At 41.4% G+C, this 72,089-nt stretch overlaps 1 protein-coding gene and 1 long non-coding RNA gene across 3 annotated transcripts; one reads left to right on the forward strand and one right to left on the reverse strand.

Moving 5' to 3' along the window:
* Positions 1–41,652: 41,652 nt before the first annotated feature.
* On the reverse strand, positions 41,653–54,917 carry CAVIN2 (caveolae associated protein 2). Its single transcript, XM_015077667.3, has 2 exons — positions 54,113–54,917; positions 41,653–44,077 (listed from the first exon to the last, which is right to left on the reverse strand). The coding sequence occupies exons 1-2, from the start codon at positions 54,593–54,595 to the stop codon at positions 43,283–43,285; spliced, it is 1,278 nt and encodes a 425-aa protein (XP_014933153.1). The 5' UTR covers positions 54,596–54,917; the 3' UTR covers positions 41,653–43,282.
* On the forward strand, positions 46,567–48,975 carry LOC128314091 (uncharacterized). Of its 2 annotated transcripts, none has more exons than XR_008295493.1 (3): positions 46,567–46,957; positions 47,526–47,646; positions 47,828–48,975. It is a non-coding gene; the product is annotated as an uncharacterized LOC128314091 (long non-coding RNA). The 2 variants fall into 2 exon arrangements; XR_008295494.1 differs by having other exon boundaries at positions 46,567–46,876.
* Positions 54,918–72,089: the final 17,172 nt, after the last annotated feature.

A 72,089-nucleotide genomic window follows, 5' to 3' on the forward strand; every position in this document is an offset into this window, starting at 1 on the left:
GAGCCTGATGGGGGGCTGGAACTCACAAACTGCAAGATAATGACCTCAGCAGAAGCTGCACGCTTAACTGACTCAGCCAACCAAGGTGCCCCTGACCACGGATGTTTTTATTCTGAAGTAAACACCGGGGTGCCTGTGGTGTGCTAGACATTGTGCTAAACCCAGAGGATGGAACACTGAATAAACCATAGTCCGTAGTAATTAAGGTACCTTTAGTCAGTGGTTGGGAATGGAAGGGGAAAGTCCGTAAGAAAATAGGCGGCTACATTATACCATGCAGATGAGGTGATGGGGATGCTGTGCCTAGAGTATTATGGGAACACACACAAGAGGTGCTCAATCCAGACACGGGTTCCAGGGAAGGCTTCCTATAGTAAGTAACATCTAAGATGAGTCCTGAAGGACCAGTAAGAATTACTCAGGCAAAGGGAGAGATGGGGAGAAGGCATCATGATCTTTCTGGGAAAAAGTGCTAGCAGGTACAGAAGAGGAAGCAAGAACGGTGTGGTTGAAATCCTTCCTCATTTCCTTCTGTCTGAGTATCCTTGGGAAATTGCTTAACCTGTCCAAGTCTGAATCCCTTCGTCTGTGAAATGAGGCTAATCAATCCTCAGGGAATTGTCCAGGAAATGGTGGAGTTGGGATGTAACATATTGTCTAGGGATAATCTATTTCTTGGTTTTCACTTTACCTTTTGTTTTTCGCTAGTGACATTCGTGGAGAGTGATCCTCTCCGCTCTACAAAAGAACTCAAAGCCCAAATAACAAAAATAAAATCCCAATTTAAACATGCTCTAGATTTCTTAGCCTCAATCCAGGGTATTTATTCTGACAGCTCCAATGCAATTTAGATTTAAGTGATTAACAATGATTTTAATTTATCAATCACAGTTGAAGTAGTACTCTTACCCATATGTGTGTGCATATCACACACACACACACACACACACACACACACACACATTTTTTTTTACTAATACCTTACCATCTATTTTTCAAGACACTTGATAGAACAGATGAACACATGCCCCCATGATTTGAAAAAGACCAGTCATGGTCCTAAAAAATAGCGTGTGTTTTCTTTGACTTCCTGTAATGTATTTTCATGGGAAGTTTTCTTCCAGGGAAACCCTGAGCTTGTTAAACTGGAGGTGCTCTTTCAGATGTTGGTTACAGTTGGGGACAGTGGGCATGAGTATGAAGGAATGAAAACTTGAATTATTTTAAGTGGGGACAGTTTAATCATGCAGGATGAACGCATCCTGCAACTTAGAACAATTTGTCCTTTCTATGCAAGTCTGCATTATCATCATTTGTCACTGTCCTTGTTATAAATACATTAAGCACTTGGGGATCCTGGGCGATAGTAATATTTCCAGGGCAGGGTGTGTAAAAATTATTTATTGTTCAACAGTTAAATGAGCATCTCAAATTCATAGAAAATGGAGAGGCAGACATAGCATAGTGAGTTATGGGGCATCAGTGAAGACGTTAAAAACAAAATACCTTTGTTTAAATGTTGGTCCCACTACATAGCCCTGAAAAATTATTAGTCTCTATGCTTCAGTGTTCCTGTCTGGAAAATGGAGGTACAAACGATACTTTCCTCAAAGGATACCTAAAAGAATTAAATGAAACAATTTATTAGAAGTAATTATGTTTTATGTAGTGCTGCATGAAAGATAAATATTATTAGGTATCATTATGAAAGGTTTTTTTTCAAGTTTAATTTCTGGGGGCCAAGGGCAGACCACCCCAACATGCACGGTCTCAAAGGCATGTAGATTATTTTGAGCTGAAACCAATCAAGGACCAAAAGACTCAGGAAGAAACTTTGACCTTCCCCTCCTAACTGCCTAAAAAGATTAGAAGAAGAAGTGTACCAGGAAGACAGCTATTCAGAGATTACCTTTTACCTAAGAAACTGATCTGCACAGCAGGGCACCTTGGTTTTCCAAACATCTCTCCTCACCTGCTTGCTAATGACCTTCTTCCCTTTTGTATCCCGGACTCCTACCCTGCTCCTTAGCTCTGGATGACATATATACACCTCATTTTGCCTGTCTTTGGAATTTCATGTCCGTGTGGATTCCCTGGACATATAAAACTAAGTTTGATGTTCTCTGGTTAATCTGTCTCATGTAAATTAAATTCTTAGTCCATCTAGAAGAAACTTGGACAGAGGAAATTGTTTTTCTTGCAACAAACTCATGTTGCAACCACTGCACTAGAGCCGAGAAATAGGAGGGAATCGATGACCCTGGAAATCTTCTGCAATGACAGAAGCAAAGGAAAGCAGTTGGATGTAGGCCAGAGTGGCAAAGGACACGAAACCCAAGATCTCAAGGGTCAGTTTTTGCAGGCCGGCATATCAGCCTACCTGCATAGGTCCTGCATAAACTGTTTGGATAATTATCAAAGTAATGGGACGCCAGTAAATCAGATCAAGGAAGGTCCAAGTTGGAGAGCTAGGATTCTGGATGTTGGCCTCCAACGATTTTTTCAGCTGTTGCCTTTTGAATATGATTTTATCCTAATAAGCTAATTAAATCTAAAAGTGTGAAAGTGAGTCTGAACATGGGCTTATCTTTGACTCTTGTCTTCTTTTTTAAATAAGCACAGTTACTCTCTGTTCCTCTCTCTCTTGAGGTATATTTCCCAGCTATAACACTTCAGACTAGATTGCGCAGGCTCCCTCCATTAACACTGCAACGCCTCCCATCGCTGGCGCAGGCCTGATCTGGGCACGCCTGATTAACGGGGACTCACTCCCACACAGGCAAGTTGCTAGAAGATCTTCATCCCTCCCTCTGCTCTGAAGAGGGCACTGCTCAATGCCTGTGAGTAGACATGCTTAATTAAGTAAGGGTTCTTACTGTTAATAACATTCTATTTTTGATTCTGAGATGTTCTTAATTCTAATGACAATTCCACTCTTAAAAGGACCTGGACAGCAGGCCAGAAGTGCTCTTTGGTGAATTTATTAAACATTATTTAGGCTGATAACAATCTGTTTTGTAAATCAGGAGAAATTGAACAATTACCCAGATGTCCCCCGAGCAAGGGTCACATTGGGTCTGAACAGATTGCTGCTTTTTTTTTTTTTTCCCTTCAGTGCTTCATATTACCTTTCTGCCTTTAAGAGTTTGCTTGGGTGTTAAAGAGAGAATATAAACAATGAATCTATGTGACGATATGCTACATGACCCACATCTAACGCACTCTGGCTTTCCTTGAATAAAGGCTTCATGACAAGCCATTGCAGGAAACACTTCGGGGCTTTATAAGGCTAATTAGAATTTCATTAACTTAATCATAAATTACCTCTGGCTCAGGTCTGCTTGTTACCTCTTCCCTCTCAGTTTGGATTTTGACCCATGGGTTTCCTGTTTAATGTGGCAGCTGCTTAGATCCTATGTGAAAGATAGGCTTGAAATGCGTGCAGTCAAGGGGCTATCTTTCTCAGTCTGTTTGAAGTGCACCTGGAAATTGTAAGCTCAGGAGGAAGAGAAAAAGCTCAAATGCCTGCAGAGACGGCAGCTTGAAGTGTTAAATGGGCGACACTCTAAGGGAACATGGCCACATGCTGCCTCTGCACCAAGGGTGCTTTGGTCTTAAAAAAAAAAAAATCAGATCTCATTTAAAAAGACTGCATGTGGTTTCCTCCCCCGATCTAAGTTTCAACATTCACTTAGAATGAAAATCAGGCAACAGCAAAAAAATCAAAGTTTAAAATGTCACACATAAACTCATCAGTTTATGGAAATGGAAAAATACTGAGGAAGGTACATCTGGAATGTAGTCCAATAGCTCTGAGAGCGATGTGCTGCTCAAAGGCATGAATCCTGTATCACTTAAGACAATCTGCTGGCTGCTCTAAGTCTGACAGTTCATGGCACGTTGTAAATTCACCTGAATCTGATTTATGTGCATGCAAACACCGTAATGAGAAGAATTACTATGACCGTTAGTGGCGGATTCTATACGAACGGATGCCAAGGTGTTGGCCGATTGTTGGTGCCATGCCAAACTTGTTTCTTCCTTGTATGTATTCTTTCAAATCACAGATTGATTTGATTGAGGGGCAATTATAAATGATTATGGAAGAGTTTTGTTTTGTTTTGAATGTGGATAGATCATTCTGTACTTTAAACTGTTCAGGGTTTTATTTTTTTTAAGTTTATTTTGAGAGAGAGAGAGAGAGAGAGAGAGAGAGAGAGAGAATGCATGAGTGAGGGAGGGGCAGAGAGAGAGGGAGAGAGAAAAACTTAATTAGGCTACGCACTACACTGTCACCCCAGAGCCCAACCCAGGGCTTTCTCCCTGGGATCTCGAACCCTGAGATCATGACCTGAGCTGAAATCAAGAGTTGGAAGCTTAACCGACTGAGCCACCCAGGTGCCCCTAAATTGTTCAGGTTTTAATTGGAAAGATGTAGGGTATCTCACCTTGTTTGGTTTGATCTGGTTTTCCGTGCATCCAAGGGTACTAGAGGACTGATACTGGTTATAAGATTTCATTGATATCTCTCTATACATCACCCTTTTAAAATACATCGCCTTTTAAAATACAATTGTTATTATTTTTGAAGTTGTTGGTGTGAGTAGCTGGAATCTTTCATAGATTTTTTAAAATTTCTTTTCAGCCTTCCGATTTTGATGACTTCAGTTGGAATTCTAATTGTACTTAATTTCTGCCTCTTTACCCATCCGGTGAACGTCATGGACTTAGACCATGTTCTGAAGCCGTTTGGTTTCTCTAGTTCCTGAAGGAAAAGTCCATCTATGTTTATGGCTTTTTGCCGACGTTATGGGAAGGGATTCTTTAAAAACGAAGCCTTTTCAAGAAAACTTTAACACTTGTTGAGAAACACATAGCTTATTTTAGCTTTGGAAGACTGGAGGGAAATCTTGCTGTGATCTTCTAGATACACAACCCAGACCAGAATGCTGACTGCCACCTGGCCATCTCTGGAGTGTTTTTTTTTTTTTTTTCAGGGCCACATAAGTTCCTGCTCAAGATAGGGGAGAGAGTATATTGCTTCCAGTCCTAACAAGGCCTGAGATCACTTCTTGTCATAATTGTACAAAACTAATGGTAAGACTCAATATCAGGTGCTCGTTCTCCTTCTGCGATATTGCCCTAATAGGTCCAGCTAAACCCCGAGGGCAGAAACGTTTTTCTTCTTATAAGTTAAGCATAGCTAGGCAGGAAGAGCAATGATCTAGGGGCCTCAGACAAAGAAAAAAAAAGAATAGGATGATTGGCATTCCAAGTACAATTAGGACAATAAGTGCAGAATTGAACTTTCTTTCTTTTTTTTTTAACAAATGCTTTTATTTATTTATTTTTTATTTTTCAACGTTTATTTATTTTTAGGACAGAGAGAGACAGAGCATGAACGGGGGAGGGGCAGAGAGAGAGGGAGACACAGAATCGGAAACAGGCTCCAGGCTCCGAGCCATCAGCCCAGAGCCCGACGCGGGGCTCGAACTCACGGACCGCGAGATCGTGACCTGGCTGAAGTCGGACGCTTAACCGACTGCGCCACCCAGGCGCCCCAGAATTGAACTTTCAATCAAACATTCAAAACCCAAATTTATAGCAAGTGCCCACTACATACAAGGTACGATGTGAGGTACTGTATTGTCAGAAAAAATTGAGGAAGAATACTGAAATGGGCCAGAAACAGAAAGGAAAAAGGAAAAGAAAAAAAAAAACAAACCCAGGAATTTTGACTGTCTTGTCTAGCATGACCTTCTGGGTTATCTCTGATTTTCATTGTCTTTTGGCTATTTTTGCAACTCTCTAAGTTGTTAGAGAATTGATAATAATGTAAATAATAATGTAATACTGGTCTTGTCCATGGAAATTTAAGTTAATTGTGTCTGGTGGAAAGGAATTGATTACCCTGTGAATATACCTGTTTGGCATCCCGTTGTGAATTTATTTCAGAATTCCTTATCTGATTACATATATGTATGGTCCTTTAAATTCTCCTCTGGACAGGTTGTAACATCTTACTGGTCCCCTCATTAATTATCGAGTTAAAATCTTTGACGGGTTTATTTTATATTTGTATGAGGATCAGATTATACCCTCTTTTAAACAGTCTCTTTAGCAGTTTGACAATAAAAAATGTGATTGATGCTTGCTCTTAAATTGTTTGGTTTTTAATTGTAGAGATAAGACATAACCACAAGTCGACGGGCAATTCTGACCTCTCTAAGTCGATGGGGTTGGTGTTACTATATATTTTCAGGGTGAATTGTACTGATCAATAACTATTTGCACTTACCATTCTTTCATTCCCTTTAACTAGTTGATTTGCAAGTCAGAAAATTCATGTGAAAAGATAAAAGAGTAAAATTCCAGGCCGCTATAGCCACAGGGCTTAAAAAAAAATTTTTTTTTTTGATGAGACTTATTTTTCCCATGATCAAAATAAGAATTTTATTCATATTTAGAAAATAATAAATCACAGGAAAAACTGGAAATCGTAGAAAAGCAAGGAGACTAAAACAATAACCCACACCGCACCAAGCAATGCAAACATTTTGGTATATTCTCATCTGGAGTTTCTACGCTTAGTTGTGTCATTGTTCGTCTTTGTTTTTAGTTTTGTTTGGTTGTCTGGTTTGTTTCTCTTGCACAGTGTGTGTAGGTCGAATAATATCCCTGCCCAAACCCAGCCCAAAGGTATCCACATCTTACTTCTAATATGTGAAATTACATGACAAAGGGGAATTAAAACCGCAGATGTAATTGAGTTGCCAATCAGCAGACCTTAAAGAAGGTAGACTCTCCTAGATTATTTAGGTGTGCCCAATGCGGGTCCTTAAAAGTAGAAGAAGGGGGCAGAAAAGAAGGCCAGAAAAATGGTAGCTTACTGGAGAAGAGGACCCTGTGCCAAGGCCTGCAGATGGCCTCTAGAAGCTGGAAAAAGCAGGGAATGGATCCTCCCCTGGAACACCCCGGAGGAATGCAGTCCTGCAGATGTCTTGAGTGGAGGCCACTGAGATGCATCTCAGGCATTCGACCTCTCCGACTGAGATAATCCACTCATATTGTCTAAGCCGTTAAATTCATGGTAACTTTTTTACAGCGGCAATGGGAAGTTAATACAGTATGCACACCCAGATTTTAAAATTTCTTATGTTATATCAGATGTTATAATACACACCTACATGTTGTTTTCAACTTTTGCAAACAAATTTGTAACGGATACCTCATAGTTTATTTAATCATTCTTTTATTGTTGGCTATTTAGAATATTTCTATTTTTTTCTATTACAATGAATTTTTACTAGTGTCTTTGGGCATAAAGGCTTTTGCATATTTTAAATTATTTCTCTAGGGTACATTCACAAAAATGGAATTAATGTGTTAAAGTGTAGCAGCATTTTTAGGGCATGATGGTTGTGAGGAAAGGGGGAGGAAGATCGCAGAATTCACATTTCGGAATCTCGTATTTTATCAAAGTGACTCGAAAGGACTGAGTAAATAGACCCCTGCCTCCTTTACCAATTCCCTCAGTTACCCATGGAGGTGATAACCCAAAAAAGCAGAATCAGGCAAATTCTGAAAATCTGGGTGACCATCTTATGGACGACTCAGGTGTGGACAGCTGTAGAGTGACATCATTAACCTGGGAAACAGGTAACTGATGGAAGGTCCAGAGTTTAGTAGAGCTTCTGGTTGAAACCACATCTCCTTCAAATACATTTAAGAGTGATAATTTATGCACTTAGGACCCGTAGAGGACAGTGGCCATCTTGGGATGGGGCCTCACAGGGCAATCAGCACAATTTTCAAAGTACAAGAAGGTATTTTGAGGAGGGACAAGAAATGCTTCATTTGGTGCCATGGTTCAGGTGCTTGCTAATTCCTAGCAAAAGAGAATTTAAAATATGTGTTGGGACCACTTCTATTATTTTGAATATGCTATTTGTAATCAGCTGCATGGTCACCAACCTGTTGATCTTCCTCTTTAGGGCAGGCTGAGTGATTCCCAATAAAACTTGTTGCTATCTTCCTGAAGGGTTACAATAATGAATATCTTCAGGTATCTTTATTTGTTTTTTATTTTTTGAATTTTTTACTTATTATGTTTTTAAATTTAAATCCAATTTAACATATAGTGTTAGGTAGCATATAGTGTAAGAATGATTTCAGGAATAGAATTTAATGATTCATCACTTACATGGAACACTCAGTGCTCATCCCGACAAGTGTAATGCCCCTTGGTCATCTAGCCCATCCCTCTACCCAACACCCTTCCATCAACCCTGTTTGTTATTTTTCCTGCCTTTCCCCTATGTTCATCTGTTTTGTATCTTAAATTCCACATGTGAGTGAAGTCATATGATGTTTGTTTTTCTCTGACTGACTTATTTCACTTAGCATAACGCCCTCCAGTTCCATCCATGTAGTTGCAAATGGCAAGATTTCATTCTTTTTGATCACTGAGTAATATTCCATCGCATATACATACCACATCTTCTTTGTCCATTCATCCATCAATGGACATTTGGGCTCTTTCCATTCTTTGGTTATTGTAGATAGTGCTGCTGTAAACATTGGGAGGCACATGCCCCTTTGAAACAGCATACCTGTGTCCCTTGGATAAATGCTTAGTAGTGCAATTGCTGGGTCATAGGGTAGTTCTAGTTTTAATTTTTTTCTGGAAATTCCATACTATTTTCCAGAGTGTCTCATCAGTTTGCATTCCCACCAGCAGTGCAAAAGTGTTCCTTTTTCTCCACATCCTCACCAACATCTGTTGTTTCCTGAGTTATTAATTTTAGCCATTCTGACTGGTGTGAGGTGATATCTCATTGTGGTTTTGATTTCTATTTCCCTGATGATGAGAGGCGAGAATTTTTTCATGTGTCTGTTAGCCATCTGGATGTCTTCTTTGGAAAAGTGTCTAGTCATGTCTTCTGCCCATTTCTTCCCTGGATTATTTGTTTTGGGGTGTTGATTTTGATAACTTCTTTATACATTTTAGATATAAATGTATATTTATATCCTTTATCTGATATGTCATTTACAAATACCTTCCCCCCTTCCATTGGTTGATTTTTAGTTTTGCTGACTGTTCCCTTTTTTGTGTAAAAGCTTTTCGTCTTGATGAGGTCCCAATAGTTCAATTTTGCTTTTGTTTCCTTTGCCTCTAGAGACACATCAAGTAGGAGGTTGCTGCGACTTATTTTTTTTTAATTTTCCAGATATTTTTATAGCTAGGTATCTTGTCAAAGTTGACACACTTGAGAACTATATTCAAAATTCCTGCCTCAGACTATGCAGGCCAAGTAAATAATGACTTCTGCCTCTTCCTTCCCCCAAACCCATATGGAATACTGCCTTTGTCTGGTTGTGCTACACAACTACTGTCGCATCTGACTTTGTGCTCTCAGAGGCTAGTCCTTGAACAAGGGTAAAATGATGCAACCAGTTGGAAAAAAAAGAATAACAAAGAATGTGAAATCTTTCAATTAGCTATTTCTTGGGTTCCCTAGATAACTAGCAGAAAGGAGAATTTAAGCTCTTAAGCCAATCTTAGTGAAATAAAGAAGCTTTGATTCTTAGATAGGAAAAAGTGAAACTAGGGAAAATAAGAGAACTCAAAGGTCCAAGCATTATGTTAATTATTATATTTTAATGTTTCCATTTAGTAAAACTTTCCCAGCTCTCAATTCCTTCTCTCTACTTATTTTACAGATAATTTCACTTCACGTGCCATGAGAAGGTAGATCAGGACAGGCTGGAGTACTCGTTAGGGTGTTTATGGACTGAGAGGTGCTCCCACGGGAGACATCCCTCCAGGAATGATGCTCAGCATGAAACAGCAGGAAGACCACCGAGAGGAAAATGTGTCATTCTGGGATGGAGCTGGACCTTAACTCTGCTGTGAACTGGAATAAAATTGGAAAAGGAGGGCATTATTGTTGACCTAGAAAGACTTATGTAAGGTTATAATTTCATTAGAATATCTTTTCTTTTTTTCCCTTGAGCGAGTTCACTTTTATATGGGACCACAAGGGGGATGGGGCCATTATAGGTATTCATTTAAACAACTGGGAGTAATAAGGAAGAACACTGAATAAAATGGCACCAGTTTCTCAGGAGCTAGCCAGCAGTGGCTCTGTTTTATTTTTCCGGGGTAGAGACATTTGCTTAGAATGAAATGGATTTCAAAATAATCACTTTCATCCGTAATGAGTCTACCCAGGAAGAAAAAGCTATTAAGCCATCAATGCAGCCTCCTCCCTGTTCTTCACCTAGGTATTAAAACAAAATGTTTGCAGACCGAGGACCTCATTTTCAAGAGAGGCCTGTAGGCCAACAATCTTGCTTATGGAACCTTAATTTGCAAACATGTTCCAAATATTTACCTAAAAACTTAAATTCTTAACATATCAATTGTTCCGAGATGAGATATTGAGGACCCCGATGCCACGTAAAAAAGCAGACTATAAAGCCACTTTGGAGTTGCGAATTTGTAAAAAATAAAAACCCCGGCATCTGAATCGGTAGTTGTTTCAACATTCAACTGGGTGAATAAATTAAGTATTCTAATTCCTCTTTCTTGCTTTGCATATGTAAATATGGTGTTTTGTACTTTTAGAATTGTTTAGATAATTAGAGAGCTGGCTTCTGAGCTCAAAAATCAAATCTTTCAAGGCACATTTGGCTGAGAAAAGAGTGGGACAACTGGTTTCATCCTTGCTTTTTTGGGTTATGAGAAAAAGACAGTTTTTTTGGTCATCTTCAGTTATTTTGCTGCCTGCCTCTCCGAGTGAATTGGCAGTTTGTGTGCGGAAATTGACGAATCAGAGAGAAAACTAAATGGGCACGTTTTAGACAAGGGAGTGAGATTAATACAGAAAGATGTCCAGCAGCATGTAGGTGCCAAACACGTATGCTACTGGGCAGTTTCAGGGGGCTTTGCACTTCAGGGAAAGCTTAGGTCAAGGACGGATTCGTTCACTGATTTATTCCATAAATATTTACCGGTGACCAGCGGTGTGACCGGCAGTCTGCTAGGTGCTGGAGGTTCAGGAGTGAACCAGGTGGGCGAAACTCAGACCCAGTTGGAGAGGACCCAGAGAGAGGATCACCTTGAGGCCAGGAGAGTGCAGGGGTAGCACTAACCACTAGGGAAGCCCAGTTCTTAGTTTCTGTTTCATTGGCTCCCTATACCAGGCAGGTGTCCGAAAAAGTCTCCAGAACGTTGTATATACCTCATATGTTCCGTGGACCTAGCAAGGCAAGGGTTGGGGCTGAAGATCATACTCCAGGAGATTTGTCCTTTTGAATATATTTTGAGGATCCAGGTCTGGAGTATCTCAAGCAGGGTTAGACCATTCATACAAATAGCTAACCGTTTTTTTTTTTAGCCTCTTCTAGCTTCCAGAACCGAAGAGACTATGGAGGCAAAGAATCCAAAGACTCTGCCCTCGTGTAGTTTCGAGGCTAGTGAGAGAGGCAGACATAATCAAATAATAGAAGAGGCAATCATATGATTACAAACTGAGATTGGAAGTTCAAGGCTCTGCAAGAGCACAGGATGGGGGGCGGGGTGCTTTTGGTCCGTGCTGGGATCTGAGGGGAGAGAAGAATGTTGGAGGGGAATGGGAGGGAGAGGCTCATTCCAGAAAGTGGTCAGTCTGTGAGAATGTCTGGGACTGGGGAGGAAGAAGGCCATTTTGGCTGGACTACAGAGAGTGTCGAGAGTAGCAAGAGTGATAAGATTATAGGCAGGGTAGTTGAGAAAGGCAGGTAAAGAGACAGAGAATCCTCTGGTGGATTCTACCAAATTCAGAGAGACACTCTCTGCTTCTAGTCTAAAGAGCGGGGCAGAGGGTGGGAGGAAGCATTAGATAAATGTTTTTCGAAGTTAGGCTAACATTAGACAAATTTACGGAATGAGAGTAGTTTGTTATAACATTCTAAGTTCAAATGAAGTAACACACTATCATGAAATACCAATGCACCATTGGTTTCTCCACATCCAGTTACTTTCTCTATTTCATGAGCATAAGGAGTGATTAGATAATGTATTTCTTACAATTTAGCACAATGCCTGCCTGGAGTATGCACTAAAAAAATTGCTGGTAAATTAAGACTAGTTTAATCACAATAATTACTACCCTATAGACTACAACCAAATGAAGACCTTACATGTGTGATGGAAATCTAAGCACAGGGATGGAGGAGACAAATGGGGGTGATAACAGCATAACTTACATGTGCATCTCAAAAGCTGAGTTGCCTAAGTCCTGGAGAACACTTTTTTTTTTCTGTTTTCTTTTGTAACTCTTGCATTTATCTCTCATTCTCTAATTCCCCCCAAATTCCCATTACATGTCATAATATTTTAGGAAGATACTGCAGAGTTACTTATTTCATAACTTATCATAAAGCTTCACTAATTCAAATTTATGATGACCTTTATATCTATCTATCTATCTATCTATCTATCTATCATCTATCTATATCTAATTTATTGTCAAGATAGCTAACATACAGTGTATATGGTGTGCTCTTGGTTTTGGGGGTAGATTCCCATGATTCGTCGCTTACATACAACACCCAGTGCTCATCCCAACAAGTGCCCTTCTCAATGCCTATCACCCATTTCCTGTCCCCTCCCCCATCAACTCTCAGTTTGTTCTCTGTATTTAAGAATCTCTTATGGTTTGCCTCCCTCTCTGTTTGAAACTATTTTTTCCCCTTCCCTCCCCCCATGGTCTTCTGCGAAGTTTCTCAAGTTCCACTTATGAGGGAAAACATATGATATCCGTCTTTCTCTGACTGACTTATTTCACTTAGCATAATACCCTCCAGTTCTATCCACGTTGTTGCAAATGGCAGGACTTCATTCTTTGTCATTGCCAAGTAGTATTTCATTGTATATATGAATCACGTCTTCTTTATCTATTTATCAGTTGATGGAAATTTGGGCTTTTTCCATAATTTGGCTATTGTTGAGAGTGCTGCTATAAACACTGGGGTACATGTGCCCCTATGCATCAGCACTCCTGTATCCTTTGCATAAATTCCTAGTAGCACTATTGCTGGGTCATAGGGTAGTTCTATTTTTAATTTTTTGAGGAACCTCCACACTGTTTTCCAGAGTAGCTGCACCAGTTTGCATTCCCACCAACAGTGTAAGAGGGTTCCCATTTCTCCACATCCTCACCAACACCTGTTGTTTCCTGACTTGTTAACTTTAGCCACTCTGACCCGTGTGAAGTGGTATCTCAATGTGGTTTTGCTTTGTATTTCCTTGGTGATGACTGATGTTGAGCATCTTTTCATGTGTCTGTTGGCCATCTGGATGTCTTCTTTGGAAAAGTGTCTATTCATGTCTTCTGCCCATTTCTTCACTGGATTATTTGTTTTTCGGGTGTTGAGTTTGGTAAGTTCTTTATAGATTTTGTATACTAACCCTTTAACCGATATGTCATTTACAAATATCTTCTCCCATTCTGTTAGTTGCCTTTTAGTTTTCTTGATTGTTTCCTTTGCAGTGCTTTGTATTTTGATGAGGTCTCCCAATAGTTCATTTTTGCTTTTACTTTCCTTGCCTTTGGAGATGTGTCAAGCAAGAAATTGCTGCAGTTGAGGTCAACAAGGTTGTTACCTGTTTCCTCCTCTAGGGTTTCGATGGTTTCCTGTCTCACATGTAGGTCTTTCATTTATTTTGAGTTTATTTTTGTATATGGTGTGAGAAAGGGGTCCAGTTTCATTCTTCTGCATTTTGCTGTCCAGTTCTCCCAGCACGATTTGCTAAAGAGACTGCCTTTTTTCCAGTGGATACTCTTTCCTGCTTTGTCAAAGATTAGCTGGCCCTACATGTGTGGGTCCAATTCCACGTTCTCTATTCTATTCCATTGGTCTATGTGTCTGTTCTTGTGCCAATACCATACTGTCTTGATGATTACAGCCTTATAGTAAAGGCTAAAGTCCGGGATTGTGATGCCTCCCGCTTTGGTTTTCTTTTTCTACATAACTTTGGCTATTCAGGGTCTTTTGTGGTTCCATAGAAATTTTAGGATTGTTTGTTCTAGCTTTGAGAAGAATGCTGGTGCAATTTTGATTGCGATTGACCGGGGAACAAGGTCATGAAAAGAGGAGGATTTGGCGTGGTGCTGTTGTTTCTATAGTCTGGGGTCTCTGCGTCTTTCACAGAACTTCCAACAGTGCTGTGTTGGGACAGAGCATCCAGAAGTTCACAACCTCTGTGGTCCATAGGAGCCACTATGAGGAGGGCCCAGGGAAGAATTTGCCATTTTCAGTGGAAAACAAGTGGTGGTTACTAATTATGATGACTATGTACTTTGGATCTGGATTTGCTGCACCTTTTTTTTATAGTAAGGCACCAACTGCTTAAGAAATAAGGATGTTTTAATTAATCCATTAAACAGATGTGAAAAGGAGCATTTTAAGAGGTGCAGTCTCTTTGAAAAATGGATCAAAGTCTTGAATTCCACATACTCAATATGTTTGTAAATAAACTTACGACATGAAAAAAAATGGAAAAATATTCTCTGATCATGGACTGGAAGAATAAATATTGTTAAAATGTCAATACTTCCAAAGCAATTTACACATTCAATGCAATTGTTTTTGTTTTTTTTAAAAAGAATTACTGGAATTTTGGGATAGTTCAGAAGCATTTTTTGATGTTAAACCCTAAGACTTTATGATTGTAAGAATTTTGTCTGCATGATTTACCTTCAAAAGGTGCATCTCATCTGAAAAACACTTCAAAGTCACTAAAGAGGTGCTCCTACACATTCTTTTTTTTTAATTGTTTTTAACGTTTATTTATTATTATTGAGAGACAGAGAGACACAGAGTGTGAGCAGGGGAGGGGTAGAGAGAGGGGGAGAACAGAATCTGAAGTAGGCTGCAGGCTCTGAGCTGTCAGCACAGAGCCCGACGCAGGGCTCAAACTCACAAACTACGAGATCATGACCTGAGCCAAAGTCGGTCGCCTAATCAACTGAGCCACCCAGGCACCAGGCTCCTACACATTCTTATGTTCCAGTCGCAAGGCCAGTGTTCTGACTTAATGAATCCCTTCCTGGTTTTGGTTGAATTGAAAATTTTTATTTATTTTATTTGGATTTAAAATAGCAGTTTTCAAATAACAGTCCATACCAACCTGGAAGTACATAAGACATTGCGGAAGCTACAAGGTCAAGGAAACCTTTAAGGGAATCAATTTCCTGATCCTCAGTCTCCACATTGCCTCTTTCCTAAAACAAATCTCCCGGAGAGAATGGCTGTGGTAAGCCAGTTATCCTTCTTCACTGCCCTTCACGATCACTCTCCTTTATTCTATAAAGAAAAGCATGCGTCTGACCCATCTCTAATCTTATTGTACTGCAGAACAGTGATATTTGAGACTGCCTGGCTCCTGAGGAAGGCTTCTGTAAGAGAGAAGCAGAGCACACTTTGATAAGAATTACAGATGCATGCTGCAGCCTATTTCCACATTATTTCAGCAACAAACTCATGCCTTCCTGTCTCAGTTTACTTCACAATGAATTTGAATTTATAGGAGATGTAAGACATAGATGTGATTTCATGTGTTCATTAAAATAAGCAAGGAAATCAGACATTTTTTGTTAGAAAGTAAGTTTGATTTGGTAGATTGGTTTGACAGTGAGGACAACCTTTGCCAATTAGTTCTATGGCAGACATTTCTATAAATTTAAGAAGTTAAATTTTGACTCCATAGTTTTGACAAATATATGTTTAAAGCATGTGTCAATGTAAAATATGTAGGTAAATACGTCCTCTGCAATAAACTTACAGTAAAAGTTCTAGAAGTCAACTGAAAAATATGAGAAGGGATACACTGTTTCTCAAAAGCTCATGGATTGAAAATAATTAGCTGATAATAAGAAGAGAATGTGTGGCAGCCCAAGGAATGAAAGTTTTCCAGACTTCTCACTAGGAAGATGATTTAGCGCTAAGTACTTTAAACATTAAGTAAACAGGTTTCTTGGAGAATGATAATTGTGTGTGTGTGTGTGTGTGTGTGTGTGTGTATTTCTCACAGTTGTTCAGGGGACAAATGATGGATTCATTGAGTTGTTTTATTGACACTCTTCTCTTCTTTTAGGGGAACATAGGCTATCTTCTGCAAAGTTGTCTTCCAGGTGTTGAGAAACATCTGTCATTTCAATTTTTAAACGCTCTGAAGTCAGACCAAGAGAATAGTGTTTTAACTCTGGATATACTACTCAAAGGTCTATTTTCTCCCTATAAAAGTGTTTGCGGTAGAAAAAATTGGAAAATATCAAAAAGGATAAGGAAAATACAATTAGCAATGTATTTCCACTTAGTTGTATATCCTTCTATGCATTTCTCTATGTATAGAAATTTCTTTCTTTTTTTTTAACATTGGAATTTGACTATTACTGTTGATAACTATTTTTAAATTTCATCAATACATCTGATCATTTCCCCATTTCATTAAATGTTATTCTACAACATTATTTCTAATGATTGAATAGTATTCCATTGGAGGGAGGTACCATAATTAATTATACATTTCTCAGACTTGAGTAAATATATGGATCCTTTTCAAAAGAAAAATAAATTCTCATGCTCCCCTCAGGGTTGACTTAGATTATTTTTATTATGTTGTTAGTCATCTATGAAGAAATATAAAACTAGGATTAATCCTTCATGATCCTCACTTGCGAACAACTATAAACCCAACACAAATTTACATTTAAATTTAGATATAAAATCAATATAATTAAAATGCCAACAGTCATTTAAGGGGATAGTTGATGTTTAATAGTAGGATGATAAATGTTTTATATTTTCTTTCTTGACATGGTTCATTTGATTTTGAGCCTGATGGACCATCATCTGAATCATCTTGATTATCATCATCGTTATTTTTCCTTCTAATAATAAACCTATTTTAAACCAGAGATCTATTATTATCATGGGCCAATCAATTTAATGGTGCACCTCAAAATATGATATCAACAAAAGTTTAAACAAAAATTCTTTGCTACTACACTTATTCCCGTTATACACAAAGGGAGCTCCTCACAGTGTGAGTGTAATAGTGACGGCTGTTTGCCAGGTGATAACCCAACCCTCCCACCTTTCCTCTCGGAACTGCCCCGCCATCTTTGTTCTTAGAGTACTCCATGGAGTTAGCCTTCACTGTCACTACCAATGTGACTGTAAAACGAACACACACTTGGACACTGAAATCATAGCTTAGCTGTGAGTTATAAGTTAGTCTACCAGATGGTCCAGAATATCTTTACATTGACATTTTTTAGATTACCACCAAAATAAAAACACAAGATTAAAAAAAAAAAACTTCTTTCATAACTCAGACCCTCGAATATAAAGCTTTTGGAAACCTAAGTTGGCCATATTCTCTATTGCTTGATATCTGGTATTTTCTTTTTCTATTTGCTGCTATAACAAATTACTACAAACTTCGTGTTTTAAAAGAACACAATTTTTTTAAATCTTGTAATATTAGACATCAGAAGTCTTAAAATTATGGTGTCAGCTCAGCTATGTTCCTTTTGCAAGCTATGGAGAAGAGTCTGTTTCCCAGGCTTTTCCAGCTTCTAGAGATCACCACTTTCCTCGGTTCATGGCTCCTTCCTCTATTTTCAAAGAGCATCACTCCAACCCCTGCATTCATTATCCCATTACCTTCTATATTATTGGCTCAATTTGCCTCCCTTTTACAAGGTATCTCATGATTACACTGGGCTCATTCAGATAGTCCAGGAGAATCTCAAGATCCTTAGTCATATCTGCAAAATCTTTCTCACCATGTGCAGTAACATATTCAGAGGTTCTGGGAATAAAGACACGGACATCTTTGGGGAAGACATTATACAGCCTACCATATCTGAATACTAAAAACTGTCATCAGAAATGATTATTCTTTCAGGATAAACTTCTAGTGTTGTAATGCGTAAACCACAGAGTACGTATTTTTTTTAAGGGCTTTCCAATGCCAAGTTACCCTCTGGAACGGTTGTACCAAATTGCACTCATGAAAACAGTGTGTAGAGTAACTGTTCCTGTTCCTTGACCACAATGGGTATTATTATTTGTTAAAAATCCTTTGCTATTTAGTAAGAAAGAAATTTGTTAACAACAAAATTAAAATTTTATTTTAAGGTGATTTGAGGTTAAATATTTTGATGACATTGGACCTTTTAAAATATATTTCCTGGTCATGTGTACAAAGGAAAAACACTCCAGGGGATAATTTTGTTAAGGATATATTGCTTTTGGGCTTAACTTTGTTGTATAGAAACCACCTAACCCGTAAGTGGTACCTTTCTGAAATTGCAGCATCGGGAAGAAAACGTAGAATGCCTTTGAGTTGAAGTTTACATCTTAGAATGTTTAGGAGAGGGAGGTAACTGTTTAGATAAATTCAAGGATGATTATGTTCAAGAGGTACTTAATTCAGGCCAGTGTGACTCATGTAGAGAGTCGTTATGGCCTTTTATCTGGGATAGCCTGGTCCTACGTGGGTGCATGTCAGAGCTGCAGGGAGTCACTTGTTGCTGCCGCACTAGGGTGTGGTCTCCTCTGCAGGAAAGCATCTTGTGATGCAGTCGCATCATTGCTCGGTCAGAACTGGCTCTTTTGTCGGAGAACAAGTATTGCATCATAATTAGAAAAATGAGAGCGTCACAAAAACTTTGTAAGTAGATGGACATTTGAAGGATTTTTGTAAATGGTTATAATACACAACTCCTGCTTGCTTATTGAATAAAAATTTTAAATTCGGATAAGCCAAATAAAAGAAGACAGAGACAAGTCAGGATGAAGAAGCACTATTTCCTAAAGCCTTCTTTATTCTCAGGATGGTTGAGAAGTCAGAGGCCTGGGATGTTACATAACAGAGGGCCTGGAATGGTAAGACTGAACACGTTAGATAAAATGTGCAGGGTTTTAGAGCTTGTTAGATTAAAAAAATTTTTTTGAATATTTATTTTTGAGAGAGAGAGAGAGAAAGAGAGAGAGAGAGACAGAGCATGAGCAGCGGAGGGGCAGAGAGAGAGGGAAACACAGAATCCGCAGCAGGCTGCAGGCTCCGAGCTGTCAGCAGAGCCTCAAACTCGTGAACTGTGAGATCATGACCTAAGCTGAAGTCGGACACTTAACCGACTGAGCCACCCAGGCTCCCCAGAGCTTGCTAGATTTTATTCGTTTATACAGACTCTGTTCTTTCTCCCTCCAAACTTGTTGCTGAGTTAGGAAGATGCACACAACATAGGCAGGTAACCCTAAGGAAACCATGCTAAAAATAGTGCTCTCAGAGTCTTGGGAGCCAACGATATCCTTTCTTTCTTGCCGAGGCCCACTGGAGCTTTGCTTTCCTTAAAGAAGCCAAGTGTCAGTGGTTTTCTTCCTTTGAGATCTCCAGGAGGAGGCTGTTTTTAGCTGAGAGCTGCTGCTTTGCCTATCACTGCAGTGCTGTGTAGGATGCCTGGTAGAGAAGGCAGCTGGGGAGGAGGAAGTCAGAAAGTGAATGTGTGTCAGGAGGAAGCTCTGGAATAAAAAAGGAATGTGCTAGGATTTACGCACTCAGCAAATGCAGCTTTTAGGCGTAGCGGACCAGGATGCCTTTGGCAGTAACAAGCTTTCTGGGCTCTTTCATTTGTTTGGTGTGCTAGGAAGATCTGATTTATTTGTGCCATTGCAATGATATTGTTAGGTTAAAAAATATGTTTTCTGGTGCATAGTAATTAACAACAGTAGCTGCACACTAGAATATTCCAGGACTTAAGGAATGCTAGGCATTTTATCAGCTGTAGCCAGCAGATGGTGATAGCGTACCATGAAAAAGCAAATAAATTGGGCTTGGTGATGCTGGGAGGTTCAGGTTTGTTTTGCTTTGTTATTTAAGCTTGACCATACCCATCTATATATTCTGTGGGCACAGAGTGTTTGAGCCCGGTCTAATCTTAAACTTGTTTTATGGTGATATCATTATTTTTTACTGCTACAAATTAACTGTCGGTTTCAATCTACCCCATGTTTCAGCTGCCTTCGGGGATCATCTTGTCAGTTATGCAGCTTTCCAATTTTATGGCTGAGATCAAGAATGATTCCTTAAAGGCACATGGGAAACAATATGTCTTTAGAATGAAATGTGGAAAAGTTGATGTGAGCTTTGCTACGTGGCCAGTACTGTAGGTATGCAGGAAAAATAGGTGAGGGCAAACCACTAAGGCCCCGATTCAGTTTGAAATGCGAGTGTCTTGACATTGACTCAGGTGCTATCATTCATGCAAGTATCGACAGTGACCTGTCAATGGAGTGAAATGGAGCTAGACTGAGTTCCAATATTATCTTATGGAGTTACGTTCAAACACGTGAAAATGCAAAGAGGGACTTTTGGGCAACTCAAGTTCCAGGTCCATAGGAAATTCTTTCACTAGGACATAAAGTATCACACAAAGTCATCCTTGTTTCTCCTTTGCATCTAAGGCTTATGGAGTGCCTACCAGGTGCCTGCTCTTGTTCTAGGTGCTGTAAAGTCCTTGTGAACTTTCTGGGCAAAAACTTGATTGCTGCCTCATCTTTTCTTGAAGCATAAGGGCAAAAAGGAATGAAGATCCTCTTTATAGGGCTGGCAGAGGACCATTGATTGATGTTCAACTTGAAGGAGAAAGGGGTCATATTCCATCTTGCCCCAGTCAAAGAATTCCATCAGCAGCACACTGTCATAAATCTGTCACTGGCTTCTACTAGCAGCTAACACACTGTCCAAGGATGTACTAAGGGACAGGGAGAAACCCCAAAAGCCAACAAAAAAGGCCAGTCTGTTTTTCACATGTTGGGTGGACAGAGTGAGCATGGGTGTAAGATCCCTGCCAAATTATCTGGGGTCTACTGAATGTTTGTTACCGTAGCTTCCTCAGTAATGTGATACCTGCTCCTAGAATTTGTTCCTTTTTATCGGAACTGGGTAACAATGACTCTGTCATAGTATACTCAGTATGAGCCAGGCTTTGGCCAGGTGTTCTTTCAACCTTTATAACATTTATTCAAGGTAGACATTTTGATACTCTTTCTACATATAAGATAACCGAGGCTTAAAGAGGTTGATTAACGTGCCTGGTAAATGGCCAAGCCTGGAGTTTAACAAAAGTCTGTCCGTGATCTTCCCACTTTGCCCTGCACCCTCTCTATTGAAGCATTGTTTGCTCTAACACTGTTCCATTGGCTAGAACAGGGATGGAAGAGAGAGAGAGGCAGCAATCCCACGATTTGTGCTGGGAGCATCACAGATGTAAAGGAGCCAGGCAGAAGGCATAATATATTAGGCCCTGAGGGGTCCCATCACATGGTCGGCAGAGCTTTGGAATGCTGGAAAACAAAATCAGCAGGCATGGCCTGAAGGTTTAGCCCACAGAAATGGGGTGGCTTGTTCTGAGCAAAGGCTTCAGGGCAGCAGACAGACCGTGGAGTTAAAGGCAGAGAAACAAAACGCAGTTAGTACTGCCATACTGGGAAGATCTTTGCTTGAATACAGGGTGTGGAGGATGGGTAGTGATGCATTGGTCTTTGCAGCTCCTCTCTCAGGCAAGGATAACAACACAACCCACAGAAGCATCCTGAAATTCAGACAGCCACCGGCATTTATTTATAGAGAGAAAGTGCACAAGGTGGGATAAATGCACAGAAACACTTTGAACACGAAGCGTAGTACAAATGGGTTCACTATTGATTCTTAGTGGAAATGTGCATGTCTGCCTCATGAACAAATATCACTCCTGAGACCACCTTTAACAAAATATTTAGTCTGACCTCTCCAGGCTGCATTTACAAGCTCATTTCTCTTTTCATGTTTTAGGGTTTTGCGCTGAGATGTAAGTAGGCCCTGTGCAGCCGTCCCAGAAGACGTCCACGAGAAGAGTTTCAGACAATAGAAAATAATCTTAAGTGATTGTGCTGTGGGTTTCCATTGAAAGGTGTCATATAAAGGCTGTAGAAGAATGAGAAATTACAGAAAGTTAACATAAAGGGACATAAAGGTGTATTAGGTATAACATCAGCTCATGGGGAATGCCAGGAAGCAAAATGATGGGGGTATTTCCACCCCCAACTTGACTCCTTTTCCATATGCACATGATTGAATGTGTTGTGACCGTAGAAATAGTCAAGTGTGGAGAACTACTTAGGGAAGTTTAAGAACCCATTAGAATCATTAGATCTCTTCTGAGCTAGCCAGAATAATCAAATTTATATCCAAGTGAAATCTAGTTTAACTGCAGCTCTTCCTTACCTTTCAGAAAAATTGAAAGGAAAATCTTATGCAAGATTCGCTCACAAATGTCTTCTAATGGTTCTTTAAAAACATTCTACTCATCTCCAGTCAAAAATGGCTTCATATTTACATTACTGAAGGCCGTTGTTCAAAATGGATTGTGACTTCATTTTAATAGTCTGAACTAAGGCTGCTCGTGGGGTGGTTGGGAATTGAGCAGTGTGCGACTACAACGTGATGTAAAAAATAAAAGAAAATAAACATCAAGCTGCATATTTATTTGATTGCTCCAAGTTCTCAGTGCATTATCTGGATTGCCTGTCCATTTTTGTCTGCGTTAATGTCAGAAGTCTTGAACTGCAAGTCCCTCCAGGATAGGTCTGATGTCATCTCCATCACTTTGAGAGCCCCAGGCTCCTCATCCAAGAAGCCTTTCTTGAGTGCCCATTATGAGACGGGAGGTCTCAACTGGCACATGGCCCTCTTCCATCTAGAGATGGCAGCCAAGGCATTTTCCTTCCTGCATAAATGAATGTGTGTGGACAATCAAAACTATTTTTTTTTCTTTCTGCAATCTAGTCTTTCCCCTCTCCTGATCTTGAATGTTCGATTTGGAGCTAAGGCTGACGTCCGTACAACTAGCTCCGCTAAGGTGATTGCTGTGGGTGCTGTGCGGCAGACAATTGGTTGTTTCATTTTTCTTCTCCTTTCTCTCTTCCTTTTTTTTTCTTTTCCTTCAATCTCTTCATAGCCAAGAGAAAAAGAATGCGTTGTTTCTATCACCACACCTCCTACAACCACCGTCACTCTTTTATGCCTCATGGCGTCCCACCAAGAGCTTACAGGCACTTTCGGTCACTAAGGTGTCTTGATCCTGTAAACCACATGATTTCTGTGGTTGCTCTAGGAGAACGAGAGCCCAGAGATATCAGTCAATAGCTTTAGTTAGATCCCAAAGATCTACCAATCTTAGGAGACTCATACGTTCAAACCTCTGTCTCCACGGAAATGTTTTTGGTATGGCTGTACAGACATCTGAAGTATTTGCCTTGTGATAAAAATCATTTATATCTGTAGAAACAATTGTATACTTAGATCCTTTGGTCACATATTTGGGACAGTGTTGCCAAAATAGGGAAGGGGTACCGCAAAAAGCCCAGAGGGCAAGGCCCTTGGCACCTCTTAAAAACTTTCTGAGTGGAGAGAGTTACTCTTTACAAGTCTTAGTATTTCGATCAGTAAAGTGGGTATAGTAATGCCTTCCCTAGCTCTACGTTTTACAAAAGAAGCACAAGTCTTTTAAAATTCCAAAGCGCTCTACAAGTATGTGGTTAGAAAGAAAAATAACATTTCTTAAGCCTTTCGGCTGTGGGACAAGCCATGCTGAGGCAACACTATTATATAAGGAGAGACCCTCGTTTATAACACTCCTCACTTGCAACTTTGAGACACAGATCATCACAGAACAAGCAACAAAGCAGTGTCTGTTTCATGGTTAAAACACTAGGTTCTGGAGACAGGGTTCCAAATTCTAGGGCTGCCATTTTGTGACCTTGTCATTTAACCTGTCCATTTTTTCATCCATAAAACAAAGCTTATAATTTCTAACTCATGAAGTTTTGGCGGAGACTGAGTGAGATACCTTATGAGAAAGCGTCTAGCACAGTATGAATATACAACACATTTCCTAGTTTGGAACTTGCGTACCTTTCTACCACAGAAGGTAATTTCTATTCACTTTGGGTGAAACATTATGCCCTCACTGAAGCTATTAATTCATGATATATTTTACTTTCATGATAATGCTTGAGAAACCTAGTTTCAGCCAACAAATTTTCCTGCATTGACCCTTCCTCCATTGAGGAATTAACACTGCCTTCAAATTTGTGGTATTGTCCACTTTGTAGTGACGAATAAGCTCTTGGCCAAAAGAATCCATCATCATCTTGTGGCTGTGTTGCTCTTGCCTTGTCGGAAAGGGCTGAGTTCAAATCACACTGGGTCCTGGGGAATATGCTTGTCAGGGAGGTGTGAAGGTTTATTATATAAACACGTGGACTTTGGGGATGGATCATCTGAATTCAAATCGGAGTTTTGCTCGTTATTCACTGTGTGACCTTGAGACAGTTACTGAACCTTTAAACTAAACTTTCACTTTTTTTTTGTCTTTAGTAAGTGATTGATCGTAATAGCCAACATTCATTTAAACTCTTTCCATGTGCCAGATTCTATGCCGAATGGTTTACATGTACTAACTCCTTTAACCTTATGACAACCTGTGACATGGGGATTATTTCCAACACCCATTTTACAAGTGAAAAACAAAACATGGAGAAAAACCCAAAAATACATTTTCTGGGGGCCCACTGCTAGTATATGTTCCAGCTGGGCTTTAATTCCACTGACTAGTTTTTGTTCTGAAGTGATAACACTTCATACTAGCACTGAACTCTGAACATTGCCTGACACCTTTAAAAACGAAATAAATGTCAGTTCATTCTATTAGCAAAGAGGCAGTTCCTCTGGCTGTAGCACTTGTGTCCACCTAACTTGCATTTTCCCCAGTTGAATTTCTGAAGAGATAAAATTTTCTGTTGTGAGACTGAGCTCTGGCTCATTAAAGAGGTAAATTTGTCTTAGTGCTAATTCAGAAAACGGGTCTAATCTTAGCCTCCTGTAAACTCTGCAAAATTTTAATGAGAAGTTTTTACTCCTTTACTTCTTCTTCTCCATATTCCTCTCCTTGTTACTTATTTTATGACTACATTTCATAAATGTAGTCACTGATCCCCCACGAAATAACAAATATTAAAAATAAAATCTTATTCTGGTGGTCCAATAATAAAGCCAAAGGCTGCCATTTACTCTTCAAGTCGGGATTCGAATCCCCAAACATCACATAGCACCTGGATCGGAGTATGAACAAAACTATGCTGATCCTCAGTATTCCCCATCTAGAGAAGGTCCAAAAACACGATTGTGGCCACAAGAATGGCCACTGAGCGCTGATAAAAATAGCAGCGACTTGGTCGTGCTGACTGACCGCGTTTGTTGCTCCCAGGCTAAAAGATGTTTGAAGAAGGGTCCATGAAAGCTAATTATAATTTGAGGGTCTTGTCTTGATGGTATGAGGCCAGGGTTAGAAGCCCTTGTAAAGCTGGAATTTCATTTTACTTTTGGGAAATTATTTCTTTATGGATATGGGTGGAGCCGAGGAATGAGGGAGGGATGCCAGAGAGAGCCTTGCAATAGCTTACAGCTGTCCTTTAACCGGAAGTCAATCTGCCATTTTCCTCTTATCCTCTGATTCTCGGTTTGTGATTTTTTTTTCACCGCAGCAAGTATTCTGCCTCCTCCCTGCCACAGAAAATGTGACTTTCCTTATCTGTAAGGTGTCTTAATTTAGTGGAAAATAGAATTGAGTCCACTGCCCACTCCTTGTTCCAGGAATGTTTTTCTCAAAATAGGAAATATATAATGTGTAGGCTGGGTGGCTCGAATTAGGTTGGATCAGTATGAAACAGGGAGATTTGTTTGCTTCAGAAAAAAATTTCCCACTGACTTGGCTGGCTGCAGAATCCAGTACAAATATCCGGACTCAGAGGTACAGAAAGCAAAGCATCCTGGATGCATTATTATACTGATGACCTTCCCCGTGAATTCCCACATGCCCTTTTAACAAAGACTTCTGTGGCCAAACCGGCATTTCTAGTTAAGATTTTGAAACTATTATATGTAATACCTTCTGTTATTGATTAGGTCAATAGAGAAAGAGATAGACTTTCCTATAGAGATAGGCAAATCTTTTCTTTCTTTCTCTCTTTTTATAATGGACTCAAATATAAAGCCGTCTGTTCTCTAGACATCCAGATGAAATTAATCACTTCAAAACGGAGTGGAGAAAAGTTGGAAGGACAAAATAATACATTTGAGGGGTTTTGTGTGTGTGTGTGTGTGTATGTGTGGTTTCAAAAACCCATCTGAGGAAAGATTGCCAAATGTGTTGCTATCCGGCCTTTGGATTCTTATTTCCTATCTGCTTGTTGGATAATAAAGACTTAGATTTGTTTTGACTGTTTCAATACACCGCAGAGCAACAATGAAAATGCAAGTCACTCCATCTCCAGCACAAGATCTAGGAAGAAAGAAGGTAAAAATGACTCACAGCATGTTTGGAATTTCTAGTGCCCGTAATTGAAAAATGGGGGGATCACAAACCACAGCAAAAGTGTACATTTCTTACTGGGTGAAGGATGTCCATGTTAACAGGACTCATGGAATGCAAATAAAACTTATACCTGAGGGAAGGAAACATCTTTCTATTCCTCCCAAATCTCTCAATCGAAAACTTCTTCCTTCCATTAAAAAAAGAATGGTGTTTTGTGATTTATAGAGTCTTATGGCTTTTTTCTTTGAGTCGAATGTTAACATTCTGCCTTGTGCCCTCAACTTAATGGATATTCTCAAAACTTGGCAGCTTTTCTTTCATGCGGGAAGAAGGAATAATTCTGAATTAAGAGCACCAAAACCGGTTAAGGATACATTATGTCAGAGGCTGTAGATTGTTAATAAGCAAAGGAAGCACAAGTCATAGGGTATAATACAATTAAAGGGGCTGGGTAAGATTGCCAGCTGTTCCATCCCGATGACTTCACCTGTTGATACCAGAGGTGACCCTTTCCAGTCTGAGTATAATTTGCCAGAGTCCTAGGTATTTTTCTAACCTCGGAGTGCACCACAGTCAGTGAGTGTAGTAGACGCCATGGGGGCCCCGCCCGTATTCCTTTACCAGGCTCTTGCACCCTTCTCACTGTTGTGAGTTTTGGCGGCTAATGATCCATAGCTGTCACCCCCACCTCCTGAGAATTGCTGTTGGCAGCTGCATCTCCCAAAGGGTTATGATCTTCCAACCAGGAGCAGCCAATAAATGACGGAGATGGGCCGCAAATGGTTGGCCCCCTTGCATCAAAGAGAGAGTGCTGATCCACTTTGTGGTGTGATCCCATAAATCAGGTCAAGACTAGCCTGTATATGGGACCTCACCCTTGCTCAGCCCTCTCATCTTTCCTCTCCTGCTCATCATACCCTCGCCTGAAGAGTTTTTCTTGAAGAGCACCCCTTCAATAAACATGCACCGGAACTACTGTCTTAGGCTTTGATTGTAGGGTGTCCAGACCTACGACACGGAGTTTGCCCATATGATTTAACTTATTTTGTCATGATGAATTAGCCAATCCAATATCATTATTAACCAGAATTCCTCTGAAAACAAACTATTGTCTCCAGATTGTTGAAGCCTGTTCTATTGATCCCTTAATAAGCCTTTGCAGCAGCAGAAGAAAAATTCCTTCAGTTTGGCACTGTTTTCTGCACGACCTTTATCCATTAGCTTACACGAAAGAAGCATGGTTGGCAGACCGTCAAAGCCACAGAGGTTGGAAATTTGAACTCAGTGACTTATTCCTACTCCTTTCTTCCCATTTTGGTAGGTTCATCTAATGTTAACTCTATTTATAGTGCTCCTTCTAAAAGCGTGGCTTTTCAAGTTGGAATCATGTGCTGCCCCAACAGGAATAGCCATTAGGGCCTTCGTGCATGGGTGCCATCTGGGTGACACAAGAAAAGATTTTCACTTGGAATCAAGTAGTCCATCCATGTCTGAAATGACAGGTATTTTCAGAGTTCTTTGTCATTAGAAATGTGATTGTGTAAATGTCTGAAAATCTGGGGGCGCCTGGGTGGCACAGTCGGTTAAGCGTCCGACTTCAGCCAGGTCACGATCTCGCGGTCCGTGAGTTCGAGCCCCGCGTCAGGCTCTGGGCTGATGGCTCAGAGCCTGGAGCCTGTTTCCGATTCTGTGTCTCCCTCTCTCTCTGCCCCTCCCCCGTTCATGCTCTGTCTCTCTCTGTCCCAAAAATAAATAAACGTTGAAAAAAAAAATTAAAAAAAAATGTCTGAAAATCTGTACCGGTTTTAAAGAAGTTGGCCTAGAACCCGTTCCAGTCAAGACAAAAACCTTGCAAATTTGGAAGGTCTCCTTGTCATTTCTACCAGCCAGTGGTACCAGGACGGGCGGATTCAACAGCTGGAAGAATGGTGACTCTAGCTCACAGGCGCAGTCCTCCAGGAAATGCCAGGTTGACCCTGCTGCTTAGAAAAACAGAGCGTACATAGAGGTGATGAAAAAAGACCCAGGAACTGAAATATTTTCAAGGAATTATTTCTGTTGGGTGGGGCAAAGATAGGTGACTCCACAGGGGAAGTTTCAATCCTTCACAGACCCCAAACATATGTTTGCTTTGAACCAAACATAATATCTAAAAAGGCTGACTGATGTACCCAATTGAATATTATTGATTCTCAACACAATATTTTGGTCTAAAGAAATTGGCTCTTTGTTTCCATGATGTTATTGCTTATTTATAATCAATATCTTCTCATTAAATCTAAAACAGTCTTTTAAAGCAAGCAGGTGCTTGCTATTTTCTATGTAGACATTATTTTGGTTCATCTTCCTCATGGTCACAGGGGATTTTTGCTGGATTTGGAGGATGGAAAGTCATTAGCATTTAATCTTTGGGATGCATCCCCTTGCAGATCAGGACCGAAAAGTCAGGTAATTGGTTTTAATACAAGACGACTTATGGTTTATTTGTGAAGATCACGGACTTTCACATTTTAAGCTATTTCCCAGGGATTCCGTTCCCCGAAATCCACTGCTTTTTAAGAAAATATAAACACATTTTGTTGTTTTTGAATTTCCAAACAAAAAAGCTTGGAACTTGCTGTTCATTACAAAGAAAATAGATGGAATTATTGTGGCCGCTAATGTCCTTATTAAAAATTCTTTCCTCACTCACCATATGATTGTCATGCCGCTTGAAATGGATAGAGCTCCAAAAGTTAGGTATTTTGTATCCTGTCTGATAGAAGGAGGGAGGTAAGACTTGGTGAGTCAAAAGAAAAAGAATTACTCCAGAAAATCTGAATTCTGCCCTACTATTTTCTCCACGGCCCTCATGCATTTTATAATCATCTCGATCTAAATGAAAAACCTGTTTAATTTTTGAAAACAAGAATGGTGGCACCGATAAAATGTCTTTAAGTTTTATACTAGACACAACTTTGGAATGTAAAAATGAACTTCAAATTTTACATTTTAAGGTGCTGAGTTCTTAGAATGTTTTATTCTTTCTATATATTTGTAAGACTCACTGAAAGGAAATTCAATGGAATTGTAAATTTTAAAATTCCATAAGAATAAAATGTTGACTTTGACTAACTAAAGCATTTCTAGTAGCATTTTTCTAAGTCAGAATATGGTGGGGTAAAAAACATTAGTAAGAGAAAAGACACATGCTTATGGAATGACTATGTCATCTCTTGAGTTGGTTTAGTATATCGGTTTAAAATTTAATGTTGTCCTTTGATTTTCTCTTCCTAATTTTTTCTTGCCCATTTCTAGAAATAAACCATGACTTCTTCAACTGTAACTAGAACTTCCACTATCAACCTCTTTTAGTAGTTTGGCCAAATAATTGATCAGATTAACTGTTAATCACCTGTGAATACGTAATTTTTTTTATAGGTACAAATATGAGGCATGTATGGGAAAACATACCATTGATATATAGTAAGCCTTAAAATGGTTAAACCTCAATTACAAATGTTCATTAAAAAGGCAAAGATAATCCAAGTGATTGGTATTTCAGAAATAATCTGATATGTTAGCATGCATTTATCTGATTGTTAGAGCAAATTTCCTTCCATAGTTAAAATGTTTAATTTACGTTCTCTGGGTTTCTACCAACTAATGATATAGTGAAGGCATCTAAAAGTACTCAAGGTTGGAGATCAGATAATCTAGAAATAAAGCGTTTATTTGATGCAGTTAATTTACTAAGTGAATAAGCCCAAACTGGGTAATTGAGAATTACCTTCCAGCAGGAAAAATACAAAAGTATGTAGCTACAAAAAATTGCAAAAATCCCCAAGTCTTTGTAGTGCTTAATGGCAATGATCTCATTGTGTATATAAAATATTTGCTAAATTACAACATGCAGAATCCCAAACCATGTGATGTGAAACCTACTATATCCGTACTGAGAAAAAGATGAAATTGTATGTTGGTAAATTACCTCCTACCTTTCCTCAGGAATTTTCCTCAAGGCCATCTTTAGGATGTAAAAGGTCCCAGGCAAATCTTTTTTGTAGGGTCTCTGTCTATATAAAAAAAAACTTGATTTAAAAAAGTGTTATAAAATTAATGGGCCTATGTAAATGACAGTAATTTTCAATAAACCTTCAGAATAATGGATGAGGTAGAGTTATTTACACACTTGTTTTTCTGTCTAATCGTTGTCTATAAATATTCTTCATTGTAGCTATGTGCTGTATCTTGTTTTTTATTGTCAAATGAATGATTCCTGGCTAATTTCATATCTTTCACCATTTGAGAAAAAGGTAGTAAAGCTGTTATTCACAATGCCATGACTCTTCAGATCCTGTCTGAATTGAAGCAATATAGATCTTCTTGCCTTTGTACTTTCTAATATCATTTATTTAATGCTGGTTACATCATTACTCATGATTCTATATCATTCATCATGATGTGAACACTGGTTTCCCCTGACTGTCTCAAAGGTTGTTATTGTGCTTTGTTGATGATGACCACAAGTTCAAGTTTTATCTGGTTACATGCAGGAAAATGTGAATGATAAGTTGTTTTTTATGGTTATGTCAAATTTAGTGTTCAAGGGATGCCTGGGTGGCTCAGCTGGTTAAGCATCTGACTCTTGGTTTCAGCTCAGGTCATGACCCCATGGCTTGTGGGTCCGAGTCGCACAGGGGGCTCTGTGCTGACAGTGCAAAGCCTGCTTGTGATTCTCTGTCTCCTTTTCTCTCTGCCCCTCCCCTGCACTCTCACTCTCTCTCAAAAATAAATAATAATAAGTAAACTTAAAAAATTTAGTGTTCAAAATTTTATAGCATAAATATAGAATGAAACATCTTCCAATTATGTCTTATCTTGAACTCTTAGGAGGTGACCACGGCTTTCCTAGAGTATGATCTCTTTCAGTTTTGTCTGTATTCCTGCCTTCTGTCACTTCCACCTTGTGGAGAGGAGAAGTGAGATCCATAGGGACAAGGACAGTGGTCCCATTTGAACAGGAAATGTCCATCCTTCGTTTAGCATGCCTTAAGACCAGCCTGGCAGGGAACAACACCAACACATGATATAAGGCAAGAGAGAACATGGCTCAGGGGAATCACTGGACACAGGGGAACAAAGGTCTCCAAAGGTCTTGGAGGAGACAAGTGAGACAACCCTGGGCAAACAGCCTGATACATGATGTGGAACCTGAGGAGGAAGTGGAATGATGGCTCTGGGTAAAGGACACCTGCTGCCATCTTGGTTTCTTGGTGCTACAGACTGGAGGTGGCATCTCTGTTTGAAGAACTCTTGTACCAGCTCACGCAGGTGGCTCAGGCCCAGGGATTGGCGGTATCATCCGTATTCCAGAGCCCTGAACTTGTCTGTATCCCTTAGAAACGTGAATTTCCTTAAGTTAGTGTGTCAGCACTATTCCAGAGGACGAATCTCCAGAGGACGCTCCCGCCTTCATAAAATAAATGCTCTGCCAATTTCCCTCCTGAAGGGCTTTGGGGCATCTGGTTTACCCCTTGTATGGGATAGAGGTTTAGTACTCTGAAAGGTAAAAATGGAGACTGGGGCCTACAAAGGCCCTGATCTTATCTGAGTTTTCTTGTCTGATGACCCCAGTCCTGGCTTGTCCCAAACACCAGAGGGGAACTTAGAAAGATTTTAGAAGTTACTTTAGGGCATGGGGCTCTCTGAGGAACAGGCAGAGGACAGGGTCCCTTCTTGCCTGGGTCTAAGGGCAGTATGGAATTATTCATAGCTTCTCTGCTGTAATTCATCTCACTAGCAATTGCCTGAGACAATCTTGGGGCTTGTTCGAAAATTGCTGCCAAGTTACTATGAAAGTGCCCTCCTCCATGTCCCGGTAGGCAACCTTTAGTGATGTGCTTATAGGACATCTCTCTCGAGTGGAGATGAGGAATTCTGATTTTAAGAGCAAATCACACATTTTCCAAGTATTAGCACAAATCCACAAGGGTTCATATTATGTTTAGAGGTCCATCTTCATTTCAGAGCAGTGGGCCAAGCCCTGAAGAGAAACTTTTAGCTCATGGATTCCCTCCACAGAGAAAATGCTCATGGAAATCGGGGCCATTATTATTGCTTACTGCGTTTTCAGTGAAATTGATGAAAGCAGAGCAACTTGTCACTCCAGTAGAAAAATTGAATATGTGAGTTTTGTGGGCATTTCAGGAGTTGCAAGTTATGACTAGTAATGTAAATCTCTTTTTTTAATGTCTAGTCCCATTCAAAGAACAATGAAAGGTAGTGGAAGTCTCTTTGTGTCTTTGTACTTAGAAGAAACAGATATGAACAATTGGTATTCTAAAGCCATAGATCAAACATTGTAGTTTAAGAACTTTAGAATGACAATAATTAGAAAGAAATACATCTTTTGCAGGCAAAAGAAATACAACAGTCTTTTCTTTCTTTGGTGTTGCTGTGGAGAAAAGAGCAGGTAATGGTCAGAGGGCGGAACTCTATTCCTGTCCTGAAGCATAGACGAACTCCCAACTTCAGTTTAAAATCAACTGATTTATTCTGCTTTTCTATTCCTTCTCTTCCTCTTTCTCCTCTCTCCCTCCCCCATTCTTCCTTCCCTCTTCCCTTCCTTTCCCTCCTCATCTTTGTTCTTCTTTTTTTGGGCCTTTCCTTTACATTTGAGAAAATTCTGTTAAAATTCTTTTGTGTCTTAACAGATCATTTCCTCCAGAAGTGATTATTTAAATTTACTTTGGAGAGAAATTAGTTGACTCTCTTCCAAAACAGGGACTCCAGGAGAACCCATCTGCTCTAAGAAAAGAAAGCGTTTCAGGCACAACAATGGATCTTACGCTAACTGTCTCTACGGTTTAAAAATCCTTGGGATAATAAATAATCTGTCTTGGCCTTAGGGATGATTCACTGCTGATCCCTTTGCTTATCTTATGTAATTACTAAAGAAAGAAAAATCTCCTATGTAGCTGAAAAAGAATAATGTAGATCCACATTTACCACTAAGAAAGTAGTGCTGAGAGAGAGTACGTGAGAACAGCTAGGTGCAATAAGATCCTGGGATACTTGAATATACAGAACAAATATAGAGATGCATATATATCTCTTATATTTTTTCCTAGAAGGATATGTAGGAAAACCGTAGACCGTGGTTAGCAGCGGAGTATGATGTTGGAAGAAGTGGGAAAGGGCTAGCTTCAATTTCCATGTAATATGGACCTTTTCACGTCATTTGAATTTCCTCCCCATGTTTCATTATGTGGTAGGCAAAACCCTAAGAGAGATCCAAGATTTCCCACTTTCCTGGAATACATGCGATCTGCAGATCTGTGAGTGTGATGGTTTTCACCCTTGTGATTTCATTTATGCTATAGGATGTAACTTACTTTAAGAGAGATTATCCAGGTGTTCCTGATCTAATCACAGGAGCCGTTTAAAGGCAGAGAGTTTTCTTTGGCTGGAGGAAGAAGAGAGAGAGGGAGACGGAGAGGGGGACGGAGGAGAAGGAGGGGGAGGAGGTGGAGGAGAAGTGGAAGAAGAGGGGGAGAAGAAGAACAAAAGGATGAAGTCAGAGATTCAAAGGACATGAAGGACTAAATGTGCCATTGCTGGCTTGAAGATGGGGGGACTACACGGTAAGAGATGTGGCCTCTAGGAGCTGAGAGCAGTCCCTGATTGATAGCCAGCAGATTTTCCCCAGAACCTCCAGACAGGGACTCAGTCCAGCTGATACCTTGATTTTAGCCTTGGATACAGTAAGCATAGAACTCAGCCATACAGTGCTGGGTTTCTGACCTGCGGGACTGTGAGCTAATGAATGGGTGCTGTTAAATGCTGCTAAGTTTGTGGTCATTTATTACATGGTGACAAAAACCTGTTAGTTTTCTGTAATATTTTTAAGAAAATGAACCGTTACATCAGAGGTTATCTGGCCCCTAGGCTTGTGGGCCATTTTTTCCCTGCTTAATTATATTTTTAATTAAATAAAGAGACTTAATAAATGCTATTAAAAACCCCGACCCTTATTGTAAGGATAACATGTGCTTCTGAAGTTGCACGTTAAGTTACTGTACCTAAGTCAAAACTTCTCATTGATTTTTATCGTATTTTTTATTTATTCATCCCTGCTTCATCTTAGAAAAGATATTATGTAACATTATACATTAGTAATGTGTTTTCAGGAGGAAAAATTACCTAAATTAAACAAACAAAACCAAAACCAAAACCAATTTGGTTTTGGCCAGACAGTGGCTAAGCAAGCAGTTCATTGCGGGGCGCGCTGGGGCAGGAGGGGGAGAGCATGTCTGTTGGGTTTGTTCCCATCTATTTAGTGAGCCCAGGGCCTCTCACAGGGGTTAGCACAGTGTGTGTTCAATATTTACTTGTTAATCAAAACAAATGAATGTGCTTGCTGTCAATGTTGCATTTTAAAGACTATAGATTTTCTTCCACTCAGTTTCCCCTCTACCATTTTGTTTTGTACTTAGAGCAGAGAAATTCCCATTCCCGTGTATTCTTTCAGTCCATACCATTCACAGTTTAGCTTCCTTCCATCTCTATCCTGGACATTTATGATACGTTAGCCAGCCAAGCTACCGTATCTCCATTTGCTATCTTGAGCGACCATTTCTCAAACAACAATTTCTTTAAGGCTGAAGATTTATTTTTCTCTCCAATTATTTGTTCCCTCTTGCTTTGCTACTGTGAGTTCAAATTCTTTATCTCAGTGCTTTCCCCTTTCTCAATAGAAAGTTTCTAAATGACAAAGACTCTTCTCTTATTCTTTTCTCGTATCCATGGACCCAGCACGTGGCCTGGCATATATAGATGCCCAATAAATGCATTATGTTAATGAAACAAGATGATTATTTTTTCCCCAAATTTTTATTTAAATTCTAATTAGCTAACATAAGGTGCAATATTGCCTTTCAGGAGTAGAATTCAGTGATTCATTACTTATATGCAACACCCAGTGCTCATCATTACAAGTGCCCTCCTTAGTACCCATCACCCATCTAGCCCATCCCCCACCCAGTTTCCTCCATCAACTCTCAGTTTGTTCTCTATCTTTAAGAGTCTCTTATGGTTTGTTTCCTTCTCTCTTTTTGTTTTCCGTCTCCCATATGTTCATCTATTTTGTTTCTTAAATTCCACACATGAGTGAAATCATACGGTATTTATCTTCCTCAGACTGACTTATTTTGCTTAGCATAATACACTCTATTATATATATATTGTATATACATATTGTGTATATGTGTGTGTTGTGTGTATATATATATATATATATATATATATACACACACAACACACACACACACACACACACACATGCACACACACACACCATATCTTCTTTTTCCTTTCATTAGTCGATGGACATTTGGGCTTTTTCCATAGTTTGGCTATTGTTGATAGTGCTGCTACAAACATTAGGGTAAATATACCCCTTCAAATCTGTATGTTTGTATCCTTTGGGTAAAGACCTAGTAGCTCAATTGCTGGGTTGTAAGCTGGTTCTATTTTAACTTTTTGAGGAACCTCCATACTGGTTTCCAGGATGGCTGCAGCAGTTTGTATTCCAACCAAGAGTACAAGAGGGTTCCCCTTTCTCCATGCTCTCACCAACACCTGTTGTTTCTTGTGTTGTTAATTTTAGTCATTCTAACAAGTGTGAGGTAGTATCTCATTGTGGTTTTGATTTGTATTTCCCTGATGATGAGTGATATTGAGCATTTTTACATATTAGCTACCTGGATGTCTTCTTTGAAAAGTATTCAGGTCTTCTGCCCATTTCTTCACTTGATATTTTTGTTTTTTGGATGTTGAGTTTGATGAGTTCTTTATCGATTTTGGGTACTGAACCTTTATCAGATACAGCATTTACAAATATCTTCCATTCCATAGGCAGCCATTTAGTTTTGTTTATTGTTTCCTTTGCTTTTATCTTGATAAAGTCCCAATAGTTCACGTTTGCTTTTTGTTTCCCTGCCTCCAGAGATGTGTCTAGTAAGAAGTTGCTATGGCTGTGGTCAGAGTTGTTGCCTATGTTCTCCTCTAGGATTTTGTTGGTTTCCTGTTGGTTTAGGTCTTTCATCCATTTTGAGTTTATTCTTGTTTATGGTGTCAGAAACTGGTCCAGTTTCATTCTTCTGCATGTCGCTGTCCAGTTTTCCCAACACCATTTGTTGAAGAGACTGTCTTTTTTCCATTGGGTATTCTTTCCTGCTTTGTCGAAGATTAGTTGACCCCATAGCTGTGGGTCCATTTCTCAGTCCTCTGTTCTGTTCCATTGATCTATATGTCTGTTTCTGCGCCAATACCATACTGTCTTGGTGATTACAGCTTTGTAGTATAGCTTGAAGTCTGGAATTGTGACGCTTTCCTTTCATTTTCAAGATTGCTTTGGATACTTGGGGTCTTTTGTGGTTCCATACAAATTTTAGGATTTTTTTTTTCTAGTTCTGGGAAAAATGCTGGTGGTATTTTGATAGGGATTGCATTAAATATGTAGACTGCTTTGGGTAGTATAGACACTTTAACAATGTTTGTTCTTCCAATCCAGGAGAATGGATTATTTTTCCATTTTTTTGTGTGTCCTCTTCAATTTCCTTCATAAGTTTTCTATACTTTTCAGAGTACAGATAGTTTACCCCTTTGGTTAGGTTTATTCCTAGGTATCTTATAGTTTTTGATGCAATTGTCAATGGGATCAATTCCTTGATTTCTTTTTCTACTGCTTCATTATTGATGTCTAGAAATGCAACAGATTTCTGTACGTTGATTTTATATAATTAGTTTTAAATGTTTCTTTTAGAAAAAAACAAACACCAACCTCCCTGTGGTTATTGGATAATTCAGATCTAACATTTTTTATTAAATTTCTGAAAATGTAGCTACCTGGTAGCTGGGAAGGATCTTTTGATGTCTGACAATAAAAAGAGTGATGGTAGGAAAAAGAGAACTGTAGATCATAGTGAAATTACACCCAATATACACCAGTCTCCCTTTCTCTGGTTAATTTCAGGGGCAACCCCATAAACTAAGATATTGCTCTCCTCCATCCATCCTGGAAGGGGGCTTTTTTATGTAGCAATTTGAAATTATTGATTTAAAGTCCTTAGGAAATTTTATTTTTCAAATAAGGGCACACTCACCAGAATACACTGTTTTTCTCTGCATGTCACTGAGGTTTCGGAGATAATTAGCATGCGGTGGACCTCAGGGAACACAGCTAATGCCTCTGCTTTCTTAGAGCTTCAAGTGGTTACAAGCAGGTTTCTCCTTAACAAAGGACGTCTTGCCCCTTGTGCTAAATCTGTTCCAGTTTTTACCCCCAACCCTGAGCTCTGAAGGCTGAGTTTAGAATCCAAAAAGATTGAGCCCTGTTTTTTTCCCTTTAGTACCTCATTACTGGCAACAAAGAGTTGAAGAATCGGGGTGTGGGCTGGCAATTTTGCCATGATGTTTGGCATTGCAGGGTGCAAACTTGCCTTTTGTCATCTCCAGAAACTTCAGGTTATTGACAGGAGTAGGTATTCTTTAAATGGAACTTAGAAATGGGATACTCATATCCTATGCTTAGTTTACCAAAAATACTAAACCCGTTAGACACCCAAGCGCTCTGCATGTAGCCCACAGGTAGCTAGCAACTCGGAGAACAAGAAGCGGTGGTTTCCCATTAGAGAACGTATAGCCATCTTTCAGTGTGATTGGCGACTGTCTCCTTGTTACATTAACTACGCAGCATCGGGGCAATCTTTCCACACACTCACTAGGAAGCCAGAAAACACTGCTTACATGTTCTGGCGAGGCGATTTTTGTGTTTTGTATTTCCCTAAGAAGGTTTTCTTCTCGAGGCAAATCCAATCCAGTTACTACTAGCTTTCTATTCTGTGTGTGCCTCAGGACAGGGACAGGAGTCGGGCACATGGAGTGCCTCTCTGTGGGGCAGGAGTCAGAAACTGATGGTCTGTGTCTACACTGCATCCAGGCAGCGGACAGTCGTGACTGGCTCGCACGATACTTAAAATGATTTGAGCTAGTTGCCAACAGTGAAGAGCCAGCAGGTTTTCATGATAAAAGGATAGCAGAATTTGGGCCTTTCTTGACTGCCTCTGGACATACGACGATAAGGGTGCCCCATCATGCCCACAGGTGACAAGTTTGCCTCAACTGGTGCCACCACCTAGAACCATTTTACTCATGCGTGAGCCCCATGGGCATTTGAGTTTGTGCCCACTTTCAAAGCCTTTGGAAGAAGTTGCTGCCTGCAGCATACATCTTGGTGACTGAGAGCTGGCCTGGGGGGTTTTCCTTGATTGCTTGCCCGCAGAAAAGGAGACGCCAACATTTGTGTGGCCTAGCTCCTATTTTCCTCAAGAAGATGATTTTGTAGGCGTTATATTCAGAGGCTAGGTTTCTATGTCCTCAAGATTCACCCTATTTCTTGAACCTCCACACTCCCCCAACGCCCCATGCTGATCGGATATTTGCTCATTTCTTCAGCCTATGAGAGGATGTGTCCAGGCAGGGACGATGCTAGCAATTTCTCTAGCAGGGCACAGGGATATGACTGCTTTTACTTAAAGATTTTGAGGCAGACTTGTGCCGTCTTTGAATAAGCTGATTCCAGTACCTATCTTTGTTGACAGCTTGCCCTTATTAAACCATGCCCAAAGTGAGCCCTGCAGCTACTGACAATGGTCGATACCAAGGAGCTTAGGAGCCCCTCTGTGGCCTCAGCAGACCTGAATAATAGTCTCTCCACGGCTCCCCGGGAACCGGGAGCTGTTTTTTCCTTAGCCTCAGAATGACAATCACCAAAATCATTTATAAAGTGCAGCTGTACCTGATGCCGTATAAGGGACGATAAATGAAGTTAATACTACACCATCTGAGAGCTTGTAAAGTGATTCATAATTAAGCACAGTTGGGTGATAGCGTTAGGCATCTGTCTTGGCAGCAGCATAGATTTCAGACTGGGGTGAAGCACCGATTCTGACATTCAGAAGTTACATAAACTTGCACAAGTCTTTTAATTTTGTGAACTTCAAAGGAAAAATAAATTCTAACACGAGTGAGAACTTAGGGCTGTTACGGACTCTGGAGGTCCCCCCTCCCTCCATCTTACTCGTTGGAGTAAATTAAATTGAAGAGTTTCAGCTGCAAAAAAAAAAAAAAAAAAAAAAAAGGTACCGTCCTAATAGGATTTGTGTGATTAAATGAGAGAGTACTTGTGCTCAGCATGTGGTCGGGGCACAGCACTGCTGACCCCACAAGTACCTAGCCTGGCATTAAAGTGAGCTGGTAGAAATGTTGGCTTCCTCTCCCTGATGCTTGTGCCTTGCTGCTTTGGACACTAAGAGTTGTAGCAAATAGTTGCATTGCCCAGTACATATTTAATGAATCAACCTTACGGTGCAAAGTCTTGACAGGGATGAATGTCAAGTTGTTTTGCTAAAAGTGTGGCTTCTTAATTGGGGCAGTTTGTGTGAAGAATTAAAAATAATTGTAGTTTCGAATACTGCAGGATGATGCGGTGGTTAAAACAAAAATAAGAAGGATGCATCTTAAGGATGTAATAATGTAATAATGTGAGTTACTGCCTGTTCTCCTTAGGAATGAGTTCCTGGCTGCACAAGTCTTTATCTGGATGCCCTGATCGGGCAGAATACAAAGGTCACAATGCCAGTGTCTTCGGAAACTTGCTCTGCAGTGTCACAGCCTTGGTTTTTAGAAAAAGATTCGTGGTTGCTATGGAACTATTAATAATGATTGCTACCTATACCTCGATCCCTCAGACTCCCAGTCTCCAACATAAAATCATTTAGACCTGGGCCGTAGGGCAGTAAACAAACTTTCAAGCAAGAATTAACTGGGCTTGGGCATTCGTGTCTTAATGCAGGAAATGGCTTTCACTGTAACCTTTACTTACACTAGGAGCTTGGCTATATCGAGGGAGCCCCTAGTCTCTTGATAGTGGACTCAAACGCACGAGCAGTGCCAAACCAGGAGCATTTTGGGTTATCACACAATGCATGTGAAAAGTTTTTATTTTGTGCACAACTGGCCTCAGTGTGGGTCTTCTCACGTATAAGATGAAATTCAGCCATATACTAGATGCCTAAGTGGAAAGAGGAAAATATTCCTGCTGGAATATATATGTCTGTAGATTTTAAAAATAAAATCTTGTAGTAAAGTGACATCTTTGCTATATCTCTGTGAGATTTGTGATCCATGTAATAGACGCTTCTTACTCCTGAATTATATTTCTGAGATATGGATCTCAGTGCTTATTAATGCATAACCAATCTTTGGGGGAAAACTAATCCAGCTCTTGAGCTCCAGGCACATAAAGTTAGGGATGGGTTATTGGGTGGGTGGAAAGAAGACATATCGAATTTGGGGACTTTTTAGCCTCACCGGTATGCAAATAATTCAACAATAATTCAGAATAAATAGCTTCCATTTCCTCAACTGCTGCTTTCTCTAATCCCTATAGTATGTGTTTTCCAACAATGATCTGGCCTCATTCACTGCTTTATTGCTTAGAATCGTAATGCTTTGAATTTGGAACACAGAATAAACGTTTGTCAGTAAAATCTAAAAAGATTTAAGGGTAGCTTTTCACTGACATGCAGATAGTTTATAGGAACAAACGGCAGCAGCATTTTTGGAAAGGAAGTGTAAACATCACATTAGCCCTGGATCCCCCAACTCTGACCGCAAGAAGTGACAGTAACTTCATAAAGGTTAAACAGGCATGCTTAGGTCCCGGAGTGAAATGAAGTCTTCTACCGAGTCCACGGTTCTGCCGAAGACAAAGGTTTATCTGTGTGAATAAACTGAATGCACAGTTCAACACAGTCATGTTTGCAGGGCTACTTAAGGTATTATAAGATCTGGTACCAAACAATAAAAATGCAGATGGAACTATCAAATTTATCAAGCTGCTGCAATAAATTCAGATGCTCTCCAGAGCTGGCAAGGTGATGTCAAGAAAGTTAAACTTGAAGAACGAGACCTGGATTTCTAAATGAGATCGGGGGAAAAGAAAGCAGAGTTAATAGGGGACATCAAGACCGAGACAATCGACATCACAGCTACGTTTGGAGGAGACTCTACAAATCAATTCTTTCTGCTTGTTCTAAAATTGCTCTGCCGAAAAAACTGACATCGTTACACACTTTTCATGCTTTGGTTTATTTAGTCTTCTTTAACACAGCCATCGTTAGTTCAACAATCTAATGTTTGAGGTACATTACGGCAAATAGGGACACAGCTGTATAGGTTAGGCTATCAATACCTTGAGCCTGTTTTTCCTTTTAGGAAACAAAGCATTGTTTGTTAATACCGTCTTGGGTTACTTATATTTGTCAGGTTACTTATAGTGAGTGGTACACACTAAAGGTAAGGAATTGGCTCCCCGGCACAATTGCCTCTACACTATAATTTAGTTGTGTTCTCAAAACATTAGCATTCTGTAATCAAAAATAGAGAAAGCAATGTTTTAGTATAACGTTAGACCGGAGTAAAAATTATCCCGGCCGAATAAGGGTGCACATATACATAAACACTAGCATGCTTTTGGAAGAATCCTATTAATATTCTGTGAAATTAATATATAAATAAAATATGACCTAGAATGAAATTACCATCATATACAAAAGGAAAAACAATCCTTCCCTTCTCAAACCCGTTGCTTTTAACATCTTACACACCTACATTACATCATTTGGAGTGTAAAGGTCATTTTAAATTTGGAAATCATGGAAGAGTCGTCTGATCGAACTTCCTACAAAAGCCAGTACATACTAATTTCTGAGATTTACGTTCGTTCCGGTGTTACAGACACGGCATCCTTTTAAAGCTCCTTGGTGAAAGATCTGTAATGTCTTTTATTTATTAAGCAAAATGCAGCTTTAACACAGTAAACTATATTTTTATATTATTTGAAAATATTAGAAGATAAAAATATTGTGAAGATATAACATGTTGTTCAAGGATATACGAAACTCTTTAGAATTGTTATTTAAAGAAAAGAATACTTGAGTTAATACAGTAAATATTTTACTTCTAAGCACATGGCTTTTCTAGGCCTTCATTCTCTTTGGCATTCCTTCTTTCCCGTTTCTCTTATTTTCCAACTTCTCCTTCTTAGTTGTCTTTTTCTGATAGTCCTGACTTTCCTAGATCTTACTTGATTAGCTGAATATTACAGTCTTTCAATGTTTTCTTCATTTGAAGTTAAAACATTGGTTTCTATTAAGTGAATAAGCGACCAGACTGTCTCTTCTACCTTTTTTAAAAAGTGTGTGTTTTTTTCTTATAATATAAAGTAGGTATGTCCTTAGCTTAAATACATACGTATATTATATATCGCACACTTGAAATACAATAATTAGCTTCACAGAGTTCAGTGGAAATTCAATATAGCGCTGGTACACTATTCGGCAAGCCTGTGGAATGACAAGAAATGAATCCCATCTCATGACTAGTATCTCAAGTAGCCTCTGGTTTTTCTAACTAAGCCAAATTGGTCAGCGTTTTGCAGCTGCCCCTTCTCTGCTTCCATGCAATCTTGGAGAAGTTCTACAAGAACAGAACGGAAGAACAAGTTGGAAGCGACGCTCCTGACAGGTCGCCTTCACAGTAGATCTGGGTCCATCTGTGCGCTGCTCCTGTGGAGTGAGTGAGGGCTGCTTGGACAACAACACGGTAGTAAGTGGGTAGTGCGGGCACGTGCAGGGCTTTGTTTCCAGACTCTGGTTACCCGCCGGAACGGAAGCACAGGCTGGGCCCGGCAGGCTGCGCGTTTAGGCGGTCTGGTCCACCTGGAGCACGGCAGGCTGCCCCGGGCTTGCATCCGACTGCTCTGCATCCTCAGAGGTCAGCAGGTAGCCTCCCTCGTAGCGAACCTTCTGTGCTTGTTCCAGGGCCACCGACTCCTCCTCTTCATCTTCCACAATTGTCAAGTCGATGTTGCTATCCCTGCCCGAGTTACTCCCTCTGGAGGCCTCCCTCTCTGCATCCTCCTCCTTGCTCTGGCCTTCCACCAGGGCACCAGTGAGGGACGCTTCAGAAAGACCCTCTGCAAACGAGCTCTCCTCGTGGTCATCTGGCATCTGCTCGCTGCTAGGCGTGTCTTCTGACTTGGTCTCGTTTTCTGCAGGGCCTTCTCCCTCTCGGACTTTCTTCCGACCAAAAGTGAGGGGAGAAACCTTGAAGGGGGAGCTTTTCCCTGAGGATATTTTCTGGTGATTGGAAGTGAGAGATTTCTTAATCTTCTCTCTCCTCTCTACAGACACGATCTTTGTCCCCAGCTTGTTCATTTTTTTCTCGATGTTCTGGCGAGAAAACGCTTTCTTGAGGCTATCTACTTTCCGGAGGCTGGATCTTTTTATTTTCTCTGCCCTGCTTTCTTCCATCTTTTCCTCTGCACTGTCTTCCAGGGTCTCCTCATCGTGGGGCAATTCATCATCTGATGAGAGGTCCACCGTGTGCAAGGTTTCCTCCAGGGACTTGTTTTCATCAGCAAGCTCCTCCTTCTCTTCCGCTGGGCTGGAAACTGGCTCTTTCACAAACACACTGGCAGGGATCTCATTTTCTTCCTGAAAAGATGGACAATGTAGATAGATTTCATGTTAATAACAGATGTTATAAACGGTCCTGAGCTGCTGTCATTTGCAGTGTGTATCTTTCTGGCACATGGGGATGACAGAAACCACACGTTTGTGGCTTCAGTTTTCTAGAATATGAAGAGTGAATTCTAAACTGGTCAAGTCATTCCCCCGAGGCTGGATAAGGGCAGGGGATGCTTATTGGGAATATTATGAGGGCAGATGACAAGGGCTCTATCAGTGACGGGCAGGGGAGGAAGTGGGTTGTGGCTCTGACAGACCAGGAAGTTGCCTAGATAAAGGAGCTAAAGTAAGTTACTGTGAACCCAAGAGGCCTCTGTCTCCCATCTTCCTGCCAGGTCAGGTGGCTCTGCTCCTGCCAAAATCCCACTGGAGGTGGAGTTAGAAGATAAAAGACGGGGGCAAGGGAGAGAACTGGGAAGTCCTCAAGAGTCAGACACCATGTAAAGCCTTGATCAGGTTTCCTCCCCCGCTAGGAATCAGAAGGAAAAGTGTGGTCAACCTTGGTATCTATTCAGAAGTGCACACTAATTTTTCTGATGACATGATTTTAGAGTAAGAGAAGGCAGGGCCAGCCTCACTGGGGGCCCACCCATGAAGCCCTGCGGTTCAGGATATCCTATGTGGGCATTAATAAGAATAGGACGCATACCATGGCCATTCTTAGAGGAGCGAGGGAGGTCTCTGAAGCAGCTTATCAAGGCTCTCTTGTTAAACAGGGCTTCCCTGGACAAGAATACTTACTTAGATCCCCCACCTAGAGCTAAGAGTGAGGACAGAAGCTCAGGAATCTGTCCCTTTCCCTGCACTATTCCCAGCATACCTCTTCCCTCAGTTTCTGGACACAGAGGCAAAGGTCTGACCTTCTCTGTGTCTCAGGGAGCAGAGCCTGAGAACTTGCCTCCAGAGTTCAAGGGCAATGGTGTTCCACTTCTAAGCGGGTGGATTTGCTTTCAGGTAGCTTGGGTCACACAGCACAGGAATCCCTTTCTTTTTAATTTTAATTTTTAATTTTTTTTTACTGTGTATTTATTTTTGAGAGAGAGAAAGAGAGAAAGAGAGAGAGAATGTGAGCAGGGGAGGGGCAGAGACAGAGGGAGACACAGAATCCGAAGCAGGCTCCAGGCTCCGAGCTGTCAGAACAGAGCCCCACGCGGGGCTCGAACTCATGAGCTGTGAGATCGTGACCTGAGCCAAAGTTGGACACTTAACCGACTGAGCCACCCAGGGGCCCAAGGAATCCCTTTCTTTTTTAAATTTTTTCTTTGAATATTGGAAAATGAGAGCTGGCCAGCAAGGTGTCTTCACATTTTCACGGAAAGAACCAGCACAGTGGAAAGAAGGTGTAACAGAAGCCTGAGTCTCAGTCTTTATTGTACTGCTGAGTGCCTGTGTGGCTTTCAGCAAATTATTTGATCTCCTCAGGTCTCAGTTTCTCCCAAATATGAACAAGAGGACTTGACCTCGATTAGCAACTTTCAAACCGCACTCCCAGGGACACTCGGGGTTCTGCAGGAATGCCAAGGTGGGCCAGGCTTCAGAGCCCCACTTCCTCCTTAGCTTCAACCTTACCAGATTATACGGTGGACTGCCCAGTAAATTCCCAGTTTGAAACATAACTGGATTTTGTGCATTTAACAAGTCTATCTGGGATCTAGACTTCAGGTGAGGTTCATGTTAACAGTAAGAATTTCCCTTCTTTTAATTGATCGAAAAGTCAATGACATTGGGGTTAGGGTCAAACACATATTCTAAGAGTGTACCTGCATATTTTTTAACTTTTTGCCTACAGAAACTAAATGAACAAAGTTTTGATACAGAGAAACCTAGAAGTCCCTCTCCTTATTAACCACTGAATGGAATAGTTACGCTATTCTGGAAAAAACACAGCCCCGTGTCTCCCTCTTTGGCACATACACTCATACCACAGTCCATTCCATAAATTGGTTAGAAACAAAGGATAAAATCTTGGATAGAGGTTAATAGAAAATCTGGTTATATAGAACCTTTGTTAGAGTAAAGAAATCACAGATTCTGTTTCCCAAAGCCCTCTCCACAACCACCCATTTTTAATGTCATAAAGACGGTCAGGAACATAGTATGACGGACCAAGTAAAAAAAATCGGAAAGAAACCTGGCATTTCCACGAGTCATTTATGACCTCGACTTTTCCAGAGAGCAACTTTCCCATGTTTCAAGTCTCAACTTGCCCCTATCTTGCTGGCACTCCCCATGTACTCCCCATGAGGGTGGCAATTTGGGTCTCTTGTTCACTGTTGTGCCCCCGTCACAATAGTTCCTGGCAGCTCAACAGCTACTTATTGAATGAACACATGGTGGATAAGGTGGCTTTCTAAGAAAGCCTTGAGACAGTGGCCGGAATAGAAATTGCCCCTCCGCTGGGTAGGCCTGAGGACTACAAAAGAACGGGTTTCGCTCTTCTAAGGAAGTTCGGTGACTGCCGCTGCCACTGGGAAATGAGAACCGAGGCCTAAGGGACGCTGCGGTTTCCGTTTCTAAGGAAGGAGGTTATTCTCAGTGGATGAGCATTACTGACAGGGAGGCTGACTGCAGCAACAGCTAAGGCCCTGATGCTTGGTCCAGAAGCAAAATTACTCCTGGGGTTTGACAAAAGGCTTGGGAGGGTTTGACAGGAGCCGCCTGCAGGAAAGGAAGAAACTAAGAACTCAGTGAAAAGTTAAGTCCTCAGTGAAGGAAGCAGAAATTCAGGGGAAACTACAAAAATAAGCCTGGGTTCCCAGAGAAGAGGTACAACTCGTATGCCTTAATCTCTCCGGGTAATCAGAGGAATACCCTGCTAACGTCCCTTTCTTCAACCTTAACAAAAAGGTAGACATATTGACCGTGCTTCCAAAAGAATTCAGCAATCCTGCGTTTTTTTTCTTAAATGTAAATTCTGTTATTACAAAAGCACAGCTACTGTTGAGCGGGAGGCTCCTGTCCCTCTCTCTCGGCACATGTCCGTCAAGGACAGGCTTGAGGAGAGCGCGCTGTCAGGGGAGGCAGCGGCCTTGTGTGGTAGATACCACACGCGTGAGGGCAGCTGAGGGGCGGTGGGAAACCACCGAACTCTTCTATCCAACGCCTGGGACGTTTACACGAGGGCTCTCAACGCCGGCTATGAAAATAAACCCAGTGGGAACAGACACAATCCAGATGAGCTGGCTGTGTCTTTACAAAAGTGGGAACGAGTGAGATATCTCTTTTTTTGGCTAACTGCTTTATGCTTCTGCTGTCATTTTAATTGCTCGAGCAGTTCGTTGTGTTCTGTCTACTGGACAGCGCCTATTTTGTGGCTGCTCATGGCATCCAGTCTGAGGGCAAGCCCCTTCCTGTCACACAGGAATGGTGGATGTCCAAGCACACAGAGGCCTTACCTTTCCTGTTTTTTTTTTAGAAGCAACAAAATACTGACACCCCTCAAAAATCTCTATTTTTGTTTCAACTGAACGTACGTGTCGTTTTGGGCTACAACGTAAGCGCTTGGCTGGCGGATATTCAACTGGCATGTCATGGCAGTACATCCTCTATACCAACACGGTCCACAGGCACCCAATCTGACCTGTGCATGTGCCCTGCTCAGTCCTCTCACACAGGCCTCATGGAAACACTTGAGACTTCACCTGTCTACGGGGAAAGGGACACTTCTGCCCGCTTCAGCCTCCTGTCATAATGGTTCTGATCTGCTTTCTCTTACAGATTCCAATCTTGACAGCTCTTTCAAGGGGGAGGATCAACTCCACGTCCTCCATTCTATCACCGCTTACCTGGGCTAGTGACTCATAGATCTGCTTAGGGCCTGTGACTCCCTAACAGGGCACCAAGAATCCCTCGTGGGCTGGCGCTGACTTCTGGGGCCCTTCTACCCGGCAGAGGCCCCCCAGAAGCAGCTGACAGTTTGCTCTACAGATTTATTTTCCAAAAGGTACTCGGCTGCCACTGACACAGCTGCTCTGGGTTCTGACCTTTCACAAGAACCCTTAGGAGTTTTTCAAAGGAAGGGAGAATTAAACGGCACACTTCAAACCTATATGAATGATGTGCTTGCAGCACTAAAGAGAAAAGGAAGGAAAGAACTCTCCAGAAGTGGCATTTTTCCTTACACTTCAGCTTGTTTGCTATTTCTATTGATTCTCGTGAACTGGCTGTCCCAGTCGCGCATGTAGATACCAACACAGAGAAGCCTGCCAACACGCTGAGCACTTCTTGTGTTGGAGTTCGCGGAAGCAAATCTTTGCACATATATAGATGCATACGCTTTAAAGGAGATTCTATGACTCGCGTTAGAAAAGGAAGCCGACCATAAAAGCTTGACTAAGGGGAGAGAAGCCAGCAGTGTGTTCTTGGGTCACAGACTTATCATCCCTGTTGTTAGACGAAAAGAGCGAAGCCTGTCATAGACCCAGAGGGATGTGGTGGCATCCTGGAGGGATATGAGGACCATAAATTTGTGTCCACAGGATGCCTTATCCAATAATCTCTAAATACTAGTTATTAAAATGGAACTATGCCCACCTGACATTCTGATTTATAGGTCTCTTTTACACATTGATGGTTTTCTCCAATTTGTGTTTCTGAGGTATAGATTGCCAAGTGGATAAAGCCATTGATTAGAACTGCACCCCTAAGGCAGCTGTCGGTAGAATCAGCAAGTCATAAGAATAAAATGCATTAGTTATAATCCCTGAGCAGTCTTTCACATTGTGGAGGATTTAAAAGTTTCATTATTTTTCAGTGTTATCAAGGGTTCAATTCTTTTTTAAGATCACACCGGTTAGGTATTCTTTGCTACCCACAAAAAAAAAAAAAAAAAAAAAAAAAAGCAAAAAAACACAAAACAAAACAAATCATTCTGAATTATTTAAAAGCTGACGCAGAAAACCCAGTAAGCATGAACTTTGCCATAGTGGGAATACAGTGTTTGTTTTTACTCATTTTACAGTTCAACTCCATAATTTCTATTATTAATAAAATGAAACCTTGCTAGTCACTTTCTCTGGGCGTCTGTTTCTTTGATATAAAATGAAGTTAAGCTAAATGGTTATTAAGGTACTTTCCAGCTCCAAGATATTTGATTTTGTGACATTAATGTAAACCCCGTGAACAATAACTAAAAAAATTGTAGACGCGATCTCCTAAAGTACTAACACCAAACATGCTTTGTTTCGTACAAGGATTCAAACCACAGGACCTGAGCTGCACCGAACAATGCTTTTCACTCAATTCCAACAGACACAGATGTGCAAAACAAGGGAAGGGGCCACATTTACCTGGAAGGACTGCATCTGACAAACAGTCCAGTTTTTTAACAAATGAGACAAAGCAATGATTCTTTTGAAGAAACGATAATCAGTTATTCACTTAACAGGCCTGAGGCTGCGCTGACATTCAATAAGTGTAAATAATAACAATGAGAGCAAGTATTTGGTCTCAGAAACTAAAAGGGCATGGGATAAGGAGCGCATCAAAACCAATATCCCATTGTGGGAACATTAATCAATGGGACATAAACATGGCGAGCTGTCATATTAAGGTGTCTTTGATTTCCTATATTGCCATTTCTTCAACGTCTGTAATAATTTAACAGTTTTCAGAGCAGTGGTTTTGGATAGAGAAAGTACAGTCTTTAAAAAAAAATCAACTTGAAAATAGTCTGAAGATGTTATACTTTTAGCACCGTTCTAAAATTCTGATCTCATTGAAGGAAGCCAAATGATGAATATTTGAACACATTTATAGGCCTGCTTCTCTATGAATGTACCCACGGCAAATACCCAACCTCTACTCTTTTCACCCAATTTCACAATTTTATGTGGACGAAAGTGTAAGCTGTCCAGGAGGAATCTCATTTTGTTCCCTGGATTTGAAGCCATTCCCACACCGCTTTTTCGGGATAATCATTACTAGAACCTTAAGGCATAAGTGGGCGCCACACCCTCAGGGCCAGTTAGCTGTGAAATGCTAGGCTCATGAATCAACAGAGAAAATTTCCTTTTAACGGTAAATGCACTGATTTTCTGCGTAAACTCTAGGTTTAGTTAAAGATAGCCATGCTTATGGGCAAAGCATGAGTCTTGTTAGTTTTTAGCATTTGCTTTTTGATCACCAACCCCTTTCAGTCTTATTTCATTTACACTGGATCCTGTCACAGTATTTTGAGTTCAAACATTGATCTTAGGCTATCCTAAAAACTATATATAAAAGAAAAGCTGCTAAGTTTAACAAGGATTTTACAATTTGCTTCACCACTCAAAGGGAGGTGACTATTCTCGAGTTTTAGGTGCCAGTGGCTATAATTTGAAGTAACTGCTAACGGCAGGAGGGGGCTTTAAAGCCACAACGACCTTGTAAGTTCAGCACACATGGAAATACATAAATAACACATTTTAAATAGGACAAATTAAGGACAAAAGTTGGAATTAAAAAAAAAATGCGAACGTTGAAGCGTCTAGTAGACAAACCAACCGAGCAACCAACAACCAAAAAGCACCTGCAGATTCTGGGAGACACGACAGGACCTTACAAGCTGGAAACCTCATCTTCTAAACATGACAGTGCTACATCTGCCCAGGTGACAGATTTGCTTTCCTCACTTTCTCGTCTTAAAATTTTTCACATAGGGGCGCCCGGGTGGCTCAGTTGGTTCAGCGTCTGACTTCGGCTCAGGTCACGATCTCACGGTTTGTGGGTTCGAGCCCCGCATTTGGGGTCTCTGCTGTCAGCAGAGAGCCTGCTTCAGATCCTCTGTCCCCCCCCCGCCCCGAGCCCCTTCCCTATTTGCACTCTCGCTGTCTCTAAAAAATAAATACACATTAAAAACATAAAATTTTCACACCCATTTTTTGGTCTTGAATTAGAAAACCAATGAATTTAGAAGAGGAGAGTCTGGCAGAGGATTCAAGGGGATTGAAAACAACAAATGACCTATGGAGTGGCAACTCGTGTATCCTCTGCCTTCTTACTCTCTCACCCACCCGCTCTCAGCCACACAGTAAAGCCTGCCACTAGAAGGGGCTATTTTGGGTAGGCCCTTTGGGCAGAGTCCTTTGCTCTCATGGTGTATCGGGGATATAATATTGACTTCGACATGATAGCTGCCATACGACGTATGGCAGGGAATGGAAGAGAGTGTGTGTGCGCGTGCGCGGGTATGTAGCTTTTAATGAGTCCCATCTAAAAAGCATAGGCCTGGCTGTTGTCAGATCTCGAGTAGGGTGGGGTCAGTTTTCACTCAGCAGCCATGTTTCTAAATAAGCTAAAGTATAACCTTCACTGTGTGAATGCATGTCAGATCCACCCAGGAATAGCTTCCATTCCTTGAGTTCTTACACCATGTAACTCACTAACCATTTTAAAGAGGTTATTGCGTTTATTCCTCACCCTGTGAGAGATACAAAGGGGAAAGCATCCATGTTTAAGAGCATGGAATCAATTATACGTGAGTTCAAATCCCCGCCTCACTGCTTGACGTTACTAAATAACTTCAAACAAGATATAGGTACCTTCGAATTGCAGCCTCCTCATCTGTAAGTTGAGGGCAAATGACAGAATGCACAGAAGGATACTTAGAGCATGCAGGGTTTACTAAAAGAGCTGACAAATGTTTTGCTCCTATTCATATCCTCGGTGTACAGATGAGAAAACAGAAGCTTGGAGAAGCTGCAAAATGTGCACAAGATCACATAGTTGGCAAGCGGTGAAACTCGCATTTGAACCAGTGTCTATGTGACAAAATAGATCTTCTCAACCCCTCGACTGGAGCACTCTCCAGCACAAGTTAGTATTCCATCCACTGGCATGACAGCTACCCTGCGAGCCCCTACTTTAAGAGAAAGAACAACTCTCCACGAAGAGACTGCACCCACATTTGTTTTTGCAAAATAACCACCTTACGATGTCTTGAGAGTTGAGATTTCTAATGTCCTTCAGGCTACGAAAGGATCTTACATGGCTTAAGAAAGCTCCAGTTCCTTGCCTTTAGGTCCTTGCTTCCTAACCTGCTCTTTAAAAAAAAAAAAAAAAGGGTCCTTGGGGGCGGCTTGTTAAGAGGCGCAGAATGGAGCCTGAATATGTTGCTTTGGATTCTCTTAGCTTCCACCTTGGTCTTGCGCACCCCTGTTTCACCTTTTACTCACTCTATGGAGAATTCCGACCACTTCTGGCTGCAATTTCACACCTGTCAATCCAATGTGACAAAAGAGGAGACCGGGGTATGGCTCAACAGCAGCCTGAGTCTTTAAGTTCCCCACCTGTTGTTTTTTTTAAATGTCAGATTTACAATTCTCTTGAATTTTTACTCACATATCTCTTCCGTCCCTGCCTCCAACAACTACAGAACATCCGCGGCAAAATGAAACATAAACCGATCCCGACAAATTATGATCTTCCTCTACTAGGTACTTCTTCCTCCCTTAACTAAGGATAGAGGACAAGAGATAATCTCCCTGATTCATACTGGAGGGAGGAAAATTTCCTTTGATGACTCAGATTTAAACATGTCTGCACATGTTTGGTTTTGTTTGGAGATCAGTATTTAAGTTAGAAATGCCTTGAGAGCTGAGATTTCTAATATCTTTTAGGCTAATAAAGTAAAGGATCTTATATGGCTTAAGAAAGGCGCAGTCACCGTATCTCTTTTCAGTTCATCTGGTGCATGAAAAGCTATTCCATTTGCATTAAAGGCTAAAAAATGTCTGGGCTGCAAAAGCCTGCAAGGTATAGGAGGACATCAGCTGCCTGAAGCTTTACATCAAGTGCAATTTGGGGAGGACAAAAAAACAGCCAGATGAGTCTTTCCTTTTAAGGAGGGAAAGAGGCTTAGGTTCTAACTTGGCGGAGCAGATTCATTTAGAAAAAAGAAGGCTCCCTCGGCTTAAATTCCAATTTCTAAATCTCCCTTGGGAGATGAAGGCTCTTCTTGTGTGCCTTTCACAATCAAACAGTTGGTTATAGCCTCTCCCCTCCATGGCTTTGAAATCCTCTCCTATTCACATGGTCACAAGGAGACAGCCCTGGGGCAGGCATGGCAATTGCTTCCTGGGCTCTGTGTTGGCTGCGTTCCATTGGGCGGAAGGACTTCCAGCCTTGGGCAGGGCTACCCTTGGATTCACAAATGCCCACCACTTGGCAGAACAACAGCCCCACGCAACCTCCCTGTCCCCAGATACCCTCTTGCTACATTAACTGCATCATTGATGCATTAAAAAAAATTAAGTGGCCTTTTTATTCTAAGGCAACCATCGGAAAGAGAAAATATTCAAGACTAGCCTTTGCAACTAAAACTGATAACACTGCTTTTATTTTACAGTTGTGGCTTCTCTGAGCAATAAGAAGCATACCTCGTGTATCTGTAAAGAGTTATGCTCTGTATTTTTAGTGCATTATTTGCCAGAAAATAACAGATTGCTTTGGTGACAAGAATCTTAAAGGAAGAGACTAGTTCAATTCTAATGCAATCAGTCTTCAATACTTGGTTAGCTTCTCAAACATTGGCAGCCTTTAGACAAAGAGAGAAGCAGTCATGAATTTGACTTCTTGATTAAAAAAAAAAAATCAGATGATTATCTCATTTCCACAAAGAGTTAATCAACAGGCACTGAATTAATATGCCCTGTCCAGCTAACAGCTGCAGTCAGAGCCCCAAGTTCATAATGCAAGGAGACACATGAATTTGACTCGGGTGCACGCACCTGCTCACCGTCCCAACCTGTATGGAGTGCGTCCAGGTGCTCCCTAACAAATGACCCTGGCGTACTAACCTCTGGGGCAACTGCCTTGGGTTTAGGCTGCCGTGACCTGAGAAATTCCCACCTCCGGGTGCGGAGGTCACACTCCTGCTGAAGGCGGATGGGGACAACGCCTGGTGTGTGTGGGATCCCTGACAGGCAGGACAGATGTAGAAGTGGCTGTGAGAGCCAGGCTGACTGAGACCACGAAGGCTGAGGAATCCCAGCTGGGCGGGAGGAGGAGGAGGGGGGCACTGACCTGGAAGATGAGCACTTTGAAATGGTTGCGCCTGAGGAGCTGGGCGTGGTTGTTCTCCAGCCGCTTCACCTGCGCGCTCTGCCTGTCCATGCGCTCCTTGACCGCGCGAGTGTGGGCGCTGACCTTGCGGGACTTCTCCAGCAGCTTGCTCACCGTGTTGCTGGTGGAGGCCTGGTATTTGGAGAGCTTGGTGAGGTCGTTCTGGATGCCCTTCACGGAGCCCTCTAGGCTGATCTGCCGCTGCTCCATATTGTGCTGGTTCTCCTGCACGGCATCCAGCATGTTCACCAGCTTGTCCAGGAGCGTGAGCACCGTGACGGCGTTCACCTGCGAGTTGTCCCGGATGGCCTCCTCCGTGCTCCCCAGGTTCAGGCTGGGGCTCGGCGTGGAAGAGGGCGCGAGGCTGGGGCTGGCTGGCTTCTCTTGCCACACGGCAGACCCCGGGTGCTGAAACTTCTCAGCTTGGGCGGCGTCCTCCCCCATGGCTGGACAGGTGGGAACGTTCTTCTCCGGCAAGAAGGACAGCAGCGAGCGGGCAGAAAGAGGCCTGCTGGCTTGAGCTCAGAGCACGGCTCTCCAGGACTGGCAGAGGTTCAGACAGGCAACAACTGGCTACACTGATCAGGGGAACTGCATTCCAGCTGCTCTTAAAAGCCCTACTCCACCCAGTGGGAGGCGAAGGTTACAGAACTGAGAACCACTCAGGGTTCAGAAGCAGGCGCTCACTTCCTAACCGCGTTCTCCTCGGCACGGGGCACTTTCCTGCAGGTTTAGCTTTTCTTTCCTACTCTTCTATCCCTTTATGAAAGAAGTTCAAGGCCATGTTTCAATCATGACTTCATCTAGAGGCGGAGAAAAACATGCTAATTTGGCTCAGCTCCACAGCCTCCAATTGGCTAGAGCCAGTAAACTTTTCTCTGGCTGCTTTGCTACAGATGAAACACTGCTTCGTGTGCCTGTGTGTGTGTGTGTGTGTGTGTGTGTGTGTGTGTGTGTGTGTTCCTGCATACAAGTTATTGTAACGGAAAGTATTGTTTGCACTTGCCCTAGAAGGACTGGTGGGCTGCAGAAGGAATGGTGTCCAATGGGGTGGGGCCAAGTTTAAAAGGTACTTGCAGACAAGCTTGCACTGTTAATTTTTAATTTTCAGGTGGATGGAAGTAACCCTGATAAGGGCAAGGAAGGTAGCCCAATTCTTAGGACTCTTGCGGTTGGGGGTGCAAAATAAGTTGCAAGTGCCTGAACTTAAGGAATATTAAAATATGTCATGCTGTTACGGACGGTTATCATGTAGTAGAAGGTGAATTTTTGAATGACTAGGTTTTTTTTAATTTTTTTTTTAACGTTTTTATTTATTTTTGAGACAGAGAGAGATAGAGCATGAATGGGGCAGGGGCAGAGAGCGAGAGACACACAGAATCGGAAGCAGGCTCCAGGCTCTGAGCCATCAGCCCAGAGCCCGACGCGGGGCTCGAACTCACAGACTGTGAGATCGTGACCTGAGCCGAAGTCGGACGCTTAACCGACTGAGCCACCCAGGCGCCCCTTGAATGACTAGTTTTTAAAACACAGAGTTTCTTTGGAGAAGTAAAATTGCAAAAGGAAAAACAAACAAACAAGCCAAAGTATGGTCTCTTTAAGAACCTACCATGCCAATTTGGTTTAGCTAATTCTGGATCTGCACTGAGAGATTTTCTCAAATACCTATCTGTGCAAGTCACTTATTGACACGTGCCCAGAAGTGCAACGTCGGGCAGCTTGAGTTGGAGTTTCTGAAGTGCTTCTAATGTTTGACATTTCCAAATTCCTGTTCAGTCAAGTGGCACACCTGTTCTGAAACATGGCCCTCCTCAGCTGAGCCCTTGGGACGTGGGGCTTATTTCCTAAAACGACTTTACATGCTTGAATTGCTTTTAAATGTATCCAGCCTTTGAAAGTGCTTTCAGCAGGAAGTTTGTAATAGGCCCTCTATGAACAGTTTTGAGAGGAACAAATGCCAGCTCATACTGGGTCAGGGATTGATAACAGAAAAGTGCTGTTCTTTGGTGGCAAAATCTACAGGTCAGCCAATCAATCAGCAGGTCATTTGTCATCACATTTATTGAATTTTTGAGTCCCTGCTATCTGCTTAGTTCTAGGTTTGATGAACTATCCAGGGGACATTAGTAAAGCATTCTCTAAGACTACATCCGCTAGTTAGGGAGATGAAGATATTTACAGAGACCCCAATTTCCTCAGATAATTGGTACCCCAAATCCACTTTTAAAATTGGGACAGTAAGAGGCACCTGCGTGGCTCAGTCGGTTAAGCGTCTGATTTTGGCTCAGGTCAAGATTTCAAGGTCCATGAGTTCGAGCCTCTCATCGGGCTCTGTGATGCCAACTCGGAGCCTGGAGCCTGCTTCCGATTCTGTGTCTCCCTCTCTCTCTGCTCCTCCCCCTCTCGTGCTCTGTCCCTCTCTGTCTCGGAAACAAATAAACATTAAAAACATTTTTTTTTTTAAAATGTTGACTTTGACAAGCATGATTTTCTAACAAAATTATACAGTATCATGATACAATGTCCTTTCCCACTTGACTTCTGTGGACAAATATAAAAAGGGTCATTATTGCAAAAATATTTGAGGGCTTCATCAGTTTTCCGAGAGCCTCTCTTAAATTTTGACATTCAAAACATTCCCTTTTGAGCACTTATTGTTTCATCATCTGCATGGATTTTTTTTCTTCTTCTTTAAATGTGAACTATTTCCAGCTGCAGATTCTCGTTTGTCAGAGGAGTTGTCCATGATTCAGGGGTTTCTTTAACATTACCCTCATCAACTTCGTGATTTCTTACGTATTTTGAAAGATTTTCAGTTTCACATTATAATCACTTTGCCCTGATTTTGCATTGATTTGCATTGATTTTGCACTGCATTGTTAGACATGGTGTCATCAGTTAGATGAGTGGAGACACTAGACACATGAAGTTGAGGTGGGGAGAGGAGAGAGGCTCCTTGTTAGATAGGAAGAAAGGTTTGCATGTGGGCTTATTTTTTTAAAAGTAATTTTGCTAACACAAGTAACATAACAGTTGTCTATTGCTATGTAACAAACCAGCCTGAAATTCAGTGGCTGAAAACGACAATTGACTTTTATGTCCTCGTGATTCTGTGATTGATGTGGCAGGGCACAGTTAGAATGGGTCATCTGGTTAGACATGCTCGTTCACCTGTAATGGATCCCAGGATGGTCTCAGTCACATGTCTGACTCCTTAGCTGGGTTGACTAGAATGCTGGGATTTCTCTCTCCTCCATCTTTCAGCCTCCGGGGACTCGCCTCTAGTCTCTCTAGCAGGGAAGCCAAACTTGTTTACACGGTGCCTCAGGATTCCCAGGGAGTGGAAGCAAAATCTTCAGGACCTCTTAAGGCTAGGTTGAGGAACTCTTCCCTGGTCATTTCTACCGCATTCTATTGGTCCAAGTAGGTAGGTCACAGACCAAGCTCAGATTCAAGGAGATAGGAAATAGCCTCCCCCTCTCTATGAGAGGAGCAGCAGAGGCCCAGGATATAGGGTGAGCCTCATGGGACAGATTGTTGTAGCCATCTTTGGAAACAATCCACCTCAACAAGAATACATTCTTCTTTCAAAATTCTATTATGAGTAAAGCTGAGGGCCCTTTCCATCACCATTTTCATCCCATTCGCTTTCACCTCTTATCAGAAGTAATCATCTTTATGGATTTGGAGTATATCTTTTGGAAATTATATTTATATGTGATCGCAAGTGAATAGTTTTATGTTGTGATGTAATTTGCTTTCTCGTACAACTTTATAAGCAATGGGGACTATGAGGAGCTGTGTAATGGGGACCTGTCCTGTGCAAAATGGCATGGAAGTACATAATGACTTTGACACAAATTCTAAGGGCATCAAAAGTTTGTACAAGGGAAAAGCAAAGGCAATAAAAGAAAGCACTGGTGATAGGTTAGAATTTGAGGTAACCCTGAGTAGCCACACTCACCGTTTAGTTGACCTAAATTAAGTCCTATTTCTGTCTGGGAGAAAATAGTGACATTTAGCAATCAACTCTTGGAAGACATTTTTGAAAAATTAAGTCTACTCATTACATACTAATGTGTTCCTTAGAAATTAGGTAATAATTGGGTAATAAAATGGAGGGGCGCGTGAATGGCTCAGTCAGTTAACCGTCAGACTCTTGATTTCTGCTCAGGTCGTGATCTCATGGTTCCATTGGTGAGATTGAGCCCGTGTTGGGCTCAGCTCTGACAGTGCAGAGCCTGCTTGGGATTCTCTGTCTCCGCCCCTCCCCGACGTGAGTGCACACGCTCTCACTCTCAAAATAAATAAATAAATGAACTTAAAAAAAATAGACTTGATACAATGGCATATAGAAGTCTCCTAGAGGTATCTGAACATGTGAAAGGGACCTGTTTAAGAAGAATTGGTGTGATAGTAAATTAGGCAGGTAGACAAATATGGGGTATGGACATTAGGTTTGGTGCTGGAATGGGGTACTGTGAGTCACAACAGGGTATGATTAGGGATCTAAATCCTCCAACTGACTCAGTAAGGTTTGGTTAATCTTTTAGCATAATCTCTGTGCCAGAGGCAGCTCAATGGCCTTCTTCGTTGGCCTTTTCCATTTAAACTCATATGGCCTTTTCCATTTAAACTCTTAAGGCCAAGAATCCTTCATTCTTGGTCTTACTACTGTGACAACCATAAGAGTCTGAGAATGATGATCCCACAGAAAAGAAAGCCCTTCTCCTCAATGGCTAAAGAATCAGAGAAGCTAAGCTGGCCACTCCATATATCGTCTCCTTTGAACTCCATAGTGGTATTCAAAGCCTTTCAAAGGCTGAGTTGCCTCTTGAGCAGGAGGTCGTATGATTCTATTAACATGATGAAAAGAAAGAACCTGATGACATGTTGGTTTTTTTCTCAAGGAAAGAAGAGGAGAGAAGGAAAAGAAAAGAAAAGGAAGGTGTCTTCAAGGAGGAAGAGGAATATTTTCACCTTTTTATTCTTCTTGATGAAAACTCTTTCTACCACCTACCATATACTTGTGATGTCTCCTTTATGTGGGTAGCTCCTGGCTAAGAAGCCAGGAATTCTCCATTGATTTTTTATATTTATGAATGTCTTTTGAGCAGCTATACTGACAGTCTTTTGTTCTGGACTATATTTTCAAGAATGAAGAGTGAATAACCTTGGAAAACAGAGATAGTAGCAGAGGATGGAGAAGGAGCAGAGGGTAAGATTATTTAATGTCCAGTATAATAAACAAGGGGTGGGCAGATTCTTGGGCAAAGGTCAGGCAGATTGTAGCTTTTTTTTTTTAAAGTTTATTTATTTTTGGGGGGGGGTGGTAGGAAGAGACAGCGTGCGAGAGGGGGAGGGGCAGAGAGAGACACACACAGAATCCAAAGCAGGCTCCAGGCTCCGAGCTGTCAGCACAGAGCCTGATGCAGGGCTCGAACTCATGAGCAGTGAGATCATGACCTGAGCTGAAGTTGGATGCTCAGCTGACTGAGCCAGCCGGGTGCCCCAGACTGTAGCTTTTTATAAAAGATTGGAGTTTCCTAAACTTGGGGTTCTTCACATGGGCTACCAATCCATGACATGTGCAGGATCTACCGATGTGCCTCTCTGCATCACCCCCGTGTGACTTGAGGAGGGGAGGGAAAGGGAACTGATGCGAACATACATTTATTTGCGTCCTGGGCCCTGAATAATAAAGTCTTTGTCTCTGAGCCAGGAGTCACGTACCTTCTGCCATGAGACTGTGGCAGGTTAACTTTTTTGTTTGTGAAGGTGAATGATCATTTGACCATATCCAGCTTCCCTCTGCACTGCATCTTGTAGTGGGTGCAGATAAAAGCAAAGGTGTAGTTTGTAGAAGGCCTGCAGGTCCTTTTAGCCTTTGCTGAGACAATGGAGAGGAATTAAACGTTCGCTTTCACTGGAAATATTAATGATGAAAAGCATAATTTTACATAACCCTAATCTCTCCCAACCAAAGTCCCTGTACAACCTATCAGTGATGTCGCTGTGAAATACAGCAACATATAAGGGAATCCTGTATAAATGAGTGATGAAGCCTAAATAATATATAACGTTGACATAAAAGGTAGATTCTACTTCACTCCCCTGAGCTGCCATTTAGGGAATGCCGCAAGTTTTGGAAATCCTGGAGGTTTTGCATTCTCAAGGCCTTCTCTGCCTCTTGGACTCCCATTTCCCAATGTGCCATTTCTGTATGACTCCATACCTGCCCGGTCATGAACCTCAGCCCTTCCCTCAGCATCACAGAACTTGCTTACACAAAGCATTCACGAGTGTAGTGAATGTTAATGCAACTTCAGGGTCCCTGTCAGGAGGATTCTGACATCTTCTTGCTTCTTCTCTTCCCAGTTTTATGCCTCCCCGTCTTCTCCTTACCTCCACATTCTATTTCATGAAGGGAAATTTTACTGAAACACTGGCTCTTGGGTTTTACCCTTTACCTCAAAGAGGTATATTGTTATTATCATAAAAAAGAGTTTCCTACCTTCCTAAGAAGAATTCTGGTGCCAGTTAAGAAAACCAAACTTTTTTTCCCATCTTGTTTTGTTTTCAAGATTAGAGGCAGGGGGATGCCTTAGCACATTGTTTATTCATCATTCATTCATCCAATCGACAAATATTACTGAGTAGCAGGTAGGTACGAGGAATATAACAGCAAACAAGAGACAAGTCTCTGTTTATATGGTGCTTATGCTCTGAGGGGGGAGTGGAGACAGGTGATAAAAATACAGGGTAATGTCAGACAGTGGTAAGTACTATGATGAAAAATAAAGCAGAATAAGGGACCAGAGGGTGACAAGGGCACTACCTTAGATAGCGTGGTCAAGAAAGTCTTTGTTACAGGGTCATTCGAGCAGAGATATGTTGCGGGAATCCAGGTGAGAGGAGAGAGCCTTCTTCTGTGTAATGTGCCATTACATCAGTGGATGTAAGCGGAAGTGATATGGGCCATTTGCAAATGCTGCCCTTCGGAGGACTGGATGTGTGCTTTACTGATCCTTACCCCTCTTCCCCCCTCACCCCCCCCCCCCGTACTTTACTTAGGAGGTGACAAAATTGACTTGGGGGCAGAAATGGAAATGAATGTATTGAGGATGGAAGATGGCTTCTCTTCTTTCTCTTTCTTGCTCTCGCATAGCTCTCCCCCTCCCTCTCTCCTTCTCTCTCTCTCTGCCCCTGCACAGCTGATGAGCTTGCAAACAGAATAACGGTCAAGAGCGTGGACCCTCAGACCACACTTCCCAGGCTCAAATTCCACCAAGGTTCTGTGACTTTGGCCAAATCACGTTTCCTTCCTAGGCCTCAAGTTTTTATTATAAAATGCAAATAATAATAATTCTTATCTTAATTGTTGTAGGTTCTTATAAGGATTAAATAAGTTCACATTTGCGAACTGCTTGGACCAGTGCCTGTAATATGGTAAGCAACGTATGTGTGAAATATATGCATCGAATAAGTAAAAACTCTTAATGTAACAGTCTAGTTTCGCCTTGTGGCTTTGAAGATGTGATTTCATTTTTGTTTCCAAAAATATGTTCATGTTTTGTGTTGCAAATGCCATATTCAAAATTCAAAATATCCCAAATTAATACTTGCTCTGGGCCCCTTTCTGACTTGCTCATTCACAGAGCGCTTTTGTGGTACGTCCAAAGGAAGTACGGGCGGGTGCCCCAGCCTTCCCCACAGAACAATGGACTGACTACTTCAAGTGAGTTGCTACACGCTCAGCACAGACTCAGACAACACGAGAAAATATATATCAAGGTTTTTTATCATGGAGAAGTTCAGCGTTTGGGGAAAAGCAAGATTTACGCACAAGAAGCGAGTGGAAGACAATACAAGGCAAATGCCTGATGCAGCAATGAAGTTGTCCCTTCTCAATCTCAGGAAACCCCTTAACCTCACAAAACCTTAGCGTTTGCTTTTCTCATTACAGAGCCCTAAAGCAAACAGGAACTGAGGCAAAGAGATTTAAATTAGAAGAGCAACTTAGTAATAATAATGCTTGTAGTACAGAGCTTTTCATGTATGTTGTCTCAAGGTACTGTAAGACCTTGAGAAACAATGCTTAAAGGAAGTGGGCAGGGGTTCCACTATTTTTTTCTGACCTAACTGATATTTGGGGAGGCCCAGTGCTAGGGACAGAACTGTGAGGTGAACAGATTTATGTGACACTCTTCCTTCCTCAACTAGATAGATCACCTCCTCCTCCTGCATTTCCCTCTCTTCCTTCCTGCTGCAGTTAGTGGAATCTTAATTTTCACCCCCACCCCCACCCCTGCCTCCCCGCCTGTGAAGGGAATCCTGGAGGTTCTGGTCCTCACCTGTTTCAGAGTTTAATAGGGCTTATTTTTCAGTGAGTTGAAGTCGATTTTGTGAATTTGTTTCTTGAAGCATTATGACGAAGAGACATTAAGAAGTCATACAATTTTGTTCTCTGTTCGGCAAACAAACAAAAACCGAGGACAACAACAAAAACTTCTCATCCTGCCGTAAAAGGAAGTTATATTAATTTGAGAGCTGTAAAGAAGGAAATTCCAAAACCATTTTGGTAACCAAGTCTGGTATTTGTCAGGAAACTCTTTTTCATAGATAATGTAAATCCCTGTCGTAGAAATATAAAACCATTTCCTCTCAGTCCGTTCTATTTTTTGAGTTAATGAACATCAACATAATGGATTTCTACAAATTACCTATTAATCATAGTTTTGTAATTTCTACACGTTCACGTTAAAATTTAGGAGCCCGGATTAAATTGAGGCTATTTCTATATAGCACCCATTGGTAAAAATGCTTTTTCTCAAAAATAGTTTGGCAATGCAACATGTCTTAGCACTAAAATATTTTTACAGATGAAAGGTGGTAGAAATAAGTACTTGCCTGGTGGTTCAACCCTCGGAAAGTGCTCGAACTATCTTGAATAATCTCTGAATGCTAAAAATGTGTGATTCCAAATTCCTATCTCTTTGGGCTCACATTTGTTGGCCTCAAAGAAGTGTTGTCTTAGTTGAGGCTATGACTCTGTTCCAACCGAAAAGAATAAATACCGAGTGAGTCCCAAATCCAGGTAACAAAGGTAGGTGACAAGAGCAGAGACAGGAAGGGTTTGGCTGGTTGCTCTCATGAGCGTGACTGCTTTATTGAAACATATTTGGCAGTATCTCTTTCTAAAACATTTTAGGCTGTTGCATAGACAACAGCCATAATATCAGGCCTGATGAATGGCAAACCTGATGGAATGTATTACAATGCAAAAGGGACTTTGTGTCTTCAGGCCTGACTTTCCTCATTTGTAAAACTTGTCTACTTGATTTCTGAGGCCTTTTCTAGTGATAACACTTTGCAATTTAATGAACGCTTTAACATTTGTGCAGAGTAATTTTACTAGCATTGTCTCAGATTCTCAGCTTTAAAAACAATACAGACAAACAAACAAACTCATGGATCTGGGACATCCACAAGTGAGGGGCCTGTACCCTCCAACTGGTGGACATTGTTACCCCTTCCTTCTCCTGGGATGGGAAGGGGCCGGGGTCAGGACTGAGGTCTCACTTTGTGGCCTGGAGCCCAGGCCCTGGTTCCGCTACCCCCAGCCCTTGGCCCTTGGGATGAGCTACATTTGGGGTCCGGGAGCCTCCCTCCTTGCCCGTGAGTCTTCCTGGGTCGGGTACAGACCTCTGACCTCTCCCAGCACTCCCAACTTCCTTCCCTGCCCAGTTTATACCTCAAGCTTAGCATGCAATGGAATTTGAACAGAGGGAGGGGAGGGCCATGGCTGTCCCTCATAGTCCAAGATACCATAGGGCCTCTTCTCCCTCTGTTCCTTGTATTTAATAAAAGCCAGTTAAGTAAAACAACAACAACAGAGAAGATACAAAAATAAAATATGATTAGAAATCAGAAACAACCCAGCATCCTTTAGTCACTGGATCTCACCTCTGCTCACAGCCAAGATTGTCTGACCAAATGTAGCATTTGAGTGGATTAAGTCAAAAGAACCGAACTTGATTTTCGGCTCGGACACTAACTGCTTGACGTTGAGCCCTCAACCTTGTGGGACCGAGTTTCCTCGTGTGTAACGTGAAGGGTTTGACTGGATGATCTAATTCAATTCAGCAGACATTTATTAATGGTTTCCTACATTTGAGAGCTTTCAATAAGGCATGAGGATGAAGTTGGGAAAAGTCCAAAGATAGAGACATGGAGAAGCTCTCAGCAGGAAGAAAGACAGAGCTAAGCGTTGTAACAGAAAAACAAAAAAGGAAAAAGAAATCACAAAGCTTTAGGAGCACAGAGGAGGCACGATGGGCTTTTGGGTTTTCGAGTATTATGAAAGCTGATGTTCACCTATGGCGGAAGACCCTTTCAATGAAAGTTGTACTTGGTCTGCATTTTGGACACTGTAACTAGCGTATAGAGTTCACTGCAGCTGCTACCGGAACCACAATCTACGATGGTGATTAGGTATGTCCATCTTGCGCTGCTAATTGTGCTCCTCTGCAGGGTGTAAGAGAAATGAAAACGTGGGAAGATGGAGTTTTTCCAGTTCATGGACTGACCTTTAAAAGAATCAGGGCAGAGAGAGGGTAATGAAGCCAGTAGAGGGAACTGGTGTAAATCTCCCTGACATAAGATTGAGCTAATTTAGTTTAAATGGAAGGAAGCCCCATCGAAATTAGAGAAAAATGTAATCTGAATTACAGGATTTTTTTTAAAAAAAGACCTGCAATTATATTATTGTCGACTATGTGTGGTAAGTTGGACTAATTGCTAGAAAAGCGTTTCTAAGTGAAAGCGCTATTAGATTCTTCTTTTTAATGAATACGTAAATTTGGATTTGTCAGGACTGTATACATATAATTCGTGTGTTAACATGTTTAAAATGAAATGACTCATCAAGCTTTTTAAATTTTATTCATGCTGCTCATTTGTTTAATGACCTCCCTCCCCCCCCCCCCCCCCCCCACCGCCCCTGCCACCCGCCCTGCCTTTTCATGTAAACGGGTCAGAGGTAAACTTGAGTCCAATATACTTTTGGCTTTTAAAAGTTTATGAATTAGTAGAGTCTGAACAAATGCTGTCTCACTTTGGTTTCTGTTTACTAGACACTGTGCAATTTTATTACAATCAGATCTGAAACGGTTATCTCTAAAAAGTTGTTGCTAAAAGAGATATCGCAGAGGGAGGCCAGCTGGCTGCTTCAAGCTGTCATATGCCATGGCATAGCGAAGGGCGTGACTGACGAGCTTCTGGAAACTCTTCTTGGGCACAAAAACATTGACAGACATTGGGAAGATGGAAGTAAAACAAAGTAGTAAGGCAAGTTCCTCGCCGAGTCTGCTCAAGCTTGGCTATTGGTCAGGAAAGAAGGAGGTCCTATGCAGGCAAGGGCTAAGGTGCTGAGATGGAAAGTTTGAACAGCATCCTGAAAGAGGATGTCTGGATGAAGGATCGGCCGGAGCGAAGAGCGACTGGGCAGTGTTCTCCAAGAGCATCTGAAGATGTGGGCCACACCGTAAACAGCCGGGGGCACCTTCGGAAACTTATCATGGTGCCATTAAAAAGGTAGGAATTGCCATGAGCTGAACTTCCACCCTGACACCAGAGTCATGTGGTCTACAACATTCAGGTCTCCAGTTTCTAGGTCCTGAGATTTATTTTTATCCACTCTTAGGTGATAAGTTTTGGGGCAAATTGACTCATGCCCTTCAAAGCATGAGACAGTGATTTGAAAGGCATGTGTATTCATGAATGAGGAGAGAGCTACCCCACATAACAAACAGCGGTCATTCCCTTCATCCTGGCTCCCTGTCCTGGAGGTAGTACCTCCTCAGGTACAAAATCACGTAATGAACATGCGGTAGGTCAGGATGTGCTGCCAGAGAGCAGAGGAAGACAGGCATCCCCCAAAAATGTTTTATTCAGGTGAGAATAACTGTAGGTACTGCCTTTTCACATTTTGAGCATGTCTCGGTCTATTGTCCAAGGTCGACGATCATGAGGCTGTTTTCACAAATCTTCAGTAAGATGGAGACAAAAGAGGGAGTGAAACTGACATACCCAAACCCAAATGCATTTAAGTTAAAAGAGTATGCTGTGTTCTGTGATTATGTCCTGGTTGTTTTTAATGGAAAATATTTTGATTTTAGGGAATTATAATCCTATGTAAATTTTTTTTTTTAATTTGGCAGAATGAAAATATTGGCAACTCTCTGACAGTTCCCTATTTTTCCTTTCCTGCAGGCTGACTTATGGTTCCATGAAATCCCAAAGTTTGAGACTCACTGGTTTAGAAAGCTGAAATAAGACCTGTGTACCGGTGGCTTTTAGACTTTTGATCAAGATGCACAGAGAGAAACACATGCTTACATGCAACTCACACGCACATGAATATGTATATACAAATATTTACAATAGAAATAAAAGTTTCACAAAACAATAATTAACTTCACCTCATGCAATACACTCTGGTCTATTCTATCCTGTTTAAAATGTCAGTTGATATGCAACAATTCAATTTTACAGCCCACAATTTGAAAAACACTGCTCTAGACTCGGAGCCCTTTTGTCCGGGACATAACGAATAAACACTGACAGGTGTTTCCTTTTTGGATCTCCTTTTCTAGATTCCACTCAGATCACATCCCTCCTGTTGCACATTTGTTGCCCAGAAAAGGTGACAATCCAACTGATTAAATAAGAGTTTTCTTCATGTTAGTTATATCCTTGTTCTTAGGATGGTCTCTTGCCACTTTGCTGAGATTGAGAAATAGCCTCTATTTCTTTTGGATTTAGAGGTCACATTGGTCTTTTTTTTCATAACACAGAAGTCCCCTGGTCTTATAAGCCCCACATTTACAAAATACATCTTACACTAGGTTATTCTGCAGACTAACGATTCACATCTGTTGTCGCTGACTCTATTCACCTCAACTGCACAGTACGGCATTTTTGTTGCTACTCAAATTCAAGATGTGGGGAGTGCAGGAAGGGGTACCTTGCTCCAGCCCTCAAACACCGACCAAGGAATGTAGGAGAGTCCAGAGGAAAGGAGAGAGGGCAACTCAGACTCACTACAGAAATGAATGATTAAGAATAAGTTAAAATTTCCAGATATAGTTGGTTCGGCTGTGTCTGTCTGCCAGATACGTTTTGTCGTTATTAGCTTGGTTTGGGTCGTAGGTTGGTGCTGGTGCGGCATTGTTATGCGATGGATCACGTGTGGCTGTGATGCCAGACTGGCTGGGATCAGACCCGTCCTCTGCCGTTCACCGTAGGAACTATTGATGTTCCATGTCAGGATGAGGGGACAGAGCCCCGGAGAGGTTAAGTGACCTTGGATAAATTTCTTAGCCCTCTGAGACTCAGCTATGAAATGAGAAACACTGAGGATATCTACTTTGTAATGTCGCTATGAGGATTGAATGAGTTTATACATGCAGCGTGCTTAGCCTGGCACGTGGTAAACAATAAATTTTAGTCATTATTGCCAATTGCCATACAGCTAGTGACTCGCAGGCTGGATTCTCTCTTGCCGGTTGTGTAATACTGGGAAGATTACTTAATGGTTCGGGGCCTCAGTTTCTTCATTAAAAAATTGTCACGATGATGATACTACTGCTACGACTAATTGCTATCGTATTGTTCAATGCTTCACAGATTCAATGACATCACATATATAACTACCTGCCAGATAGCCAAAATTATCCGTGTGTCCCCATTTTGTATGTGTCCGCTGGGTACAGTCTCTCTAATGTATTAATTGAGATTCGTTGGTTCATCATCAAAGGTCTCGGGTAAATCACAATTTAATACCCTGTTATCCTTTTTCCTGAGAGGGAACAACGGTCTCCCCGCCCCCCCCCCCCACCCCAAAGAATCAAACAAACACGAAACTTTAAATAAAGTTGAATTCGCTCCAATGACTGTCCTCTTGAATTTCATCATGCACGAAGTATACTGTGTCCTATAAAGCAAATTTCTGCCTGGCAAAGGTTGAGGAAGAGCCAAATTTAAAAGGCCACTAGTTGGCATAATACTGTTTCTTCATGAGCTTCTTACCGCTCACCTCCCCCCTTAGATCTAAAGCTCCGAGAGTGGGGACCTTGTCTATACCATTCACTGTCCGTATTACTTTTCTATTTAAATTGAGGAGCTTAAGATAACACACATTTATTATGTATCAGTTTCTGGGGGTCCAGAGTCCATGCATGGACTAGATGGGTCCTCTGCTCAGGGCTTCACTGGGCGGAAATCAAGGTGTTGGCCAAGCTGCAAGTTCATCTGGGATTCACGGTCCTCTTTCAGGCTTATTCAGGTTTCTTGCAGAATTTAGTTTCTTAGGGTCCTAGGACCTAAGTCCCCACCGCCCCCCCCCCTTTTTTTCTGACTATCATCTGGTGAGGTGTTCTTAGCTTCCAGCGGCTGCCCAGGGTTCCAGTCATGAGACTTTCCCACAACATGGCAATTTATTTCTTCAAGGAAGAATGTCCTTTTCTTTCTATTTCTATTCTGGGAGAAGAATATTTTTCTCAGCAGGAGACTCTCTGAACTCTAGACCTTCTTTTAAAAGCTTGCCTGATTAGATCAGGCCCACCTAGGACAATGTTTTGATTAACTCAGAGTCAACTGATCAGGGGACTCTAATTACATCCCCCAAATCTCTTCACCTTTGCCATGTAACGTAAGTTAATCAGAGGAGTGAGATCTCATCATATTCCCATGGGCTGCCCATACTCAAGGGCAGGGGATTATACAGGGCAGGTACACCAGGGATGGAGATACTAGAGGCCAGTTTATAATTCTGCCTACCACACTGTTATAGTCTCAAGGCTTAGAGGAGCATGTAATACTTAGTAGATATTTAATACATAGTTGTGGATGAATAAATGAATAAATGCCAGTAGAAGAAGTAAGTCAGTGAGAAGGTAAAATAAACTATTGGCTTTATGTTTAGTGTCTTATATTGAGTTCAAAATAATCATGTGATTTGATTTTCCATTTAATTCACTTTCCTCACTGAGGGGCTTGGGACTATTACACAATGTAAGGGGAAAGCAAATGGTGTTTATTGTATTCTATTATGTTAGCAAAGTGTCTGTAGTATAATCTTGATGAATTATTCTGCCCAGCAGTCCTATATAGATGAAATCATCAAACCTAACGATGCTAAAATGACTTGGACATTGAAGCCCAGCATGTCATGGGCAAATCAGGAATAACTGAGATTAGAACTTGGACTTTTGCTGTCTGCTGTCCCACGTTTAATACCGCACTGCTTCCCCAAAATCAGAGAAGAAGAAAGTATTTTCATTTCTAGGAGGAACGACTTAAAATCATGTTCAGAAAAATGTTGTGGCTGCATCCAAGATATTATTTTGTGGAATGACCATTTTAAAGAAATGCCAGCAGTCCTGTTATACGAGACATAAAGCGCAAAGATGAGGCAGGCGTAGAATAGAGTATTAGGCTGCTCCGACTGCCGTAACAAAACACCAGACTGGGCCGCTTAAACAACAGACATCTATTTCCTCGCAGTTCTGGCCGCTGGAAGCCTGTGATCAAGGTGCCAGCAAATTCTGTTTCTCCCTGATTTGCAGACTGCCACCCTCTTGCTATGCCTTCACGTGGCCCTTCCTCGGAACACGTGCTTGGGGAGAGAGGGCCAGGAACTCCCTCTCTTCCACTTCTCATAGAGACACCAATCCAGCTGAATGAAAGCCCAGCCCTTAAGACCCCATTTAACCTAATTCCCTCCCTACCAGCCCCATCTCCACATACTGTCACACAGTGCGTGGGGAGCAATTAGGACTTCAACATATGAATTTTTGGAGGGGGCAGAATCCTGTTCGTAACAGGTAGCCTAGGAAGTTATGGAGGAAAAGGGGGCCAGCTCAGAGTGAGTAGGATCTCAGGTTTCAGATTTGGATCACCTGCCTTTGAATTCCGACTCTACCTCTTGCTTGCATCAGGGGCAAATCCAATTTTTGTGGGGCCTGGAAATTATACATACAATTTTTGAAAATGTTATTTATTTTTGAGAGAGTACAAATGGGGGAGGGGCAGAGCCAGGGGGACAGAGGATCTGAAGCGGGTTCTGCACTGACAGCGGTGAGCCCCTATGTGGGGCTCGATGTGGGGCTCGAACTCATGAACCCGCAAGGTCATGACCTGAGCCGAAGTCAGACACTCAAGCAACTGAGTCACCCAGGCTCCCTTGTCTCTTCAAGACAGAAAATGCAAAATTAGGTACAGAGTCTTGGAAGGAGCCTATGAGAATAAGGGGTTCTGAAGCTTCAACGTCATTACTTTTGCGGCAAATTCACTTCTGCTTGCCATATGGCTGAGCAAATTACTGAAGTTCTCTGAGCCTCGCTTTCCTCAAATGTAAAATGGAGATAATTATTACATTTAAATCAGAGGGATGTTGACGGGATTAAATTGTAACTAATAAGCTTTCCTTGTCAGCTACTGTAACCTTGATCGTTATTGTCACCGTCATCATCGTGATTCAGCCCCTTCATTTTACAGATGAGGAGATAGACAAAAACTGTTTTGTGACTTGCCCTGCATCACACAACCAGTTAGCCAGGAGGCAGGGCAGAGTAATTTCTCTTGACTCCCAGTCTGTGCCCTTCCCTCAACTCTATAGAGATGGTCTTTTGTACTGCTAAAGAGTATATTGGCATAGTCATAATCTTCACCTCCAATATCTACTCTGTGGCTGTTACAGAACAAAAGAGGTCTAAATAGCAGATATTAATTTGGTTGAATTTAAGCCTTATTTTCACTTGTATGTACATCTAATGGGAGTAAAGTTCAGTGAAGTCGAACGCTACGTTCATTAAGTCCGATTTTTTTTTTCTTTTATCGGACACTGTTTCCATCTCCATGTGGGATGAAATAATGACTTAGAAACAAAGATGTTTCTGTGTAATCTCATCGGGGAGTGATTCCTAAGTTCCCACATGCGCAGATTTTGTCAGGGACATTCGATTTTCCTGGGAAAGGTCTGAGAAGTCAGTCCCGAGGGCTGTGACCTGCCCCTTGGAAACATGTACGGGAGGACAGGCGCTGGCTCTGCCCCATTCCTCTCACAGCCCCACATACGTGAGAATCTTCCCACGTTATCCTGACTCTGCCAGCACTCTGGGCCTCCGAGCTGGTTTTGACACTTTTAAAACCCAGATAATGTTGACTCCAATGTACCTGACTTCCCCCTCCCGTTAACCCTCCACAGTAACCCTCCACGTATATTCTGGATTGCTCCTCAGGGCTGGGCAGGCTACGAATGATTGTTACTCACTCCAAAGATGTTGGTCCTTAAAGTTAGTGCATTTTAGTACTAATTAGTACTTCAAGTTAGTACATAGGCAATATCTGACTCACAGCTCTGAATCTTTGGCCTCTGTGTCTGACAGGAAAAAAAAAAAAAATATATATATATATATATATATATATATACTACAATCCTGCAGTAAATATTTTTCTCACTTCTCTCATTTTCGAACATGGCACAATTATAGAATTTTTGTAAAACCATCAAAACCAGCTATGTGAGAATTTGATAGAATCGACGAATGCTTAGGACATGGATTAGCATGGATTTTCTGGCCCTGGTACTGGCTGCAGTAAGCATAGGGGTTATTTAACCTGTCGTTCTTATTTATGTACAAGTAAGAAAATAAGGTTTTGGAAGTTCCTAGGGGAAAGATGTCACTTATTCACAAGGAGGTTATAGATATCTAATGACTCTTAGTATTATCATCATTAATACATCTATTAGAAGTAACGTGGTTGGTGTTGACTGGCAAACCGATGCTAATTTGTTCTCGAAGGGTCTTCATAAGGACACCCGGCCCATCTACCAGATCTGCTGTTCGTTAAACAGCTAAGAGTATACAGTAAA

The sequence above is a fragment of the Acinonyx jubatus genome, chromosome C1 (genome assembly GCF_027475565.1).
Source record: "Acinonyx jubatus isolate Ajub_Pintada_27869175 chromosome C1, VMU_Ajub_asm_v1.0, whole genome shotgun sequence".
Taxonomy (NCBI): Eukaryota; Metazoa; Chordata; class Mammalia; order Carnivora; family Felidae; genus Acinonyx; species Acinonyx jubatus.

Excerpts from the sequence above, each read along its gene's own strand:
- CAVIN2 (XM_015077667.3), bottom strand. The coding sequence starts at position 54,595 with ATGGGGGAGGACGCCGCCCAAGCTGAGAAGTTTCAGCACCCGGGGTCT. Across the intron at positions 44,078-54,112 it reads TCAAAGTGCTCATCTTCCAG|GAAGAAAATGAGATCCCTGC; the intron begins GTCAGTGCCCCC and ends CCATCTTTTCAG.